General features: G+C 51.0%; 3 protein-coding genes and 2 pseudogenes across 3 annotated transcripts; 3 read left to right on the forward strand and 2 right to left on the reverse strand.

The window, feature by feature from the left end:
- The first annotated feature begins 823 nt into the window (after positions 1 to 823).
- PAOX (polyamine oxidase) lies at positions 824 to 11,113 on the forward strand. Its single transcript, XM_027596117.2, has 7 exons — positions 824 to 1,168; positions 1,724 to 2,210; positions 3,077 to 3,276; positions 4,984 to 5,236; positions 7,760 to 7,872; positions 8,234 to 8,391; positions 10,592 to 11,113. Exons 1-7 carry the CDS (start codon positions 985 to 987, stop codon positions 10,733 to 10,735), a joined length of 1,539 nt encoding a protein of 512 aa, XP_027451918.1. The 5' UTR covers positions 824 to 984; the 3' UTR covers positions 10,736 to 11,113.
- A 2,061-nt stretch (positions 11,114 to 13,174) lies between these two features.
- MTG1 (mitochondrial ribosome associated GTPase 1) lies at positions 13,175 to 28,919 on the forward strand. The gene is given in 11 exon segments (XM_027596507.2): positions 13,175 to 13,334; positions 14,385 to 14,449; positions 17,209 to 17,313; positions 19,624 to 19,704; positions 20,211 to 20,267; positions 20,640 to 20,730; positions 22,194 to 22,255; positions 22,740 to 22,836; positions 23,134 to 23,215; positions 27,799 to 27,911; positions 28,266 to 28,919. Coding segments are annotated over 11 exon segments (1,281 nt in total). The 5' UTR covers positions 13,175 to 13,222; the 3' UTR covers positions 28,682 to 28,919.
- A 146-nt stretch (positions 28,920 to 29,065) lies between these two features.
- Positions 29,066 to 33,156, reverse strand: SPRN (shadow of prion protein). Its single transcript, XM_027596508.1, has 2 exons — positions 32,849 to 33,156; positions 29,066 to 31,838 (listed from the first exon to the last, which is right to left on the reverse strand). The coding sequence occupies exon 2, from the start codon at positions 31,821 to 31,823 to the stop codon at positions 31,386 to 31,388; it is 438 nt and encodes a 145-aa protein (XP_027452309.1). The 5' UTR covers positions 31,824 to 31,838; positions 32,849 to 33,156; the 3' UTR covers positions 29,066 to 31,385.
- A 3,323-nt stretch (positions 33,157 to 36,479) lies between these two features.
- Positions 36,480 to 37,390, reverse strand: LOC113919357 (annotated as a pseudogene).
- Positions 37,391 to 60,261: 22,871 nt separating this feature from the next.
- On the forward strand, positions 60,262 to 61,173 carry LOC113923741 (annotated as a pseudogene).
- The last annotated feature ends 8,725 nt before the right edge of the window (positions 61,174 to 69,898 follow it).

Consider the following 69,898-nt stretch of genomic DNA (forward strand, 5'->3'; position numbering starts at 1 on the left):
GTAGGGGGACATGCGAGAAAGCTCTTCACTTACCCTTTATCTTGAACTTTGTATTTTATGTGTGTTACCTGTGTGTATAAACACCCGTGACCACACACAGAACAGTGTCGTCGCCAAGAGCCTGTCTCGCAGCCCCACTTTGGACGTGTTGAGCCCTCCCCGGCCCACCCTGACACGGCAGCCACGCTCGGACTTCCATCCAGAGGCTCCATGAGGTCCCAAGGTGAAGGCGCGCCCCTCGCTTTTCTAAGGCAGGAGAGAGGCACCTCCTCCACCTTCTGGTCGCCTTTCTCACGTCTCCTTTGTAAGGAGACACGAGCCACCTGGACGGCGGGCCCCATCCTCCCTCCGTGGGGACACGCGCCCAGCAGCTGGGCTGCACGCACCCACGGAGCCACGCTCGCCCTCACCCTGCCCTGCAGCCTGCAAGTGGGCCGCACCTCTAGGGGAAGCCCCAAATCCAGCCCAGAGGGTCAACTGGTGCGGCTGCCGCCCGGGCCTCGCCTCACCCCGCGCTCCTCGCTCCTCGCTCCACCTACCCGCCTGCCCCTCGGTGCCTCGGCACCCCAGGCCCACTCCCGCACAGGGTGCCTCCACCCGCCCCGCCCCTCCCTATCGCTCCGCCTCCAACCCCGCCCCATCCACCTCGAGCCCCGTCCCGCCCCTCCCCTATCGCTCCGCCTCCAGCCCCGCCCCACCCCTATCGCTCCGCCTCCAGCCCCGCCTCCCTCCCATCCACCTCCAGTCCCGTCCCGCCCCGTGCCCCCATCCCGACGCCGGCCGCCCCGTGCTCCCACCCCGTCCCACCCCTCTCCTATTGCTCCGCCTCCAGCCCCGCCCCGCCCCTATCGCTCCGCCTCCACTCCCATCCACCTCCAGTCCCGCCCCGCCCCGCGCCCTACCTCCCGGCCCTGCCCGGGACCCCTCGGCGCTGTCCGCACTTCGGAGCGGCGGGGGCGCACGGGGACTGCCCCGGCCGGCGCAATGGAGTCGAGTGGAGGCCGCGCGGAGGGCTTGGGCCGCGGCCCGCGGGTGCTGGTGGTGGGCAGCGGCATCGCGGGGCTGGGCGCCGCTCAGAGGCTCTGCCGCCACCCGGCCTTCCCGCAGCTGCGGGTCCTGGAGGCCACTGCCCGCGCCGGCGGCCGCATCCGCTCGGAGCGCGGCTTCGGTAACGGCCTCTCCCGGAACCCCTTCCCCGAGCCCATTTCCGGAACCCAACGGGTGTTGCCCGGGCTCTGCCGCTCCTGGTCCGGCCTGCACCTGGGTTAACCGACCCGGAAGCCTTACCTGGCCCCCAGAGTGAATCTCCGCCCCATCCCACTTGATCAGGCCCAGTTCAGGGGTCCCCGAAACTCAGCTGCCCCGTTGGCAGAGCCGGCCCTTGCCGGGGAGGGTAATCTATGTCTCTGCAGTCGCTCTGGTTGGGTCCCACAAGGAGCTCCCCCTCCAGTCTCCGGGTCACTCCCAGGCGCCCCTTCTGCCCCCCTGCCGGCTCTCCAAGTGTCCTTCGAAGGCGGGTGCAGATCAGCACCCCCCCTTCAAATGTTCCCCTTAAACTAGGTCTGACCAGGCCCTAGGACTGTAGTCTTCAGGGACCATGTGTCCCTGGGGCTGTTTTTAGAGCATATTTGGGAAGGGCAGGGCTGGTGTGGTCCAGGAGAAGGGCTCAGCGTGGGCCTTTGTGGGGAGAGAATCTCAAAGTGTCATCTGCTGCCCCTCCCAGGTGGTGTGGTAGAGCTAGGTGCTCACTGGATCCACGGGCCCTCACAGGGCAACCCGGTCTTTCAGCTGGCTGCCAAGTACCAGCTGCTAGGGGAGAAGGACTTGTCAGAGGAGAACCAGCTGATCGAAACTGGGGGTCATGTGGGCCTGCCATCTGTGTCCTACGCCAGCTCTGGGGTAAGTGTGAGCCATGAGTTGGTGGTGGAGATGGCTAGTCTGTTCTATAGTCTCATAGACCAGACTCGGGAATTCCTGCACATGGCCGACGCCCCAGTGCCCAGCGTTGGGGAGTACCTGAAGAAGGAGATCAGTCAGCGCGCGGCTGGCTGGACAGAGGATGAGGAGACCAGGAAGCTCAAGCTGGCCATCCTCAACAGCTTCTTCAATGTGGAGTGCTGTGTGAGCGGTACCCATAGCATGGACCTGGTGGCCCTTGCACCCTTTGGGGAGTACACTGTGCTGCCGGGTCTGGATTGCACCTTTCCTGGGTATGTGCATGCCCCACCCACCCAGCCAGCCCTCTGTGTGCCCTGGGCCCCCTGGGGCCCCACACCCAGATCCCCTCCATGCACCCTGGGACCCCCTCCATTTAACCCAGTTCCCCTACCTGTGCTCCTGGAGTCCCTCCCTGCACCCTGGTCCCTCTCCACATACCTGGGGCCTCTCTCCATGCACCCTGGTCCCTCCTCTGTGCACCCGGGTTCCCTCTGAACCCTGGCCCCCTTTATGCACCCTGGTTCCCCTCCATGCACCCTGGTACCCTTTCCATTTACCTCAGATTGGGCTTTGGGAAGCAGGGGAAGGGTGAGAGGGTCAGGAGGCCATTTGTCTTCATTGTTTTAGAGAGATTGCTCATTTGTTTCTCTAGTTTTGCTCACTGGGGAAAATAATTATTTTCAAGAAAAGGTGGTTTTAAAAGAAGGCCAGTGCATCTCATAACACTTTCTTCCTCCCATGTTTACGAGGCCTCTTACGTGCTAAGTGCTGTGTGAGGCTCCAGCCCCTGGGATGGACAGACAGCTCGCCCCTGGGGCAGGTGGCTGTCCCCCCACTGAGCACTCAAGAGGCCCTCGCAGGACTGCCCCGCTGGGCTCTCCAGTGTCACCCCAAGTCTCCTGGCAGGGGAGGGCATTTGTGATCAGAAGTAGGGTTCCAGGCAGGTGGGGAGGAGGCCTTGTCCTCCCACGATTACCTCCATTTGCTCATGCTCACCTAATCCCCCTGTTAGCCTGGGCAGTGGTAGTGGTGTTCCTGAGGTAGACTGCAAACCCCCCGGGAGAGCCCCTGCCCTCCCTGCAGGGCCACCTCCCCAGGCACCTCCCTCTGAAAACACCAACACCTCTGTCTCTCCTAGTGGCTACCAGGGGCTCACAAACTGCATAATGGCCTCCTTGCCAGAGGACGTGATCGTTTTTAACAAGCCTGTGAAGACCATTCACTGGAACGGGTCCTTCCGGGAAGCCTTGTCTCCTGGGGAGAGGTTTCCAGTGCTGGTGGAGTGTGAGGACGGAACCTGCTTCCCCGCACATCATGTCATCATCACTGTGCCCTTAGGTAAAGCCCATTTTCCCTGTCAGGTTTCCCCTTGGTCACCCACCCCCGGGGCCCCGGCAGTGGGCTCTGGAGTGTTTGTTCAGGTGCTAGCTCACATTTTCAATCTAGTTTCGGACAGGCTCATTCTGTTGTGTTTTGTAGCAATTGCATGCTGTGGAATTGAGTTTCACAATAAGAGAAAATGCATGTCTTGGTTCTTCCGAGGTCGTTTATGGAAAGGCTGGGACTGCCTCCAGAAGTTCACCAAGCTGTGCTTTCTTGGAGGCGGAAGTGGGTGTGAAAGCCAGCTCTCAGGTTCAGGCCTGGTGTAATCAAGGAAGGGCTCAAGCATATGGTTCTGTTTAATTGTAGATCTGACACCCAGGACAGAAGCCATTTTGGCAATTTGACAAGAGGTGGAGGCGGCTGTGAGCCAAGCCCTGTCTGTGCATCTCATTTACTCTGCAGGCAGCTGGGATGTGTATGTCCCCAGCCTGTCTGACCGATGCAAACCGAATCACGCCACTTAACTGTGCAAGTTCACAAAGCTAGTGGGGGCCAGAGCTGATGGAAGACGCAGAGCAAGCGTCCAACCCGCCCGGCTCTGGGTTCCTTCAGGACGGACGTGCTGGCTGTGGGTGAGCTTGCTCAGCGCCCAGCTCCTTTGTCCCACACACAGAATCACACTGGACATATTAGTATAGTCTGCTGATGCTCTGTTTGCCGCCCCCTCTTTTTTTTGGTTAATAAAATTTTTGTCAGTACTTCCAAATCAGCACATGTAGATCCATCAGTCATTTTTTTACCCCTGCCGCCGGTGTCTGTGTGTGCTCGCTGGGCCCCTGCTGTCATCAGTGAGTGCATTACTGGGTCTGTTGATACTGTTGCTACTGTTCACAAGGAGCCAGGCCACCTGTCACATTGGTTCTTTATGGCCACATAGTATTTTCTTGTAGGTAGGGGTCATTGCTTAATATTCCTTAGTTGATGGAAATTCAGCTTATTTTCACTTTTTTTTTGTTTTACATAGCATTTTCCATGTGCATTTAAAAACACTTGTGTGAATATATCTGTGGCATAAATCGCAGGAGTGGGAGCGGCTGGGTTGAGGGTCTGGCAAATGGGACTGTGGGTGGAGGCATGGTGACCCTTCTGTGGGTCCTCACAGCCTCTGTGGATCTGTTTCCTCTTGGGCTGTGTGTCCTTTACTTCCTGGCTTGCAAGTTATCTGTGTTGTACGGAGACTGGCTTGTGCTGCAGATAGACCCTCTCATTGTTTGACTCTGGCCCAGAATTAATTTTTTCTGCTGGGCAGATTAGTTTTCATGTAGCTTCTGGATAAAGCCTGTATATTGTGATGCTACTCCAAACTATTCTAGAGCAGCATGGTTTGCAGACGTTGAGAGGCAGACAGGTTGAGAAGTGAGAAACCATCCTACAGAGCAGTTTGGGTGGGGCATGAGAGCTGTCCCTGCCTGATCAGGTGGCCATGGGGCCTTTCCTGTCCCTCTGCTGTGGTGTCGCTCGCTGAGGCTGAGTCCCGAGGGCCAGAGCCAGCCCGATTTCTGGAAGCGCAGTTGAGCTGGGGCTGGTGTGGGTTAGTGGACACAGTCTCTGGAAGCCTCCTTTCTCTGACTCCTCTGATGGACGTCAGGGTGGGTTCCTGTGGCTGTCAGTTCCAGTTAAAGAGATTATGTGGTGTAAGTTGAGTCCACTTGTGAATTTCAGGTTTTCTTAAAGAACATCTGGACACCTTCTTTGAACCACCACTGCCCCCTCAGAAGGCAGAAGCGATCAGGAAAATAGGCTTTGGGACCAGCAATAAAATCTTCCTGGAGTTTGAGGAGCCCTTCTGGGAGCCAGACTGCCGGCACATCCAGGTGGTGTGGGAGGACACGTCGCCCCTGGAGGACATCACCTCTGGCCTACAGCACGTCTGGTTCAAGAAGCTTATTGGCTTTTTGGTCCTGCCTTCCTTTGCGTATGTATGCTTCTTGAGTTTCTCTGAGGAAACTTCAGGGGTGAGCTCTGAGGGGGCTGGTTCTTTGGCCTTAGTTTTGTTGAGAATCCAGCAGCGTGCTGATTCCCTGGGAGGCATTTCTGGAGGATTTCTGGGTGGAATTCCAAGGGCACTCCAGAGCGCTGATGACAGACACTGGGGCCCAAACCACTGCAGGGACAGACAGAAGCCTCTTGTAGGCAGCCTGTTGGTGTGTCTCAGGTCCTTGGATGAGCTGGTGGCCTGGAGGGCACGTTCAATCAGTAAGAAAATATTTACTGAAATTCCCAGGAAGCTGGGGTGTAGAGGTGACAGAAGGAATTTGAAACACAGAAGTGTCTATAACTGGGAGACAATATTTAAACCTGATGCAATAATTGAGCAATATATCCTTCTAAGTCAGGAATCAAAGACCCATTAGTGGCTAAACTGTATGGTCCATCTATAATGCATAAATAATGCAGTGTATATGGACTTGGTGTGAACTCAGAAAATAAGACCATGAATCATTTAGGTAGGGAGGGACTGATTTTTCCAGCAAGATCAAAATATGTGGTTAGCATGTTGTAGTCAATTGGCAGACACAAGTCCAAATTTCCACACAGAGACATGGCAGGATTGGGGACCATATTCTGGGCCTGGAGGACAAAACGCAGGCATGCCTGCAGCTAATTTCATCCCCGACAGCCACAGAAGCTGGGTGCGTGGGCTCCTCCCACCTAGGAGGGGACCCTGCACGTGTCCTTTGGACTGAAGGTAAAGCTGACATATCCAGGGGTTTGGAAATGTGGCCAGGGTCGTGGATGTGTAGGGGAATGGTGGCTGGGTGTGCTCGGCGGCCTGCCCCACACTTGGCTCTGTAGCCTGTGCTCAGGACATTGGTGGAGACAGCAGTCATCGGGATATTCTGTGGGGTAGGATGGTGGCTCTCACACTTTGTGGTCTCTTTAAAAATATTGAGGATTCCAAAGAGCTTTTGTTTAGGTGGGTTGTGTCTGCACACTTACCACATTAGAAATTAAAACTGAGAAATTAAAAATATTTATTTTTTAAACTGAGTAAATCTATACCGTGTTAGCATAAATAACATTTTTTGAGGTGGGGAGGGGCAGAGGATGAGAGAGAATCTCAAGCAGTCTCCACCCTCAGTGTAGAGCCCGATGTGGGGCTCAGTCTCAAGATTCTGAGATTATGACCTGAACTGAAATTGAGAGTTGGACGCTTAACTGACTGAGCCACCCAGCACCCCATTATACTTTTAAATGAAAATATATTAACATTTTTAAATGAAAAATAACTATATTTCTAAAACAAAATTTAGTGAGGAGAGTGGCAATGCTTTGTCTTTTTTCCTCATCTCTTTACTGTCAGGCTTAATAGCGGACAGCTTGGCTCTCAAGGCTGTCGGTATGCGGTGGTGCCACGTCTCATTCCACTTGAAGTAGATGAAAAGTCTTGACTCAGATACGTAGTTCAGAGAAGGGGTAGTGTTTAAATAATCTTCAGATGATTGTGGGTATTCTTTGATACAGCACCAAAACTTAAGAAGTGGTCGCTCCTTCAAGGTGAGGCACAGTGTGGAATCTGAAAGCTCGTCCGTGGGTGTTTGTGCTCGAGGGCACCAAAATGCACTGTCCGTCCTGCACTTTGAGTGGATCTTGCACCTGCCCCTAGTTTGGGCATTCCAAACATTGATATGTTTCATTGTACAACATCAAACAATTAAGTTTATTAATATCACCACGGATCTCAGGAAAGTCTCTTGGTATTGGGAACATATCAAGCTGTTGGTGGCAGATACAAGTTTTCTAAAATTGTCATTTTTGCTTTAGAGCTTAAATTTTATCATTGGCAGCAAATGCTTGCAGTTGTTTTCCTTGTGATAGACATACTGCTCATTTTCGAGAAAATGTCTGCCAAACACCCAAGTTTGCATACCAGCCACGTTCTTTCAAGTAAAAATCGTGTCCACGAAAGAAGCAGCTGCTTAGTTGGCAGCTCGGACCACTGCCCAGGGCTCTCCGGACGACTGTCCCACATCTGCACGTCCACGTGCAGCACAAGTGCTTTATGCCCGTATCTCATTTTGTCACACAGAATGTTGGAGACATGTACTCAGGAGTCAAGATTTAATACAGTTAATAACTTCTACTGCTTTCTCCAGGACATTCTCAAGTGAATTTGGCATTTTATTTATTTATTTTTTTTGCGGTGTGTGTGTCGGGGAAGAACACTGCGTGTGCTGGTGCGGTTTGTGTGCTGGTCCCGATTCTGCGAAGGGACAGCCGTTCACACACTGTGGGCCTTGCACGCCCGTGTGTATGTTGGCAGAGTAGAAACAGCAAACACTGTCTCAGCCTTAAGAAAAGAGTTGTGACCTCACAGATCCCTGGGGGCTGGTGCCCCGGGGCAGGGTTGTGGGTCACACTCGCAGTCCAGGTGCTGTAGTGTTGTGTGCACAGTTGACCCGGCTGCAAGTCGTCTCAGGGTGCATCTCCCACACAGGTCTGTCCACGTCCTCTGCGGGTTCATCGCTGGACTGGAGTCTGAGTTTATGGAGACGCTGTCCGACGAGGAAGTGCTCCTGTCTCTGACCCAAGTGCTTCGCAGGGTCACAGGTACCGAGTGTGTGTGGCCGGGCACCACGGGGGCTCCTTGTTGGCGAACTCTGGACAGGAACCCAGCTTGGCGCTATAACCCTCCAGGGACAGTACTTCCTGATATTAGTGGGGTCACTCAGAGTTCTCATCTCTGAGGAACCGAAATGGCTTTGCAAACACTTTCCACTTCTTTTTTCTGTTTCTGGGTGTCCTGAATTAAGCAAAGCGGTGAGACAGGGAGAGCCTCTGATGAATACACTCAGGGTGAGGTTTTCTTTCCGGGAGGTTTTCTTCGTTTTAAATGGCAGGGTCTTAAAGGGAAGCTGGATTGGGGCTAGGGGGGCCACGGTACCACACTGACGCACATCTCTGGGTGCAGGAAACGCCAGGCTCCCTGCGCCCAGGAGCATGCTGCGCTCCTGCTGGTACAGTGCCCCATATACCAGGGGCTCCTACAGCTACGTGGCTGTGGGCAGCACTGGGGACGACATCGACCTGCTGGCGCAGCCCCTGCCCGAGGAGGGCGCAAAGGCGCAGGTGAGGCGGGCACGGGTGCGGCTGGGAGCCCTGCGGCTGGGTCCCTGTGCTTTTTGAAACTAGGAATCGTGAAACATGTATTATTTTATCAGAATTTTACATGCACTTAGGCTAAAAAGCATCAGAAAATTCTACAGTTCTGGTAGCAAAATAACAAAGTAACAAAATAACAAAATACAGCAGGCTGCTGGAGGGTACCCAACATCCCCTTCCCAGACCCCTTCCCAGACCATCAGGGCTGAGTCTCAGCTCCAGATTTACCACATCTCTAAATAACACGCTTATGCTGCCACTTTTTACAAAACACTCAGTCGTGGAAAACTTCGGATGTGTGCACAAGCAGGCCGGACCTTTGGGCCCCCACCTGCAGCTTCAGCGCTGTGCCGTGGTGGCCGCGGCCCGTCCCCCCACCTCTCCACTGTGTGATATGACATCGTTTCACTGCAGACACCCCGGAATGGGTCTCTAAAGATAAAGGATGCCCTCTAAAGATGTGTAACTATAGCAAAGTTATCCCAGTTAAAAATTAATGATAATTCCTCCATATTATCCAAAACTCAGCGTTCAGTTTCCCCAGTGCCCTATAATCTCTTTATGGTTTGCTTGTTCCATAATGTTGCTCCTTGAATTTTCAGTTTTAGGCGTCCCCGATTGACTCTCCCTATGGCAGATAAGGTTTTAGCTCTCTTGCACTCTGTCCACCCAGCACTTCGCTCTGCCCTGGCCTCCCCATGTGTGATGTGGTACTTTTGTTAAGACCACACTATTCAGTATGTCCATCATCTGGTTTGCTCCAGGCCCTGTCCACATGTGGCCTGTAAGGACACTGTGGTTCCTTCCCTGCCTGTTTGTAGATGTGAGTGTGTGTCTATGAGTCTGTGGGTGGGTGTGTGGAGTGGAGTGTGTGCAAGTGAGTGTGACTGAGTGCATGAGTGAGGGAGTGTGTGCAAGTGAGTGTGACTGAGTGCATGAGTGAGGGAGTGTGCAGAGCTCCGTTTTCCATGCACTTCTTTGCCTAGACTCTGCTGACTCTTTCCATCATCTCTTGCTTCCTTCCCACACCCCAGTGTCAGCTTCAGCTCCTGATGCACAGCACCAGCCTGTCTGGCACCCCTTGCCCCACCTGCCCCATGCACTTACTTTTTGGAGCATTTATTCCAGTAGCTTCCTGACGAGGGGGTGCAGGGGAGGTAAATTTTATAGAAAGTTAAGTTTGCATGTGTGGAATTGTGCTTTTTCTACCTTAGACTTCAGGTGTTCCAGTCCTGTCACTACGTAACAAACCACCCGAAAACCCACTGGTGGAAACAACCACTTTATTATGCTCACAGGTTCTGTAGGTGGGCGCAAGGGACCGTCTGTTTCTGCCCATGGTGTCTGGGGTCTCAGTGGGGAAGACTTGGCCTATGCCACAGTCACTCAGGGCTGGGGTGGGGGTCATCTGAGGCTGCTCGTCCTGCACGCCTGCCCTGGGCTGGGACACTGGCGGGAGTGCCTGCCTGTGGCCTCTGTGTGGCTCAGGCTTCCTCACAGCACGGCTGCTGCTGCCCACGTGGCGGCCCAGCTAGGATGTCAGAAAGTGCCGCTCTGCCATACTCCACTCCACAGTGGGCACAAGCCTGCCCAGATTCAAGGGCAGGATGCAGATCCTACCTCTCTATGGGAGGTGTCTCCAAGAACTGGTAGCCCTGCAAGAGCTACACGTGGGGTGTAAATCCTAGTTTGGAGGCACGTCCCTCAGCGTTCTGAAGACATTCTTCAGTGCTGCTCCTGGGAAGTCCAAAGCCATTCAGCTTCCTTCCTTTCTTACCTCCTAGGGAGCTTGGGACTGTCTCAGCTCTCTGTTCTTTCTCCTCCTCCTCCTCCTTCTTTTGTGGGGTTTTGTTGTTTGGATGGGGGACTGGTCCTCATATTTTTTTTATCTTCTTCCCTCCTAATTTCCATCTCTTTGGGTTTTCACTTTGTGTTTTGGGTGAAGTTCTTAACATTGCATCCCAAACTGTCTGTCGAGTTTTCCATTTTGCATTCGCTTTTGATTGCTGGAGTGCTTGCTGTCTGCGTACCTGCTCAGGCTTCCTGGCCGTCTCAGGGCTCAGTGGGATTAGTGAACAATAAAACCACACATCAGCTCTGTAGCCACAGTGAGAGGCGTGTGGCTGCCGCCTGATTCCTGGCACCTAACCCTGGCTTTTCTTTGCAGTTCCAGATACTGTTTGCAGGGGAAGCCACACATCGGACATTTTACTCCACCACGCACGGGGCTCTGCTGTCTGGCTGGAGGGAGGCCGACCGGCTCATCGCTCTGCAGGACCCCCAGGCACAGCTGCCGGGGCCCTGGCTCTGAGCCCTGCTCCTCCTTTTCTGAGCCCAGCACTGCCCCTCCAGTGCTGGGTGACATCATCCCTTCCTCTGACAGTGTCTGGCCTGGCTTGAGATTTGGGGATGTTAATGACAGCCTGCCTTTTTTGGTGACTGGGGGCAGCTCTGATTTTTCATGTCACTGAGTCTGGCCAGGGCCCAGCTTGAACTGAGTGTGAGGTCTTCTTGGAGAAATGAGACACGGGACGACACCACTGCTGCCGAGGGCATGCACATAAAGTTGTTAAAGCCTCCATGCCTCCTCATTCTTGTACCTCAGGCCTGCGGCACCTGTCACTTCTGTCTTCGCCAGGCCCCAGGCCTGGGCCATTGCGGGGCCAGGTGCCCCCTCCCCTCAGTTCCCTGGACTTTGGATGCTGTGGTTGCCCCTTGTCACTGGCACCTTCAGGCATTCCCGAGCTCTCATTGCTGGTCTCAGGACCGCACCGACAGATACTTTAGCAGATACCCACTGTACGTTGGGCTGGGGGAGGGCCAGAGAGTGCGGACACATGAGTACAAAGGGCACCCCATCCTGACCTGGGGCCAGAGGTTTTCTAAAGGAAGGGAATAAAAAATGAGGCCTCAAGAGTGCAGAGGGGTGGGGTAGTTGGGGTGTCAGGGTGAGTGGGGAGCATGGTGCTGTGGGCAGTGTTGGGGTGAGTGTGTTGGGTTGCCCTGGGTGCTCTGCTCAGCCGACCCCATCTTGCCTTGCTGCATCCTCAAAGCGTCCCAGAGAATGGGTCAAAGGGCTGCTCTTTCACAGTTGAGGAAGGGACAAAATGCCTAGAGTTCAGGGTCAGTAACTGCTCAGTCTCAAGGCTGCCACTGCAAAGCTTGGGCTTCTGTCCCAGCTTCTTCCCAACTCAGGACACCCAGAAACAGAAAAAAGGCACAGGCCCTGACCGGAGGCTGGTGCTGCTGGTGGGTGGCACTTCGGAAGAAGGTGCAGGAGCTGCAGAGGCTGGGACTCTGTGCCGCAGGCTGTGGGGCTCCTGGCCCTGCACTCACCTTGAAGCCAGTGGCTCCTGCCTCTCCTGTACCTCAGGCTGCAGTCTGTGACCTGCCCTGGAGGGGTGGGGAGGACCCTGGCTGCAGGGGTGAGCATATGTGTGTTTGGTGGAAGGGTCTTGGGGCCAGGCCTGTCTGGGCTCTTCTCCAATCCCAAGTGGTGCCTGACATGCTGTTGGCCCCAGCACACCCTGCACGGGCCCTTCTCTTCCTTCCCCTCCTGGGTCAGATGGCCCCTCCAACGGGTCTTCCCTGCCCCTGCCCCAGAGTTCTGTATGTGTGTCCACTGCTCCGTGTCACTCCAGTGGTTTTGTGTGGGACACCTGCCAGTCAGCTGTGAGAAACTCAGAATTCAACAGGGTTTTGTTTTAGAGATTGCCACTTCTCTCAGTGATCTGTGTTGTTGACGTACAAGGTTTCTTTAAGCCGCGTGCTTGGGGAGACATTTCTTGTATCCCCAGTGACAAAGGTGAGCAGGACATGTGCTGCCATCTTGGTGGGAGGGCTGCTCATCTAGGAGGAGCCGGGGGCTGGGTCCTCATCTGGTATCCGACTCACATCCCACCTGGGAGCGCTTACCTCCGAGGGTCCCTGGAATGTTTTGTGCTGACAACTGGGAGGGTTGAGACCACCACAGTAGTGACATTTTTGTGTTTGGAATTTTAGCATCTTGTTTCAAAACTTCCGTTAGAGGAATACTCTTGTACTCAACATGCACTGAGTAGTTGTTTGGACTCAGAGTTAAAGCTACATTTACACAGAGTACGGGGACAGTGGGAATTCCAGCTTAGTGTATTAATAGGGTTAGTGTAGCAGAACGGCAGTCAATGTCTCCAAAGGCTTTGTTTAAAACCTGGAGTATTTGAAAAAGAAAAGGGGGATATTACATATATAGGCTACATTTAAAGTATTTGAAAATTTTAACTGATTTGTAAAAAGGGGTCAAACATTGGCAGGGGACTGCTGAGTTATGTTACACTTATACTCAGAATACACTTAAGAAAGAACTAGAAATTTTTAAATTTCTATTAATTTCTTTAAAAAAAGAAATACCGCACAAACTCAGGACCCACGCGAAGTCCCGGGAGCGCACAGGTCCCCGGTCGGCTCGTAGCCCCGCCCCGCCCCGCCCCGCCCCGCCCCGGCCCCGCCCCCGCCCCGCCCCGGCCCCGCCCCGCCCCGCCCCGGCCCCCGGCCCCCGGCCCCCGCCCCGCCCCGCCCCGGCCCCGGCCCCGGCCCCCCCCACCCCGGCTCCGGCTCCGCCCCGCCCCGCCCCGGCCCGGCCCCGCCCCGGCCCCGCCCCCAGGCTCAGCGCTTCGCCGAAGGCAGCGTAGTGCGCATGCGCGAGTCGCCCGGCGGACTTCTCAAGCGCCGGAACTGCAGCGTCGGTCGTGGGCCCCGCGGAGAGGTCCGTTGCGGGAACGGTCCCCCTGCGCCGCGCTGCGCTCGGCGACACGGCGCCATGGGGCTGGCCTCGCGCGCGCTCTGCGGCGCCGCCGGGGCCGCCTGGCGAGAGAGCTTCCCCCTGGGCGGTCGCGACGTGGCGCGCTGGTTCCCGGGACACATGGCCAAGGGTGAGGTGGGGGCGGGGGGGGCCGGGGTCCGCCCGCCGGCTGCGGCCGTCTCTCTGTGCCCGTGTGTGCGCCCCCCGGAGTCCGCCACCCCCGCGGCGTCCCCGGGGCCCCCTCCCGGCGCCGCCCCCAACCCGCCGGCGTCCCCAGCACCCGTTCGCTCGTCAGGTCGACCGCGCGTGGGGCGGGCGGCCGCGGCGGGCGGCAGAGGTGTCCTGGGGTGGTCCTGAGACCCAGCAGGTCCCCTCCGCCACTTCATTTCCCGAAGCCTCCGTTTCCACATCTGTTTCTACAAAGAGATACTTTCCTGAATAGCATGTTGAGGGCTAAACGAAACGGAGGGAAGAACTTTCCAAGCTGTGCCGTCATTGCAGCAGGTTTAAAACACAGAGGCATTGCTGTCTTCTGCCAAACCTCCCGAGGAGATCCTTACTGTCCCTGACAGCTCGTTGGGGAAGACCTCTGGGAGATGGCCGCTCCAGCGCCGGCTCCCTTCGCGCGCTCTGGTGCACCGGGTGCACGGTGACCGAGTGCCGCGCGTCTGTGCCCCGAGGGCTGGTGCAGTGGCCGCGTGGGCACGGGAGGTGGCAGATGCGAGAAGCTGCAGGATGCTCCCAATGCCCCGGTGTGGCTGTGTGAGGGGCGCTGAGCGGCGCACCGTTCCTGAGGAGCCTTGTGACTGGGTTGTGTGTGTGGTTCCTGGTGAAGGGTGAGTGGCTGAAGTGGCTACACAGTGAGTCGGGTGGTCCGAGTTGCCTGTTCTGTAGCTGAGACCAACACCTGTAGAGGGTAAATACTCCACGTAGAGCCCTCCGAGGGGATGGGACCCACACATGCTGCTGCACCTCAGGCAGGGCCTCTTCTCTTTCCGGAGACACCACTGTCGAACTTGAAAGAGGCACTCAGCAAGCGGCCATCAGTTATGGTGACTTAGGACGCTTCACTCAGATGTATTCTTGTTTAGGTTGTTTGTGGTGGTGTGTCATTCGTGACAGTTTAAACCTACCACTCCTGAAAAGCCATAGACCCATTAGGCATCCTTCTGTTTTCCAGGGCTGAAGAAGATGCAGAGCAGCCTAAAGTTGGTGGACTGTATCATCGAGGTCCATGATGCCCGGATATCCTTTAGTGGTTGTGATACTGTGATTTATAATAAGAAATATATGTATATTTGGTCTTTGTCCCTGTTTCTGGCATAGAGCTCCCAAAACCCTGGGTATTTCTTAAGTGATGAGAGTGATAAAGGTGTGTGTTGATGAGGTGACTTTTGGAAACCTGCTAAGTCACCTAGGTTTGACTCCTGGTTGCCAGGTGAAACAGTCCTGCTATAGGAGATTGGAACCTGCAGTTCCACCCCTGACCTTTGGGAGGGGAGGGGGGCTGGAGGTTTAACTGATTGCCAATGGCCAGTGATTTAATAAATGAGGCCTATGTAATGAAGCCTCAATAAAGACCTAAAAAGACAGGGTTTGGAGAACTTCTGGGTTGTCAGATGTGGATATGGAGGGAGAGTGACACATTTACTCTTTTTAAAAAAGATTTTATTTATTTATTTATTCATTCATTCATTTATTTATTTAGAATGGGGGGAGGTGGTGCACATGCAAATGCAGGACAGGGAGGGGCACAGGGAGAGAGAATCTCAAGCAGACTTTGCTCTGAGCGGTGGGCCCAATGGGGGGCTTGATCTCACGACCCTTAGCTCACGACCTGAGCTGAAATCAAGAGTTGGATGCTTAATTGACTGAGCCACCTGGGCGCCCTGAGAGTGGCACATTTAGGGCATGGAGGCTCTGTGCGCCATCCCACATACATTGTCTTACATGTTTCTTCTATCTGGCTATTCCTGAGTCATATCATTTTCTAATAAGCCAGTAATCTAGTAAGTAAAATTTTCTTTTTTGAGTTTTGTGAAGCCACTCTAACAAACTAACTGAATCCAAGGAGGGGGTCATGGAAACCTCCCATCTATAACTAGTGGGTCAGAAGCACAGGTGATGGCCTGGACTTGTGATTGGCACCTTGCAGGGGGTATCTTGTGGGACTGAGCCCTTAGCCTGTGGGATCTGACTCTTTCTCCATGTAGATAGTGTTAGAATTGAGTTAAGTTATAGGACATCCAGGTGGTGTCACAGAATTGCCTAGTGTTGTGGGCTCCCTCGCTCCCAACTCTGTTGGAATTGGGTGTGGCATCCTAATGGTAAGGGGAGGCCGTTATTCCTGAATCCGGCAATGCTCAAGCAGCGGGAGGCATTCCTGGCTGTTACCTGGTCTCCGTGCACCTCCTCTGTCTGGCCTCTGCTCTGGTCTAGTCTGCTGCCACAGAGGGTGGCACCCTCACCTCTCAGTTATTGGCACTTGAAGCAGTGGTTCTCAGCCCTCATTGCACATTAGAGTTTCTCCAGGAGGGTTTAAAAAATCCTGGTCTGGGCCCCTTTCCGGACCAGTTAATCAGCATCTGTGGTGTGGGGTCCAGGCCTTGTGCTATTTGATGCTCCCCGTTGGTACTAGGGTAACGTCTTTGTTTCTGACTTCTGCCTGGCACACCCAGACCTTCCAGTCCAGTCCAGCAGTGGGTTCTCTCGGTGGGGTTATGCAAGCTTGATTGAAATGTGTCGGCCAACAGGGTTTTCCTCTGTGCCTGAGGCGTGAATTGGCAAGATCTGGTGATCTTGTTCACTAATGAATATACTTTAAGACCTTGTTTCTATTGTTTTTGAGCTATGTTTGGGTTCTCTTTATGTGATGAAGGTGTTGGTTTGAGAGTTGTTACCAGCTCAAGGGTGTCTGATGAGGGACCATTTTCACTATTTCATAGACTCTGGAACTTTTGTAATAAAGTGTCAAGTTTATTTACTGTAGGCTAAATATGTCAATTTATAGGATATCCCATGCTGGTCAGAAGTGTTTGCTGGCAGTCATGTGTTTGATTATCAAAAATGATAAACCAGTAATTGTTACTGCACAGTGAGTGGACATCTGTGTTTTGGTTTCTAGACCTCTGCCTTTTTTTCCAGGACCTGGCAAGGAACCCTGGGCTGGGTTAGGGGCCCTGGGAGAGAGTCTGAGGCTTTTGATATTCTGAATTACACAGGATTGGTTAACCCGTGAGGGAAGAGTGAGATTTATGGAAAGTCCTTTTGTGTGGGGTGCGGGCATAGCCCTTAACTGGTGTCTAGACCCAGGGTGTGCTGGAGGCCTCGGGAGTTTCACACTTGGACTCGGTAGGAGCTGAGTGTTCAGAAGATAAATATATAGGCCTCTCTTCCTGCCTGTGTTAGGGTCCCATGAGGTGGGACCTATCCTGATTGCCCGAGGGTCCCTGGCCCAGGGCGGAAGGGCCTGACAGTGCTGGCGAGAGGAGGCAGAACCTTCAAGGATGGTTTCCATGGGGACCCTCATCCCTTTGGCGGTAACCAGAGGGTGGCAGTGGTTTGAGATAGACTGGTTAGGACTTTACGGGATGCACTGTTTTAGAGTGATCAGATCATTCATTTTGTTATGTACCTTGGCAGCTAAACAAAGAACCAGTTACAAAACCTTCCACTGAGCTTTGTGTTTTGTTTTCGCCACCATCATTCCTGTTGGGGAAGGCATGTGAGACCCACTGCCCTGCGTGTCTGCAGTGAGAACGCGGCAGCGGCAAGGCGTCTTTTTCCCCAGCTGGGAGGGCAGGACAGGGGGTTGGTCTCATCCTTCTTGGAGCGTGAGGCTGGGCTGGCTGGCAGGTACTTGCACTGAGACTGGGTTTCCTCCTCTGCTCAGTTTCTTCTAAAGATTTCCTTCTGAAGATGGTGTCAGTCTGTGTGACAAGATGGACAAGATAAATTAATGGGCTGGTAAAGCACTGAGGGAGTTTTTTCCTTAATTTTGCCACATTCCACTTTCAGGCCGCAATCCTCTGTTTCAGGAAACTCTTGGGCTTAAGCCTCACATGCTGGTCCTCAACAAAATGGACTTGGCGGACCTGAAAGAGCAGCAGGTGAAGGTGCCCGTCCCAGATGCCGTCAGCCTTAGGGTTCCTGTGTCTGGGATTGCAAACAAACACGGTGTTGATTCACCCAGGCAGTCTTGCTTTGGCAAACAGCCCTTTGTTTGCAGAGGTATTCCTATATGATTTCTCAAAATGACATGCCTCCCTCTAATTTATAATGATTAATTTATGGTCCAAAGGACCAAGATGTGCCTCTCTTATGCGACATGGCCGGGCTGTGTGGCTGGAGCCGGGTGCCCCACCATGTGGCCTCTGGCCCATTTGGCTGGGAACACTGAAATGGGGCTCTGGCTGCAGCACTGATGTTCACAGTTTAGTTCATTTTAATGAGTTGTGTTTCAGTAGCTGTGTGAGGCCGGTGGCCACAGGCGCAGGCCACAGGTACTGACCTGGAGGTCTCCCATGATGGCTGCATCTACTACCCCAGGCACCCACACTGGCCGGCCAGTCCTGCACACCCAGTATTTGGAAACTAGAAGGGTGGGGGGCCCAAAGGAACTTCTTCAAAGCAGGCAGGATCGGGGGACGCGAGTGACCAAGTGACCCAGTGCAGGGTTTTCCCATGTGTCGCAGAAGTTCGAGAAACACGAAGGTCTGGACATGCTGTTTTCAAGCGCTCCCCTCTGTTCTTGCTGCGCAAAGGGCGGGTGTCAGAGCATGTGCGGCCCAGCCATCGTCAGGTTGTTAGTAGTGCAGTTTTCTCTTTGTTTCCAGAATGTAGTTTAGGGTTCCTTCCTTGTTTTTAAAAAGCTTTATATTCTTTTCTTCTTTTTTCTTCCCTTCCCTTTCCTTTAAGATTTTATTTATTTATCTGAGAGAGAGATCACAAGCGGGGTTGGGGGAGGAGGGGCAGAGGGAGAAGCAGGCTCCTGATGCCTTGGCTGGATCCCAGGAGCCAGGGATCCGTTTGTTTGAAGGGAAACGCTTCACTGACGAAGCCACCCAGGGGCCCCTAGTTTATTTATTTTAGATAGAGAGAGAGAGAGTGAGAGAGAGCTCGGGGAAGTGGGGAGGGGCAGAGGAAGAGGGAGAAGCAGACTCTATGCTGAACACGGAGCCCGTTCAATCTTAGTTGATTGTGGTGTTTGAGTTACTTAAGCCCCAACCACAAGCCTCTGTGTCAAGTTTCCAGGGAAACATAAACACTGAAGCCACCGGAGTTCTTTTGAGAATCCAAGCAGAAGCGAGCCCTGACCCAGGTGCAGGCACCTTTTGTCATTTTGAGTCCTCCTGCTGTGCAGATCAGGCAGCTCAGGTCGTCCAGGAACTAGGTGCTCGTGGGTCTCAGTGCATGTGCAGGTGTAGTAATTTATCACAAGCTTTGCTTTTACTGGTTGAGATTTGAGTCTTAATCAGTGATTGCTTCTGCCCTTAAATGCTAATTTTTGTAGAGTGCTGGGCAGTAAGGCGACCTACCATAGGGACACAGTGGTGTCTCCCTCGGCTGGGAGCTGTTCTCAGGTGCTTCTGTGGCAGAGGTCCTGGAGAGGAGTGGAGAAGCCCCCAGCAGTGGCTCCTCATGTCTACCTCTGAGTGCTGGGTTGGAACATCCGCTGTGAATTTATACACATATGTCTTTGTTGTGGCCTGTGTCTTAATCTGCATCATCTAACAAATAACTAAAATACATAACTAAAACTAAATTAGTGAATGACTTTTTGTTCATTTAGGCATCAACCATATTTTTAGGTCAGTAGCTGATCAAACAATATGGTTTTAAAAAAACAGGATTCCTACACTGCATTCGTTTAGTGTTAAGACCAGTAAATTCATATTGGCCTTAGTTTACTTTTGGGCTTTTAAAACATTACATATATTTTGTAATTGGATTGGGTTCAAGCCTCAGTTTACAGGGGAGCTAGGCAGAATACTCAGGTGTAACGAAATCACTAGTGGAGACCAGAACTGTTTGATGCTGGAAGCGGCTCCTTGTACATGAAGGGGCCTGAGTCCTGAGAGGCAGGCGGTGTCTGTGCTGAGTCTTCATCACCGCTGGAGCCCGGAGTACATGGGCCCCTGGCCAGGGCACTTCCCTCCTGTCCTCACAGGGGGGCCGGGCGCTCCTGCGCTCTGCCCGAGGCCCTCTGCCTGAGGCCCATGGTGCTTTAGCACCTGCTCCACCTGCCCCCCTGCAGCCTGGCTCTTCCCAGGCCCTGCTGCTGTGGCTCTGAGCTAGGGAACATGCCTGGCCCTGTGGCGAGGGTGGGGTTGGGGTTCTAAGCTCAGATTCTTGGATTTTAGCATATCATGCCACCCATACTTGCATTTAGTATATAAAATGGAAATATTCTCTTTCAGAAAATTATACAACACTTAGAAGGAGAAGGCCTAAAAAATGTTGTTTTCACCAACTGTGTGAGGGATGAGAATATCAAGCAGGTAGGTGTCCCTCTGTTTCGCACTCTAATGCTTTTGCTTAAATACATTTAAAAAATCCCACAGATTATCTCATGCTCTTACAAGAAGCAGAGTTTCAGAGACAATCCGTAGGTTTGCGGGGGATCCTGGTCGAGAGCAGGTGGGCTCCGGACAGCTTGTGACTGTGGAGGACAGTGCCAGGCTGTCGTGTGCACTCGGGGCCGTAGCTAGGACGATTCTGGAGATCTGGGGCCCCGTTCTCTGCAGTTGTATGTTAGGGTTATTTCACTGGCTGATATGCGACTTGGTGGGAGGTGGCTGCAGTCAGAGCTGTCACCCTCTGGGGGGCTGACCTGCTCACTGCTGGTGGAGGGACAGGACATAGCACAGATCACCGCCCCCTTGGGGCCCCAGCACATTCTAAATCCTGATGTGGACAGTCCTGGTTCCCCGATGCTGGACCCGGGAGTACAGCGCCTCCAGAAGCCCAGGAAGAAGCCAGTTTCTGTGTGGTTTGTCCTTTGCAGATCATCCCGATGGTCAGAGGACTGGTTGAGAGCAGTTACCGCTATCATCGAGGAGAGGTTGGTTGTGGGGCCCAGTACGGGCTGTGGGCTGGTCCCTCCTGCTGAGGAGCCTGGGCTCAGCGGCTAAGCAGCGGTCAAGCAGTCCCCATGCTGGGCTGTGACTGAGCTGCAGAACTCCTTGGGTTCTCTCTGTGCTGCTATAGGTACCTGGGAGGGGGCTGCTGCCCCAGCCTGTGGAGCTGCCCTGTGTGCTCTTGTTCTCGCCGCAGGAAGGGTGGGGTGGCCTCCACAGTGACCTTCCTTCCCCTGAACACAGACCTGGGCTTGTGGGGCCCTAGCATGGGCCAGATGAGGCCATGGGCAGGGCTGTGGGCAGGGCTCTGGGTGGTCTGGGTGGACCCCTGACCCCCTGCTCTTGTGCCTGGGCAGAGCCTGGAGTATTGTGCCATGGTGATCGGGATCCCCAATGTGGGCAAGTCCTCACTCATCAACGCGCTCAGGAGACAGCACCTCAGGAAAGGTACTGCCTTTGATGCTGTGGGGCTTTCATCTCTCCCAGTGAGCAGCCACTCTTCCTCTGGTCCCGAGACAAAACTTCCATAGCCAGAGCCTCACGGCCCTCGGGGTTGTCTCTGCACCGACAGGACCCAGTTAACTGTCTGATGTAAGGTTAAATGGTGACACAGAGTCGTTCTGTTACACATTTTATACTGAATTTGTTTTCTCTCCTGAACATGAAATGTGATGTTTAACATGTGGATGACTTTTCTGCTCTTTGGTGGTTTTGTCTTCTCCCTCATTGACGTCTCAGGGCCCCGCTGCATAGATGAGACCTGATGTCAGGTGGGAGGCATTTGGTGAGGCACACCCCAGGCTGGAAAACTTCACTCCCCCCCCCCCCCCCCGCCCCGCCGGCTCGGGAATGTCCTCCGGGAGCTGCCTGGGCACCTCCTTGATTGTGCTCACCCTGCCGTGGAGTCTCGCAGACGTGCCCACTCTTACTCGCTGTGCTTTACCCTTTGTTCCATTAAATATTTTCAAGTTTCGCACCAGGTCCACGTTGGCTTTGTTTTCCACACCAGCGATGTGTGGTCTGTTAACAAACCCGCTTCCAGTGCACAGACCCCAGACTGAACTAGCCTAGCCATTATTTTGCAGATGGTGTTCTTGGTGCTCATTGCAGACTTGCCAAATCATCTATTTTTTAAAATTTATTTTTCTTTAATTATGGCTTTAAAAAAAATTGTGGCTTTAAAAAAAGTTGTGGCATTAAGTATATTCAGTGCTGTGCATCCATCAGACTATTTCTAGACTTTTCCATTGTCTCCAACTGGAGGTCTTTAAACAAACACGAACCAGCGCTGGGCACCACTAATCTGCTTTCTGTCTGGACCTCACATGAGTGCAGTCACACAGTATCCGCCCTTTCGTGTTGGACTTGTTTCACTGAGCGTGATGTCCTCAGGGTCCATTCATGCTGTGGCTGCGTCCAGATTGCCTTCTTTGCAAGGCTGAATAATACCATGTTGGGTTTCTGTACCACGCTTTGCTTTTCCATGCATCACTGGCAGACACATGTATCTCTTCACTCTTGCGTTGACTCGGCCCCTTGGACAGGGACTCAGCTCACAGGCCTGTTGCGGGCAGTGCTGTGGGAGCAGACTCGCAGGGTGCAGGGTCAGTGTCGGGGGCATGGGGCCAAGTCCTGGAGGCAGAAGCTGGGGTGCTGAAGGAAGAGCTCTGTGGGGACCTTCACGGTCAGGCGCTTGCCTGCCGGTCCCTTGGCAGGTCTTGGAGCACCTTTCCAGGCACTGGGAGGCAAGTTTTAGTAAAAGAGTCACTGCTGTGAGCTGGTTTGGATCTGAACTGAACACAAGCTCATGTGGGCCTTCATGGTTTCCACGTGTCTCATTTCTTATCCTGTAGCTTGTATGCCAGGCTTTGTGTGTTGACTGCATTCGACAGCCCCTTTTCATCCTGCAGGAAAAGCTACCAGGGTGGGCGGTGAGCCTGGGATCACCAGAGCTGTGATGTCCAGAATTCAGGTAGGGTCCTTGGCTGCTGGGTCTGGAGTTTCGCGCATACGCGTGGTGCTTCCTGAGGGCTGTGGGGTGGCCTGCCTGCCTTCTCCTCCACTCTGTTCCCACAGAGCGCTTGCCACGTGCCGGGCACTGCAGCGCCCTTACATCAGACCTCCGGGAGGGCGTGCTCTCACCCCTGTTTTATGGATGAGGGAACCGAGGCACCTGCCCAAGGTCACACAGTGGCCCGTTCTCCCAGGCTTAGCTCAGCCCATCCACACATGCCCTTTTCGCTCTGGGAGGAGAACCTGTTGCTCTGATTTATTCTCCAAACTCAATGGGAACTGATCCTGCGGGGAAGCCGGGAGCTTCCTGAAAAGGATGAACCCATCAGGACAGGGCCCTGGGGCCTTCTCAGAGCCTTAGGAACCTAGCAGCCTGGCTCCAGGAGCCGCCCAGCAGAACGCCTGGAGGGAGCGGATGGCCCGACCGCCCTCTCTGTCCACAGGTGTGTGAGCGGCCACTGATGTTCCTGCTGGACACTCCCGGGGTGCTGGCCCCTCGGATCGAAAGTGTGGAGATGGGCCTGAAGCTGGCCCTGTGCGGTGAGTTGGAGTCCCCGCTTAGTGCCCCCTCCTGCTGCCGGGCCTGGCGGGTTGTGCCTGCTTTTCTCGGCCCGGCTGTGGCAGACACTTCAGAGCGTGCTGAGCGTGCATGGCAGGCAGCCTGTCAGCCCTTGTTCCCAGTGACATGGGCCACTGCTCTGACCCCGTGGACCCCCACGGCCTGGAGTGCGCCTGCCTTCTCCCAGCTTACAGCCAAGGCAGAGTGGTCAGGAGCAGCAGTACCTCTGGTGAGCCGGGAGCTGGTCTCCACTGCTCACCTTGGCCTCCTGGTTCCAGGAACCGTGCTGGACCACCTGGTGGGGGAGGAGACCCTGGCCGACTACCTTCTCTACACTCTCAACAGGCACCAGCTCTTTGGGTGAGTGCAGGGTGGGGGGCGGGCGGGCTGTCCTCTCTCTCATCCGAGACAAACGTCATGTACGAAAATAGCAGCATTAAGGTGTTACGGGACAAATTCTGCACATTATATGTGCAGTGCACAGTTTGAAATGTTTGGCTCTTATACAGTCAAGAAAACCCCCGAATTTCTTGTGCTCTTCAGGGATTACTCCTCTCTACCCCTTCCTTCTCCCACTTTACAGATGGTCCCCCAGCCCGCAAGCCACACCCTGGTGGCCATCTGCCTTGTGTCCCGTCCTCGAACGTCCTAGGAATGGAGTCCCACGGCGTGCGCTCTCTTTTGTTGGGTTCCTTGCGCTCGACGTGATTGCTCTCAGATTCCTCCGTGTTGTGACGCGTGTCGTGACCCGTGTCGTGACGTGTTGTGGCCTGTGTTGCTCCTTCCTGGTGGCTGCTGCGCGGTGTTCTGTGGTATAGATCGACGCACCTGTTTGTTCTCGCTGGGGTGTTTCCCGGATGTCCCGTGTCGCGTTGAGGACCTTAGTCTCACCAGACGTTCAGTTTTACTGATTTCCACCAAGAACCAGCTTTCGGTTTCATTGACTTTCTCTGTTGTTTGTCTTTTAGTTCATTGATTACTGTTCAATCTTTATTATTTCGTTTTTTCTACTTTGCTGGCTTTCCTTCTGTTTATCAGGTATTGTCTGTCTGTCCTTGCGGTTCTGTGTGTCTGCTTCATGTATTCCAGAGCTGTGTTGTGAGGTGCAGGGGACAGTCTGCGGGCCCTAGTGTCCTGATTTGATGCCCTGTCACCCAGCAGGACCGCCTGGGTCTTCACAGTGCTCTCTGCCCTGACATCTGCCTCGTCGGGTAGTTATACAACAGCTCCAGCTTTTGATTAGTGTTAACACAGTAAATCTTTTTTTATCCTTTCGCCTTGAGCTTATTTGTGTCTTTGTATTAATGTGTTTCTTACAGGCTGCATACAGACAGTGAGGTCTTGTTTCTCATCCAATCTGACCATTTCTGTCTTTTATTTTAGGTCTTTGCACTGTTGACATGTAATGTGATTATTGATATTTGGGTAAATTTGTCGTCTTGTGGGCACCTGGGTGGCTCGGTTGGTTAAGCATCTGCCTTCGGCTCAGGTCGTGGTCCCAGGGTCTGGGCTTGAGTCCTGCATCGGGCTCCCTGCTCGGCGGGAAGCCTGCTTCTCCCTCTGCCTCTACTGTTCCTCCTGCTTGTGTTCCCTTTCTCACACTTGTGGTCTCTCGATCATGCTCTCTCTCAAATAAATAAAATCCTAAAAAAAGCCCAAATTTGTTGTCTTGCTGTTTGTTCCGTCCCCCGTTCTCTTTCCTCTTTCTCTGCATCTGCCTGCCCGTCTCCCTCCCTCGGTCCCTCTGTCTCTCTCTTTGGCCTTTTTTGGATGAATTGGATATTCTTATGATATCCCTCTGTCCGCTCTGTCAGCTTGTCCTCTGTAACTTCTGGAGGAGGCTGCCTTGGTGTTTGAGGAGCAGCTTTGGGTGACATCATAACATGTCTGCAGCGCAAGCTCCTTACGATGGCGCATCTCCCTTCTGCTCTGGGTCTTTGGGCTTCTGTTGTTCTGTGTCTTATTTTGACGTGTTTTGTAAACCTGAGCTATACTGTTCTGTTTATACAGAGACTTTAAGTGTAAGAAATAAACCTTAGCTGTTTACCCATTGCTTGATGGTTCATGGGCTCTGTTCGTGGCTGCTGCTCCTAGGGCCAGGTTCCATGTGGTGTCCCCCATCTGAGGATTTCTCGTCATGCCTCTTGCAGCGCAGGTCTGCTGCTGATGAATTCTTTCAGATTTTGGTTGTTCAAAGATGTCTTTATTTCACATTCGTTTTGGAAGGATATTTGTGCTTTGCGTGAAAGGGTAGATGGACAGCTGTTTTCAGGACTGGAAAGAGGTTGTCCCATCCTGTTCTCACCCCTGTTGTTTCTGATGGGTAATCGGTCATGTTTGCCTTTGTTCCTCCAGCTGCTTTTAAGATTTTCTTGTCGTTCTTTTGAGCAATTTATGACAATGGGCCCTGTATGGCTTTCTTCATGTTTCTTGAGCTTATAGTTTGTTGAGTTCTTAGATCTGTGGGTTTGTAGCCTTTATCAGATTTTAAACCATGATTTCTTTTTTTTTAATTAATTTTATTTTATTATGTTATGTTAGTCACCATACATTACATCATTAGCTTTTGATGTAGTGTTCCATGATTCATTGTTTGTGCATAACACCCAGTGCTCCACGCAGAACGTGCCCTCTTTGATACCCATCACCAGGCTAACCCATCCCCCCACCCCACCCCCCTCTAGAACCCTCAGTTTGTTTTTCAGAGTCCATCATCTCTCAGGGTTCGTCTCCCCCTCCGACTTACTCCCCTTCATTCTTCCCCTCCTGCTATCTTCTTCTTTTTTTTTTCTTAACATATGTTGCATTATTTGTTTCAGAAGTACAGATCTGTGATTCAACAGTCTTGCACAATTCACAGCGCTCACCATAGCACATACCCTCCCCAATGTCTATCACCCAGCCACCCCCTCCCTCCCACCCCCCACCACTCCAGGAACCCTCAGTTTGTTTCCTGAGATTAAGAATTCCTCGTATCAGTGAGGTCATATGATACATGTCTTTCTCTGATTGACTTATCTCACTCAGCATAACACCCTCCAGTTCCATCCACGTCGTTGCAAATGGCAAGATTTCATTCCTTTTGATGGCTGCATAATATTCCATTGTGTATATATACCACCTCTTCTTTATCCATTCATCTGTCGATGGACATCTTGGCTCTTTCCACAGTTTGGCTATTGTGGACATTGCTGCTATAAACACTGGGGTGCACGTACCCCTTCGGATCCCTACATTTGTATCTTTGTCAACGTGATTTCTTCCTGTGTTTTCAGGTTCTGCCTTCTCCCGTCCTCAGGACTTGTTGCCCATGTGTCGGCCACGCGCCTACACCCCTGCGTGTCTGACCTGCTGCTCACACCCACCAGTGTGTGTCTCACAGCGTGTGTCATATCTTCTGTGTTTCTGCTTCAGTTCGTAACCATGTGGACTGTGGTTACAATAACTGATCTAACATCTCTGCTAACCCTAACATCTGGGGTGGTTTTACTAACTGATTTTCTCTCATGATGAGTCTGTTTCCCCACTGTCCATGCTTGATAATGTTTGCTTGGCTGCTAGGCATTTTGGATTTTGCCTCTTTGGATGATGGGCATCTTTAGGTTCCTGCACAAATCCTTGAGCTTTGCTTGGGATGATTGTCTGGAAACAGTTCCTTCCGGACCTGTGGGTCTGGAGTTGTTGCCCCATGTGGGGCGGGGCCCTCCCCTGCCCTGTGTACCATCCACCTGCTCTTGGCTCTGTGTGAGCACTGGGCACGGTCCCTCTGCCCTGCTCAGGGTCTCTCCTGGCCTCTGGCTTTGGAGAATTTCCTTTCGCACATGTGCTGAGCCCTCCTCTGCTAAATATAGAGGTTGGTCGATTTCTAGAATTCTCTCTCTGGGCAGCTCTGGCGTCTGGTTCAGCTGGTGGTGTCTCTGTTCCAGCAACCCTCTGGGCTCTGTGGGGTCATGAGGTGCCGTGCGGGGCAGTGGTGGGTCCCTGTTTACATTCTTCATAGCTTGATGTCTGGTGCCTTGGACACAGTTCTTTTGTGTGTTTTTGGTTGTTTCAGGGGAGGTAAATTCAGTTCCTGTTATTCTGTTTTACATGGAAGTAAAATTTCAAATTTATTTTTTTGCTTCAGTTGTGTGGGAGTCTGGGCATCTGTGGTCCTGCAGCATTTCTAGAGAATGTTTCTAGAGAATTTCTAGAGTCCCTGCAGGTGGCAGCTCTCGGCTGTGTGCTGGTGGGAGTGCTCTCCTGGGGACAGCTCTCAAGGTCACCAGGACAGAGGGCCTCGTGGGGCTGCCGCCCTCAGAAGTTTGACTTAGGACCTGCATTCGCAGCGTTCAGACGCCCTCTGAGATGGGCACTTCGATGCCCACGTGGGGGCTGGGTCCATGTCTTACTTTCCTCATGGCTGAGCCCTGCCCTCCATTGTGGACCATGAGGCAAATCCACCGTTTCCTCTGCCATCAGGCGGTCCAGGGTGGAGTTTCCCGGCTCCCGGGGTTCAGGGAGGTGCTTGTCTGTGGATGAGGTTTGTCTCCTTCAGCCCTTCACGGTCAGATGTGCCCGGCCTGGTGCTGGCCTTTCTCATCAGGCCCAGAGCCGGAGTCCTGTGGGACAGGGAGTTCACGGGAGCCACCGGGCAGTTCTCAACAGTGGTGGGTGCTCAGTGTGCTGGTCCGAGGGCTGCAAAAATGCCAAGCACACCTTGTTCCTTCTCCATTGGAGAGAGTGCTGGTGATCCTGGCGCCCCTGACCTCGTGCGGCTGCCTGGAGGCCCTGAGTGTCTCCAGTGGCTTGCCGTGCTGACTGAGGGCTCCAGGCCCTGGGCCTGCTCAGGAATGGGGTGGATGATGCAGCGACAGGCTCTAGTGGGGTCCTTGGTGGAGCCGGGCGTGACCCCGCACGTCCTGGCCATGGCCCCCACTCCCTGACCATTGGTCTGTGTGTAGGTACGTGCGGCACTACGGTCTGGACGGAGCCCGTGATGACATAGCCAGTGTGCTGAAGCAGGTGGCTGTGAGGCTGGGGAAGACGCAGAAGGTGAAGGTGCTCACAGGCACAGGTGAGACGTGGAGGCCTCAGCCCCCGGCTGGGCTTGGAGAACCAGCCAGTGGAGCGGGCTGCAACTGGCTGGGGAGGACATTGTGGGCACATGTGGCTTTTCTGGAAATGGAGGTGTTGCAGAGGAGGGGGCTCAGGGCGGCCCTGCCTCATGCTGGGTACACCCTGTGTCCCACCCCTCTTAAGCCTCCTGAGGTCAGGCGCCACTGCCCAGACTCTGTGGTTTTTCTTGGTGCCCAAGCTCCACAGGTACCCACCATCAGTCCCTGAGGACGGGCAGGGAGGGGTGCGTCTGAATTCTGGGTCTGCCCTGCACAGAGGTGCCTTCCTCCCCAGACCGTCTTGTCTCCCCCAGGGGATGTGAACGTCATCCAGCCCAACTACCCCGCGGCAGCCCGAGACTTCCTCCGCACCTTCCGCAGCGGGCTGCTCGGCCCAGTGATGCTGGACAGGGATGTCCTGCAGAGACCCCCCTTGGCAGACCCCTGAACCAGTCCAGCTGGCAGGGGCCTCACTCCCGCCTGGCCCTTGGCACCAGAGATTGGGACATCCCAGGCCCTCACAGCCAAGAATTTGACCCTGGGACTCCCTTTCCCAGAATCTCCATGCTGGTCACTGTACAGTACTCAGGTCTCATCTCTAGGAAGGAGCCTGTACCTATGGCCCCTCCACAGCCTGGCCAGATGCTGGTTACAGGGCACGGTGCCCGGAGTCTGGACATCGGGGCTGCTGACACCTCTGAGCTGTCCCTGTGTGCCTCACACATGCTGAGTGTCTCTTAAGGAGAAGCTGATGTTTTCTTAGGAGGTGAGAGTACAATCTGTAATTTAAACATTTTAAAAGGCCTGTCTCTGCTGATGGCTCATCTGCTGTGCGCCAGTAGCACCTTGGGCCCACGTGTTAAGGCCCCTCTCAGCAAGAAAAACTGGGATATGAGCCACTTAGCAAGGGTTCTTGTGTTAGGTCCTTGGTAGTGTCCTGGGTCCTGCAATAAAGACAGTTCTGTTTGCCAGCAGAGTGTTTATTTCACGACACGACTAAAATGTGCACACACAGTGGACAGGAGGGTCCAGACAGCTGTGGCAGCACCCAAGGATTGTCTGTCCCCAGCTGCGTGTGGGCTGGGAGGGTCACTGGTATGGTCAGTGGGGACTCTAGAGCCTCTCACTGCCTCCAAGCACCTTCTAGCTAACAGGACAGTGGGACTCTTCCCCAGGGAACTTGACCTAGCAGCCTGCATTCCAGCAAAGGGCAGGGGAAGGAAAGGGGGTGGGGGTGGACCTGGTCAGCTGCTTTGCCTCTTCTGTGTCCAGTGGGGGCCTGGCCTTCCTGGAAACACCTGAGTCTCTGCAGGGCACCTCTCCTCCTGAAGGTGCCCACACCTGGAGCACACACACTGACCTCTCCTGAGATTACCCGCCCTGGGCGCCATCTGCTTCCTGCTGGAACCCTGACCAGTAGAGTGGGAAGAACTCAAGCGTGTGCTGGTGCCAAGGCCAGACACGCTCCCGGAATCAGGTTGGTGTGTGAAATAAGCTCTTGACTTGAGAATGCCGTTTCTCCACATCCACCACGTGGCGCCATGCGGCCTGTGAGGGTGCCGGAGAAGTTGGCCCATGCCCCTGGCCCCTCAGGTAGAACCGAGTCCCTGTGCAGACTCTCCTGCCTGCAGGTGCAGTGGCAGAATGGTCACACTGCCCACGAGGCCACAGCCTGCTGGTCTTTGGTCTGGAATGGAGGGAGGGGCACTGGGCTGTACCCCGAGTCTGCCGGCGCTGTGGGTACAGGTGGCTGCAGGGAGCTGTGTTCTGCAGCTCTGTGTCCTGGTCTTTGGAGAGAAATGCTTGGTCCAGGGTTCTGCTGGTAGCTTGGAGACCCTCACCCTAACCAGATCTGGGTGTCAGCTGTGGGAGAGCAGAGGTTGCAGGTCCTCCCCCCACCGCCCCCCGGGAGGTGCTGGTGTCCATCAGCTGAGTCCAAAGGCCCCATGGTCTGGGGGGTGGGGGTGGGGGTGAGGGCATATTCTGGAAGGCAACCCAGCAGCAGGTGAGGCTTTCAGTGAGCACCGAAGGAGGGGGAGATCCAGAGGATCCAGGCCTGGGACATTGTCCTGCTGTGGGATATGGGGTGGAGGATGTGGTAAAGAGCCAAGGCCCCCAGGGCTGAGCTCATGGACTGTGACCCAGGCCCGAGGCTTGAAAGGGCTGGCTTTCTGCAGAGGGTGTTTGGGTGCCAGAGGCAAACCCTTGCAAGGCCCGCCTGGCATTTCCTTAGAGGCCTCTTGGGGGGTCTGTCCTGTCCCCAGAACAGCCTCAGATGCTCAGAGAGGTGTTGGAGGGGGCTCAGCTTCCCGGCTTCTTTTGCTGAGCCCGATACTCTCACATCTGTCTGTTTGTCGGGTGCTGGGCTGGCACCTGGCCGCTGCTGCCCGCCTCCAAGGACCTGCCTTGTGGCCGTGTTGTTTGCTGGTTCTGACTTGAGATCTGGCCTGCGCATTCACACCATTCACACCTTGCCCTCTCCTTCCGGCGGCAGGGGGAGAGGCGCCAACTACAGATCTGCTTGAAGCAAAAGTGGGCTGTCCTGGGGAGGGCTGTTTAGTGGGAGTGGCCGAGCCATCCCTGAGGACTAGCGAGCACTGATTCCAGAATGTGAACCTAAACCTCAAAGGAAATGAAAAGCTCTTGAAACTTAAACAATGTGGTTTTCCCCCCAAAATAGGTCCCAAGGAGAGCTGAGTGACTTGTTTCAAGTGGGAGCAGAGTGGCCTCAGGGAGCCCCTAGTCTTGAGGTTGCCCAGGGAGGGGGCATGCCTCTGGGCCTGAGGGTGGGCTGGCAAGGCTGTGGGGCAGCTGCTGTGGCAGGGGTGCTCTGGGCCCCCGAAGTCCCCAGACTGCCTCTTCTGTACAGGTGGTAGGCACACCACAACCCGTGAGAGAAACCTCTCTTCTTCCCCAGAGCCACTAGTCCTTTGGTCCATTCTGGCTGCTTCTGTGGGGAGGGCCACAGGGTCCTCAGGGCCCGCCTCTTTGCCTGGTGGTCAGCACTGTCCATACTCCTCAAGTGTCCGGGATGGGGTCAGGGCAGCCGGAATGGCTTGAACATCCTGGTTTGGCGCATCTCTCTGGGCAGCTCGGGAGAGACGGTGGCTGCTGGGCAGGGTGGAAGCACAGGCACCTGCCTTTCTGGCTGGGGAGGACCCTGACCTCCATGCGGTAGGTGGGGCATCCTGGAACTGATGGGCCCTGGTCCTCTGGTCGGGTGGGCGATGGGGAGGCTGGAGAGGGACTTGGGCAGGGCGGTGAACAGGACGCAGCCTCCGGGTGGGTGAGAGGAGAACAGGCTCTCTGGGTCGGAGGCGGTGGGCAGCGGTGGGAAAGGGCCCTCGGCGGCTGGCGGTCTCCGGGGCGGGCCGGAGAGGCCCGCGGGGAGGGCGCCGGCCGGGGGCCGGATCTGGCCGCGAGCCCGGCCGGGCCTAGGGCCGCAGCAGCCCCAGGGCGCCCAGAGCGCCGCCCAGTAGCAGGCAGAGGCACGGGCTGCTGGTGGGCTCCACGCCCGAAGTCCACGCCCGGTAGCTGTAGACGCCTTGGCTCGTCTGGTTGCCGCCTGGTGCCGCGTCCTCGTCGTCCTCCAGGTCGCGCTCCCCGGGGCCCGGGGCCCTTCTCCAGGTGGAGCCCGCCGCCAGGCCCGCGGCCGCCCCGGCCGCCGCACCTGCCGCCGCCACGCGCAGGGAGGAGCCAGCGTAGCGAGGCGCCGGCCTCACGCGCACCCTCGGGGCCCCGCGCGCGCCCCCGCGCAGCCCTCCCCGGGCGCTGCCGCGAGCCCCTCCACGGCCACCCTTGGCCGCGCCGCTGTCGCAGAGGAAGGTGGCGGCTAGCAGCAGAGCCCAGCAAGTCGCGGCCGTCCAGTTCATCTTTGTGGAGCAAACCTGCGGTAAAACGCGGAAAGGACCTCAGCTTCTGTGAGGATCAGGGGACCAGAGGCCTCGGGGCCAGGGGCTCAGGGCCTGGGGACAAGGGCTCATGGGCTCTGGGACAGGGTCTCTGGGACAGGGGCTCAGGGACCAGGGGGCTCAGGGCCTGGACACAGGGGCTGGGGGACCAGCGGTCTCAGGGCTTGGGGACAGGAGACTCAGCACTTGGCAGTACAGGGGCCCCCAGCATCTGGAGAACTACCGGCTCGGGGCCTGGGTGGGCTGGGAGGATTAGGCATTCAGGCCTGGATAGAGGGTGGGAGTCTTGTTCAGTAACGAGTAAGGGGTGAGTTGAAGGGTGAGAGAGTTGAGCACCTCCGGGGGGGGTGGGTGGGTGGTTATTCTGTGCCTGGGGCTGAAGTGGGAGCAAAGAATGGCGGGTGGTGAACACCCTGCGGTCGGGGAGCTGAGGCCTGGAGGAGGGGGCCCCATATCCTGGGCTGCCCTGGGACCACCGACCCAAGCCTCCAAGGCTTGGCGGGACCAGAGGCCACAGTGGGGTGGGGGATGTATTTGAAGGACAGTCTCGGGGACTAAGTGCCCCCGAGGATCCAGATCACCGTCTGGAGAAAGGACCAAGCGTGTGCCTCTGCCAGGCTCTTCCAGACCCTTTGGAGCAGCGCGCATCGGGCGCAGAGCCCGAGCAGGGGATTCTGGCCTCGCGGGAGGCGCGGAGACGCACGGCGGTGACACAGTGCAGACCCCGCCCCCGCAGGCCCGGACCCAGGGCACAGTTCCCTCCCGCCCCACCCCCGCGCCATGCTCCACCCCCCCTCCCCCTACTCCCGACCGCTTAGCTGAGCAGCTGGGGCGGGGGACCGGGACGCGACGCAGGGCCTAATCCGGGCGGCGGCTCGACCCTCCTCCCGGGGCCCTCCGGTCCTCTCGCGGCGCCTCCATCCCCAGCCCCGCGGTTGCCCGCCCCAACCTTCCGGTGCGCCCGGATCCCGCCTGTCCGGCCTTACCTGGCACGGGCTTCTCTCGGAACCGCGGGCTGGAGTGGCCGCTTCAGGGGCCCTGGCAGAGCGGGAAGGAGCGGGCTGTGGCGGAGACCCTGCACCCGAGCGCGGAGTCTGGATTTTGCGCGAGGCCTCCGCCCTAGGATTGGGGGCGGGCAGACGCGGAGGCTCATCCCCCGGGAGATGGGAAGGGAGGAGAAAGAGGCAGTCTGTGAGGAGCGCCCAGCCCCTCTCCCTTCCCAGCACATTCAGCCTCGCTGCACCCCGTCCTAACCCTCACCCCGTCCGCGCCAGCCCCCCACCCCATCTCCTGATTCCACACACGTCCACCCTACTTCGTCTCCATCACCCAGTGGGCACCCAACCCCATCCCATTTCTGCTGCACACAGCGCCCCACCGCCTCCAGCCTCACTCCACCCCTCCTCCTCCTCGTCCCTCGGACACTCCACCCCTTTCCCACCCTCTGCACCCTCTCCCGTTCCCCATCCCTGCCCCAGGCGATGTGTCCCAGACGCGGGCCGCGGAATGCTCTAGATCCTGGCGTCTAGTGCTTTTCACCGGGGAGGCCCAGGGAGGGCAGGGTGCTGATCCAGGGCCCCAGGGTATCCGGAAAGGAGATAATGGGTGACGTTCTAACATCCTGCAGGGCCACTGTTGCGATCCCTCTGGGGAGCCCTCCCGTGGCCACTCCACAGCAAGGGCACTTGGAACCCCACTGCCACAGCCAGTCGGCCTTCCCAGTCCCTGCTGGATGTGACTCTGGGACTTCTTGAAATGGTGCTATGTTGCTGCCCACCTTTGTGGATATCCCACCCAGCCTCTCCGCCTGGGGACACCAGGCTCTCTTGATGACTCCATGACCTCCTCAACTGTGACCTGATGTGATGTGACTTCTCTTAGCTTCCATCAGACCCTCTAGGTCCCCAGAGGCTCAGAACTGCTGAGAACTCAGAACTCCACACACAATCCTGGCTCCCAAATTCCTGTGTTGGAGGCCTGACCCCTAGAACCTCAGAATGTGACTGTATTTGGAGACGGTGTCTTTACAGAGGTAATTAAGGTAAAATGAGGTTAGTAGGGCAGGCCCTGATCTAATCTGACTGGTGTCCTTATAAGAGGAGGAGATCAGGGGGGCGCCTGGGTGGCTCAGTCGTCAAGCGTCTGCCTTCGGCTCAGGTCATGGTCCCGGGGTCCTGGGATCGAGCCCTGCGTCGGGCTCCCTGCTCCGTGGGGAGCCTGCTTCCTCCCTCTGCCACTCCCCCTGCTTGTGTGCCCTCCCTCGCTGTGTCTCTCTGTCAAATAAGTAAATAAAATCTTTAAAATAAAAAGAGGAGATCAGGACACACACATGCACAGGGACAGCCACGTGAGGACACAGGGAGAAGGTGGCCTTCTGTGAGCCAAGGGGAGAGGCCTCAGAAGGAGCTGGCCCTGCCCACACCCTGTCTCAGACTTCCAGCCTCCAGAACCGCAAGAAATGAATTTCTCGTGTTTAAGCCACCCCATCCATGGTACTTTGTTATGGCGGCCCGAGTGAAGTCATAGAGAACCCAAGGGTTTCTAAAGTCCATATGGAAAAGTAAAAAATGTACTAATATAACTCATTTTGGAGAAACAAGATCAAAGAAGGACACCCTGCCAGATATTAAGATGCTATAAAAGGTCCTGGTAATAACACTACCTGTAGTCTTGGCAAGGAGCAGACAGCTGGACAGGCAAACAAGAGGGTCACTGACAGACTCAGGAGGCACTTACACATGCCTACGGCAGTCGCACAAGATCGAGAATGTGACAGAGAGTGAGGTACTAAAAGAACCAAATGGAAATTCTAGAACTGAAAAAATACACTTAAAAACACAGGTTAGATATGGCCAGGGAGAATGAGTAACCTGGAAGATGAGAAAGAGAAAATATCCAGAAGAAAACACAGAGAGAAAGCAAGTGTATACAACAGGCTCTTGGGGCAGAGGGGATGCTGCAGCATGCTGGCCCCACAGGGACCCCACAGGGACCCCACACGGGCCCCACACGGGCCCCACAGGGACCCCACAGGGACCCCACACGGGCCCCACACGGACCCCACACGGGCCCCACAGGGACCCCACACGGACCCCACACGGACCCCACAGGGGCCCCACATGGACCCCACAGGGACCCCACACGGGCCCCACACGGACCCCACAGGGACCCCACACGGGCCCCACACGGGCCCCACACAGACCCCACACGGACCCCACACGGGCCCCACATGGAGGTGGGGAACCAAAAGGAGAGCAGCGGAAGAATGGGGCAGAGGCAGTGTTTAGGGGCACAGTGCTGACCATTTTCAAAAACCGATGAGGCAAAGCACAATTCTAGAAACATCACAAACTGCAAGCATGATAAATACAAAGAAAACCATGCCCTGGCAACCAAACACCAAACATCTTGTTAGAAGATCCTGAAAGCTTCCAGAAGTGGGGGAAACCCAATTACCTAAAAGGAGTAAAAATAAGCTGACTTCTCCACAGACGTAAGGAGCAGCTGACAACACAGAAGTGTGGTTTGCAGAGCTGATGACAGCCGGGTGGTCAGAAGCCAAGAGGCACAGATAAAAAACGTGTCACACGAGCAGCCAGAAGGGAAAGGAGGCTAACACAGCTCTACTCATCAGACCGAGTCGACTTGCAGCCTGACAGAGGAAGGCAAAAAGCATTACTGGAGACAAAGAGTAACACTTCTTAATGATAAAAGGTTAAATTTAGCAAGATTTAGAACTAGCAACAGTTCTAAATTTCAGAACCTCAAAATAATAAAGCAACACAATAAGAATATTTACAGCACCAAATCATTTCCATGAATTTAAAACTCTCACGTGCCAAGCAATGCGACACGTCTGCAGATACATGTGTACTCTCCAAACACATGACACCCGGGGCCACGGCAGGGGAAGGACTGGAGCATGGGAAGCAATGGGCTCAAGTAAGAAGCACTCACCCTGAACAGGGACAATAGCCCAATAAGAAGGAAAGTGCTGGGTCAACCCAATTTCTGCCCCTAAGTGCCAGAGAACGAAGAAGAGGCAGAAAAACCAGGTATGGGTATGCCATCTACTCACTAGACCCGTCAAGTTTTAAGTCAAATGACATTCTTGTTTCTGAGAAAAGGTGGCAAGTGTGTGGCCTATGGCACCGTTGGGCCTTGCCAGGTCACTTGGTCCACTGTCCAGCCAGCTGAGGTTGGTTGCAGAGCCTGCTCTAAGGCGCTGGGCGCTTAGGCAATGGAGGCCATCCCGGTGGGCTTAGGGACAGGGCAGGTGGGGGCCAGCAGGGCAGGAAGCGGGGCTGGCCACCCTGGAAACTGGCCATGTCCCAGGTGGTGAAGGGAGTGACAGTGAAGAGGGGTCTTCCTGTGAGCCGGGGTCTGTGCTCTTCCTGGCTGAGGGCCCTGCTGGGGAGCGGTCCCCGGCTCAGGTGCTCACGCTTCCTGGGAGAAGTGGCAGGAAGCTCCGGCATTTCCCCTGCTTGTTCAGATGCTCTCGTGGGCATCCTGTGTTCCTGGCAGCTCTGGCGCAGAGGGAAAGAGCCTGGTGGCAGGCTGGAGGCTGTGAGCAGATGAGAGGAGGGGCGTTTGGACTCTCCCTCCTGCAGCTGGCGCTCAGGAGGGACCCGGGGCTCGGAGGAGTTTGGTCAGAGCCTCCCTGATGTCATGATTCTGCAGGCAGTAAATGCTGGGATTGGGCAGTGCCGTCACAACTGAGTAGACCACGGACACCACCTTGTTGAGGTCAAAGGAGCTGGCGGCCTGAGGCCGGGCGTACATGAAAATGGTGGTGGTGTAAAAGGTGGCAATCACCACCAGGTGGGAGGCGCAGGTGGAGAAGGCTTTCTGGCGGCTGTCCATCCCGGGATCCACAGCACCATGGCCAGGATGTGTGCGTGTGAGACCATGGTCACCAGCAGGGAGGTTGCGAGCACAGCCAGGGCTGCAACGGAGTCCAAAACTTCGAGGTGTCAGAGCAGGGGTGAGATGTCACAGAAGTGGTTGAGGACACTGGGGCCACAGAATCTGAGGCGGGAGATGAGAGCCGTGGACACGAAAGAGGCCAGGAAGCTGCCCAGCCAGGCGCTGAGGGCCAGGTACAGACAGAGCTTCCAGTTCATGGTGGCTCGGTAGTGCAGCAGGCAACAGATGGCCAGGTACCGGTCACAGGCCATGGTTGCCAGGAGGAAGCACTCGGAGGAGCCGAGCGAGGGGAAGAGAAACAGCTGGGTGAGGCATCCTGAGAAGGAGGTGGTCCTTGCCCACGCCAGGAGCCCAGCCAGCAGCTTGGGGATGGTCACCGAGGTGCAGAGGGTCTCCAACATGGATAGGTTGGCCAGGAAGAAGTACACGGGCGAGCGCAGTTGACGGCTGGCTTGGATGGTCACCATGATGACCAGGATCTCCAGGATGGTCACCAGGTAGATGATGAAGAATAACCCGAAAAGCAGCTCCCGAAGGTGGCACAGTTCTGGGAAGCCCAGCAAGATGAATTCTGTTACCAGGATCTCAGTGGAGTTGCTCATGGCCCTCCCTGGTGGGAAGGTCACTTCTGAGCACCCTGGAACCCCAGAAAGAGGCAGGTGTGATTGTCCGCTGAGGGCTGAGAAGGGTCTCTCAGGTGCTGCCCTACTGACCTGTCACCCCCCCCCCTCAGTCTAACACATAGTTACCCAGAGCCAGCACCCAGCAAAGGGGCATTGGGTGCAGATACTCTTTCTCCCGATTTCATATAGAAGCCCTCAGGTGTAGGCTCTTCCCGCCCCAACACACAGGTACAGGGCCAGGTGTGTGTGCACACATACGTGCACACGTACACACACACCCATCCTTCCAGGTGCACACACACACACACCAGGTGTGCACTTTTTACACACTCCTGGGTGTGCATCCCCCTCATCTCCTCCCCAGGTGCATATAGACTTCCACACACACACCTAGGTGTGCGCAACACACAGCAAGAGAGAAGACCCATTCTGTCTGGTGTGCCTTTTCGGGCTGTGTCCCTGGGCACTTTCCTGGTCTCATCCAGGTCTCCTCCCAGAACGCTCCTTCATGTTGCTCATGCCTGGGGAAGGACAACACTTCTATCTGATGGCCAGTGAGGTCTCTAGGGCTGAGCAAAGCGGCCAGGGGATTTGCAGAAGGGAGGGAGGCTCATCCCCAGCTTTGATGTCTCCAAGTAAACCATGCCTGAGCCAGCCTGAGGTCTTCATCTTGTGTTTTCTGAGCAGCAAAATGGCTGTTTGGGGGATGGGCAGAGCGGTCCACTCAGAGCGGCTAAGGGGCTGCGCAGTTTGGGACTTTGGTAGGACACCCCTGGAGTTAGGTGTCTGAATGATGGGCAGATCTCAGGGAGAGGGTCAGCGAGGGCAGAGGTCCCCGCTGGCGGCCCAGAGGCTCCTCCGGGCTTTCCTGCCCCTTTCGGGGGAGCAGGAGCCTCAGGACCCTCCCCTGCTCCGCCCTGGGAATCTGGGGGAGCTGACCAGGGTTCGAGCTGTCCCCACGGACAAGAGTGCCCGACGGAGGGTCCTCCGGGCCCCGGGCCGAGGGGGCGGCCGCTCCTGCTCACCCCGAGAGGGAACCGCGCTCATGAAGCCGCCCCCGACGACCCTCAGCCCTGCGGGGAGCGGGCTGACGGAGGGTGGGCTGCGCGGGCTGCTCTGAGCTGGCGGGGGGCACAGGCCGGGGTGCGGAGGGATGAGGACCCCAAATTCTTGGTGAAGTGTCTGCAGGACAGGGGGTGGGGCGTCGGTCGGTGGGACCCGCTTGGACCCCCAGGCTGAGGGCACCGGGAGTCCGGGGTATCAGGGCCCCGAGCGCTGCTCCAGGATCTCCTGCCCTGCGGTCTGTGCCGCCCAGTCTGGCGGCGGGGGTTGGAGACCCTCCCTGAAGGCGCGGTCCGCCCAGCCTTCCCCAGGCCCCTTGCCTCAAGAACCACGTTCCCCCGCAGCAGATGCGGGGCCTCCGCCGGGGCTCCGAAGGCCTCCGAGGGCCTGTGGGAAAGCACGCCACATCTCACCCGCTCCCGGCTGCCTCTGGACCCAGGTGGTTTTTATCGGGCTCATAGCGGCCTTGCCCCCGCCCCCCCCCCCCGCCCCGCCCCTGGTCTTCTGCTCTGGGTCTGGAGGACTCTGCGAATTCTCACCTGGGCGGGACTCTCAGAACAATTTGGGGGGGGGGGCGCTGCAGGTCCCTGGAGGGAAGGTGTAAGGCCTTCCCCCTTTCTCCGCAGTGACAAAGAGGTCTTTGCACGTCTCCTGCCCTCCAGGCGCCCAGGCCCGGGTGAGGCCCGCCCTCAGACCCGCCTCCAGCCTCAAGGCCCCTCCCCTGAAGTTCAGTTTCTTTCTTTTCCACGCATGCCCTCTACTCATTTAGTTATAAAGTAATATGTATAACCACTTGTAACCCTACTCCTGGTGCAAGACGCAGACGCTCAGCTCCTTTCTTCCTGCACCCTGTACTCCCCTCCCCGAGGGACCAGTCTCTGGAGTTCCCGCCGCTTCAGGTGTTTTCATTGCAGATGGCAATATCGTTTCGTCTCCCTTATATTCAGGAAGGGAGGGTGTCCTCCTCTATGTTGCCCTTTGGGTCTTGCCTTCTCCGGTCCCTAGGGTTCTTCCTCTTCTTGGCCGCTGGGCTGCATTTATTTGACACCTGTATGATAATCTTCCCCATCTCCTCAACTCAGTGGACTCTGGCTGCTTCTGCCTGGCCCCCTCCCTGTCTGGTGGCTTGAAAACCCCCAAGGCAACAAGCCAGGAAAGTTGAAACCCCTTCCCTTTGCTTTCCATCCCTCGGGGTCACCATCTTTCATTGCCTCACGTTCAGGATCTTGAAAACCACTCCCCCCCGCCCCATATTTCGTCTGTTTCCTTTCAGGTGGGGCAGTAAATACAATTTCTGTATTCCATCTTGGCTAGAAGTGGGAGCCAAAGTTGTCAAGCCCTGCGCCTACATCTGCCTCAGTGCCCCTGAGCTCCAGTGTGTGTCTCCTCCCTTTGGCCGCCAAACCATGCATGACATCTAGAACTCCCGTCCCTTTACCTGCCCTCTCTGGAGGTCCTGCCCTGCCTCTTGTCCGACATCCGGAAACAGCTGTTAAAGACATATAGTATTCATGTAATTATAGTATCATATATAATTATAATCATATTGTATACTTTATTTGATTTTGTCATTGTTTGTGGTGGAGAGCTAGACTGATACAAGCTCATTTTTTTTGCAGCTGGAAACATCTTTATACATTCTCAAAATTAATAGTCTCCTACGTGTTGTAGTATCTTCTCCCAGTTTTTAACTTATTTTTTCATTTTCTTTAAGATGTCTTTTGATAAGCAGGTGTTCTTAAATATTTTCACATGCTTTTAATTAAGGTATAATACAGCAGAATCTACTCTTTTTAGTGTATAGTTCTGCAAATTTTGGCAAATGTATATAATTGTGTAACCACCACCACAGTAAAACTATAGAAGGGTTCCATCCTCCAAAGTTTCCTCTATGCTGTCCCTCTGTAAGTAAACCTCTCCATCCCCAGTGCCTGGCAGATCTGTTTTCTGTTCCTATAATTTTGACTTTTCCAGAATGTTATATAAATAGCATCAGAGGAGTGTCCTATTTTGAGTCTGGCTTCCCTTACTTAGTGTCCTACCTTTGTGACTCAGCCATGCTGTTGCATCGATTGGCTCTGTTTGTTTTATTGTCTGTAGTATTCCACTGTATGGAAAATCCACAGATTATCCATTCCCCAGCTGAGGCACATTTAGGTTGTTTCCAGTTTTTGCTGATTATGAATTAAGTCACTATAAACACTTGCTTATACGTTTCTTGTGTAAATGTAAGTGCGGGTTATAATAGAAGTGTACGTTTAACTTTGTAAGGAGCTGTTGTCCGAAGTGGCTATACCACTTTGCACTTGGTATTGAGTTTGGAAAACTGTTATCTAAATAGTTTGTAGTGGTATCTCCTTGTGTTGTTGGGTTTTTAAAAAAGATTTTATTTTTAAGTAATGTCTACGCCCAGCGTGGGGCTCGAACTCGCAATCTAGAGATCAAGAATCACACACTCTACTGACTGAATCAGCCGGGCGCCCCTCCTGATGGTTTTTATTAGCATTTTCCTATTGACTAATGATGTGACTGTCTGTTTGTGTGCTTAGTACCCATTCTTTGGTGAAATGCCCATTCAAGTCTTACACCCATTTGTTTGTTGAGTTGATAGTTTCTTTGCCTTTGAAGTTTGAGAATTTTAAATTCTGAGCACAGATATTCTATCAAGTATTTGATTTGTTTCATTCCCCCCCAAATCATGGCTTGTATTTTGACTCTATCAATAGTCTCTTGAAGATCAGAAGTCTTCAGTTGATGAAATCCGGTTTATATATTTTTTTCTTTTTTTTCTTTTATGGATTGTGCTTTTAATGTTGTATTGAAGAAATTTTTGCCTCATGAACATTTTCTCCATATGTCTGAGGTTTTCTACTTAGGTCACTGGTCCATTTTGAGTATGAGATACAGAGCGAAGTTCATTTTTTTGCATATGGATAGCTGATTTTTCTGGCACTGTTTGTTGAAAATTGGATTACCTTTCATCTTTGTGAAAATCAGTCATGTGTGGGTCTCATTTCCGGATTCTCTAGTCCATTCCACTTCTATATGTCTATCTTTCCCCAGATCCACACTGTCTTGATCACTACAGCTTTGTGGGCCTCGCAACCGGGTAGAGGTAGTGTGGCTTCTCTGACTCTGTTCTTTCTTCTTAATAGCTTTGGCCCTTTTAGCTCCTTTTCTCTTCCCTGAATTTTAGATTCAGCTTATTGTTTTCTATAAAAATTCTGTCAGAATTTTATTGAATCTATAGGTTAGGTTGGGAGTATTAGCATCTTTACAATATTCTCCAATCCATGAACATGGTATATTTCTCTATTTATTTATGTACTCTTTGATTCCTTTCATGAGTGGTTTGTAAGTTTTAACATGTTTTGCAAATATCTTTCTCCAGCTTAGAGCATCTCTTTTTCAGTTCCTTTAGGATGTCTTTTGATGAACAGTTTTTTTTTTTTTAAGATTTTTTTATTTATTTGACACAGAGAGAGGGGGGGAGAGAGGGAGAGAGCGAGCACAAGCAGGGGGTGCAGGAGGCAGGGGAGAAGCAGGCTCCCCGGTGAACAAAGAGCCCGATGTGGTGCTCGATCCCAGGACCCTGGGATCATGACCTGAGCCAAAGGCAGCCGCTTAACCGACTGAGCCACCCAGGCTCCCCTGGTGAACAGTTTTCAAAATTACTTTAGAACAGTTTTAGATTTATGGAAAAGTTGCAAAGGTATTACAGACAGTTCCCATACACCCCATAACCAGTTTCCTCTAGTGCTAATAACTTACATTAGTAAGGTTCATTTATTGAATTAATGAGCCAATATTGATATGTTCTTATCAATTAAAATTTGTACTTTATTTGGATTTCCTTTTTTTGTAGGTATTCATTTCCATTTCCTGTTTTTATTTTAATTTTTAAAATTTTTATTTAAATTCTAGTTAGTTGACATATCTTGCAGTATTGGTTTCAGGAGTAGAATCCAGTGATTCATCACTTACATACAACACCCAGTGCTCATCACAACAAGTGCCCTCCTTTTTACTTGGATTTCCTTAGTTTCCTTAGTTTTCCTTAGTTTTTATCCAATGTCCCTTTTCTATCCAATAGAGGATCCCACATTACATTCAGTTGTCATATCTCCTTAGGCTCCTTTTGGCTATGAGTTTCTCAAACTTTATTTTAATTTTTGTTTTTTATGAACATGACAGTTTTGAAGAGTTCTGGTCATCTGTTTTGTACAATGTCCCTCAATTGGGATTTGTCTGATGTTTTCCACATGATTAGACTGGGGTGATTGGTCTTCAGAGGAAGACCACAGACATGACGTGCCATGTTCAGCACATCACATTAAGGGCACATGCTATCTGCACGGATGGTCATGGTTGGTCACCTGGCTGAGGCCATGTGTCAGGTTTCTCCACTGTCAAGTTACCCACCTCCCTTCCATACTGCCCTCTTTGGAAGGAGGTTGCCGTGCACAGCCCATATCGAAGGGGTGGGAAGTCGTGTTCTCCCTCCTTGAGAGAGGAACATGTACACAAATTATTTGGAATTCTTCCTCATGGGACATTTCTCTATTCTTTCCATTTATTTATCCAATTGTTTGTTTGTATTGGTACAGATTCATGGATATCTATTTCATACTTTGGGTTATATTCCAGTACTACTGTGTTAATTTTTTGCTGTCCCAGCTTTGGCCAGTGAGAACACTCAGTTGTTTCCTGGGCCCCTTTGATGTACCCCACCATTGTGTTTTTTTTCTCTCTGAACACTTACTAAATTTCTGGCACTATGCGGTGTTCCAGGCTCATCCTGCTTATTTCTTTCCCCAGGTGTAGACTCAGTCATTTCTCCAAGGAGACCTGGTGCTTTTTATTAGACAATAATATTAGAAATGAACACCTGGGCACTCACTAGGTATGCTTGTTGCTCCTGGGTATTGTCACTTCTAGGCCCTCCGAGCTGACAGAGCAAAGAGGTATATATGTGAATATTAATCTGTGCCTGTGCACCATCTATAAACACTTATGTATGTAGCCATCTGTACCCATATTAAGTGGAACACAAGATCTTACTGACATCTCCACCTCTAATCCACCACCATGTGTGTCATTCCAGCCTCCTGCCCTTGCTGGTCTGTAAATCCAACATCTGCTTACTTAACTCTTCAATTCCAGTGTACATGCATAGTGGCAACAGGATTGTAACTTGTACTCTGTCAGGAAAATGCTTTGTCAGCTGGGGTGTGATGCTTGTGTAGTTTCTTTTGCTATTGGTCTTACAGAGTCCACTCATTTCCAAGGTTATTTAGATCAGCACCTTTACACCCCACCTCTACAGTTGGATTGTTTGCCACCTTCTGCATTCCATCCCGGATCCCTGAATGTCCTAAGTGACTTTTCAAAAATTTGCATACATTAAAATTCACTTCTTGTGTGGTAAATCTCAATGGGTTTCAACAAGTATCATGTATCCAACATTACACTCTCATACAGAGTAGTTTCCCTTCCCTAAAAGTCCTCTGAGCTTTACCTACTAAACACTTTCCTTTCCCTTGAACTGATCATTTTACTGTTGTCTCCATAGTTTTGACTTTTCAGAATGTCATATAATTGGAATCATACAGTATGTAGACTTTTCAGACTTCATCCATTCACCTATTAAAGGACATATTGGTTGCTTCTAGTTTTGAGTGATTATGGATAAAGCTGCTATTGACATTCATGTGCACTTTTTTTGTGTGGGCATAAGTGTTCAAATCAGTTGGGTAAATACCTAAGAGTGTGATTGTTGGGTCATATGACAAGAGTATGTTTAGCTGTATAAGAATTTGCCAAACTATCCTCCAAAGTGGCTTTATCATTTTGCTCTTCTACTAGCAATGTTGCTCTGCATCCTTGCTAGCATTTTGCTTTGTCAGGTTTTTGAATTTTAGCCATTCTTATAGGCATGTAGTAGTATCTCATTGTTTTAATTTGCAATTTTCTAGTAACATATTTTTTGACCACCTTTTCATTTCATATGCTTATTTTCCATCTGTATATCTTCTTTGGTCAGGTGTTAGAGGTTTTTTTTTTTGTTTTTTTTTTTGTTTTGGTCGGGGGAGAGACAGAAGAGAGAGAGCATGGAGAGGAGGGGCAGAGGGAGAGGGAGAGAGAATCTTAAGCAGGCTCCACACCCAGTGCAGAACCTGACACTGGGCTTGATCTCAAGACCCTGAGATCATGACCTGAACCAATATCAAGAGTTAGACGCTTAGCCAACTGGGCCACCCAGGTACCCCTTAAAGGTCTTAATTTTAACAGATTTTCAGAAATTTAAAAATTTTCTTTTATGATTCACATTCTTTTAAAGGAAATTCTTGACTACTCTGAGGTCAGAATAATATGCATCTATATATTAATGGAAATGTTTTAAGATTTCCTTTTTGGCATTTTTTTCCTTTTCCTTTTTTTAAAAATCTAAGGTGAAATTAATGCAACATAACATGAACTAGTGAGAGTATGTAGTCCAGCGGGATTTAGTGATGTTGGGCCACTGTTGTCTCTGTCCGGCTTCAGCATGTTCTCATCACCCCAAGAGGAAGCTCTGTGCCCCATTCTTCATTCTTCCCTCTCCAGCACTGGCAGTCACCAATTTGCGTTCTGTCTGTGAGCTATCTATCCTAGATATTTCATATAAATGGAATTATACAGTATGTAGTGTTTTATGTCTGGCTTCTTTCCTTTAGCTGTGTTTTCAAGGTTCATCCATGTTGTAGCATGGACCAGTACTTCGTTCCCTTTTATGACTGGATAATATTCCATTGCAAGTATTTACCACATTTTATCTCTCCATTCATCTGTTGATGGACATTAGGGTTGTTTCTACTTTTTGGCTACTGTGAGTAGTAGTGCTATGAACATTCATGTGTAAGTGTTTGTTTGCATATTGGTTTTCAGTTCCCTTGGATATATACCTGTGAATGGCATTTCTGGGTCATATAATAATTCTATGTTTAACTTTTTGAGGAATTGCCACAGTTTTTCAGAGAGGCTGCACCATTTTACATTCCCACCAGCAGTGTACAAGGATTTCAATTTCTATATATTCTCACCAACATTTGTTCCATTAAAAAAATTATAGGCATTATAGTGGGTGTGAAGTGGTATCTCACGGTTTTGATTTGCATTTCCCTTATGACTAATGGCACTGAGCATCTTTTCATGTTCCTGTTGGCCATTTGTGTGTCTTCTCTGGAGAAATGTTTATTCAAGTCCTTTGCCCATTTTTCAGTTAGATTGTTTGTCTTTTAGTTGTTGAGATGTAAGAGTTTTTTTAAAAAATATATTCTGGATACTAGACCCTTATTGGACATAAGATTTGCAAATATTTTATCCCATTTTGTGAGTTATCATTTCAATTTCTCAATACTATTCTCTGATGCACAAAAGTTTTAAATTTTTATGAACTCTAATTCATCTATTCTTCCTTTTGTTGCTCTTGATGTCATATCTAAGAATCCTTTCCCAAATCCAAGGTTATAAAGATTTGATCCTATATTTTCTTTAATGAGTTTTATAGTTTTAACTAATATAGTTTCATTGTTGATCCATTTTGAGTTAATTTTGGTATATGATATGAGGTAGAGTTCCAGCCTCATTCTTCTGCAGATGGATGTCCAGTTGTGACAGCCCATTTGTCGGAGAGACTATTCTTTCCCTATTTAATGGTCTTGGTACTTTTGTCAAAAAGTAGTTGATCATAGATATGGGCTTATTTCTTGATTCCTGAATCTATTCCATTGATCTGTATGTCTGTCCTTATTGCCAGTACCACACTCTTTTGATTACTATAGCTTTGTAGTAAGTTTTGAAATCAAGAGGTGTGAGTCCTACAATTTTGTTCTTTTTCAAGATTGTTTTCGTTATTCTGGGCCCATTGCTAATCCATATTGATTTGAGAATGACTTTTCTCAATTTTGCAAGAAAAGGAAAAAAGTCATTGTTATTCTTTTAAAAAATTCTTTATTTAAATTCAGTTTAGTTCATGTATACTGTATTATTAATTTCAGGGGTAGAATTGAGCGATTCAGCAGTTGTATATAACACCCAGTGCTCATCACATCAAGTGCCCTCCTTAATGTCCATCACCCAGTTACCCCATCCCTCTCCCCCCCACCCCTCCAGCAACCCTCAGTTTGTTTCCTAGAGTTAAGAGTCTCTTATGGTTTGTCTCCCTCTTTATTTTCATCTTATTTTATTTTTCCTCATCTATTTTTCCTTATTTTCCTTTATTTTCCCCTATGTTCATCTGTTTTGTTTCTTAAATTCCACATATGAGTAAAATCATATGGTATTTTTCTTTCTCTGGCTGACTCATTTCACTTAGTGTAATACCCTCTAGTTTCATCCACATCATTGCAAATGGCAAGATTTCATTCTTTTTGATGGCTGAGTAATATTCCATTGCGTGCGCGTGCTCGCGCGCACACACACACACACGCACACACACACACACACACACACACACACACCATGTCTTCTTTATCCATTCATCAGTCTACGGATATCTGAGCTCTTTCCATAGTTTGGCTATTGTTGATAATGCTGCTATAAACATTGGGGTGAATGTGTCCCTTTGAATCATTATGTTTGTATCCTTTGGATAAATACCCAGTTGTGCAATTGCTGGGTTGTAGGGTAGCTCTACTTTTTAAGGAAACTCCATACTGTTTTCCAGAGTGGCTGCACCAGCTTCATTCTCACCAACAGTGTAAGAGTGTTCCTCTTTCTCCGCATCCTCACCTGTTTTCTTGTGTTGTTAATTTTAGCCATTCTGACTGGTGTGAGGTGGTATCTCATTGTGGTTTTAGTTTGTATTTCCCTGATGCTGAGTGATGTTGAGCATTTTTTCATGTGTTTCTTGGCCATTTGTATGTCTTCTTTGGAGAAATATCTGTTCATGTCTTCTGCCCATTTCTTGACTGGATTTTGTTGTTGTTGTTGTTGTTCTTTTTTTGGGTGTTGAGTTTGATAAGTTCTTTATAGATTTTGGATACTAAGCCTTTATCTGATAAGAGATTGGAAAATGTCATCTTCCATTCTGTAGGTTGGCTTTAGTTTTGTTGACTGTTTCCTTTGCTGTGGATGAAGTTCCAAAACCAGGGAAAGGCCTGCTAAAAAGGACTGTGACAGACCAATATCCCTGATGAACATGGATGCCGACATTCTCACCAAGATACCAGCCAATTGGATCCAACAGTACATTTTTTTAAAGATTTTATTTATTTATTTGACAGAGAGAGACACAGCAAGAGAAGGAACACAAGCAGGGGGAGTGGGGGAGGGAGAAGCAGGCTCCCCACCAAGCAGGGAGCCTGATGAGAGGCTCAATCCCAGGACCCTGGCATCATGACCTGAGCTGAAGGCAGACGCTTAACGACTGAGCCAACCAGGCGCCCCAGATCCAACAGTACATTAAAAGGATTATTCACCACGACCAAATGGGGTTTATTCCTGGGTTGCAAGGTGGTTCAACATCCACAAATCAACCAATGTGATACACCACATTAATAAAAAAAGGACAAGAACCGTCTGATCCTCTCAATAGATGCAGGAAAAGCATTTGACAAAATACAGCATCCTTTCTTGATAAAAACTCTCTTCCATGTAGGGATAGAGGGAACATACCTCAATATCATAAGAGCCATATACAAAAAACTCACAGCAAGTATCATCCTAAATGGGGAAAAACTGAGAACTTTTCCTCTGAGGTCAGGAGCATGACAGGGATGTCCACTTTCACCACTGTTTTCAACCTGGTACTGGAAGTCCTAGCCTCAACAATCAGACAACAAAAAGAAATAAGAGGCATCCAAGTCATCAAAGAAGTCAAACTTCCACTCTTCACAGATGACGTGATACTCTATGTAGAGAACCCAAAATACTCGAGCAAAAAATTGCTAGAACTGATAAAGGAATTCATCAAAGTGGCAGGATATAAAATCAATGCACAGAAATCAGTTGCATTTCTAACACCAGTAATGAAACAGAAGAAAAAGAAATTAAGGAATTGATCCCATTCACAATTGCACCAAAAACCATAAGATACCTAGGAATAAACCTAACCAAAGAGGTAAATGATCTGTACTCTGAAAACTATAGAACACTCGTGAAAGAAATTGAGGAAAACACAAAGAAATGGAAAAACATTCCATGCTTATGGATTGGAAGAACAAATATTGTTAAAATGTCTATGCTACCCAACACATTCAATGCAATCCCTATCAAAATACCATCAACATTTCTCACAGAGCTGAAACAAATAATGGAACCAGAAAAGACCCCGAATAGCTAAAGGAATGTTGAAAAAGAAAACCAAAGCTTGAGGCATCACAATTCTGGACTTCGAGCTGTATTATAAAGCTGTAATCATCAAGACAGTATGGTACTGGCACAAAAACAGACACATAGATCAATGGAACCGAATAGAGAACCCAGACATGGACCCTCAGCTTTATGGTCAACTAATCTTTGACAAAGCAGGAAAGAATATCCAGTGGAAAAAAGGCAGTCTCTTCAACAAATGGTGTTGGGAAAACTGGACAGCCACATGCAGAAGAATGAAACTGGACCATTTCCTTACACCATGTAGGAAGATAAACTCAAAATGGCTGAAAGACCTAAATGTGAGACAGGAATCCATCAAAATGCTAGAGGAGAACACAGGCAGCAATCTCTTTGATTGCAGCACCTTCTTGCTAGACATGTCTCCAAAGGCAAGGGAAACAAAAGCAAAAATGAACTATTGGGACTTCATCATTGTTATTCTGATAGGGATTGCATTGAGTCTGTAGGTCACTTTGTGTGGCAATGTCAAATTAACAATCTTAACTCATCTGATCCATGAATATTTGTTGTCTTTCCATGTATTTAGGTCTTTTTAAAAAAAGATTTATTTATTGGGGTGCCTGGGTGGCTCGGTCATTAAGCATCTGCCTTCAGCTCAGGTCATGATCCCAGGCTCCTGGGATCGAGCCCTCATTGGGTTCTTTTCTCGCGGGAAGCCGGTTTGTCTCTCTCCCACTTCCCCTGCTTGTGTTCCCTCTCTCGCTGTGTCTCTCTCTGTCAAATAAATAAATAAAATCTTTAAAAAAAATTATTTATTTATTTAGTTTAGAGAGGGAGAGCATGCAGGGGCGGGGTAGAGGGAGAGGCTGAGAGAAACCCAAGCAGACTCTGTGCTGAGCGGAGGAGCCCAATGTGGGGTTTGATCCCATGTTCCTGAGATCACAACCTGAGCTGAAACCAAAATGCCGATGCTTAACCAACTGTGCCACCCAGGTGCCCCTGTATTTAGTCCTTTATCAATTTTTTGCCACAATGTTTTATAGTTCTTAGTGTAGAAGTCTTTTCCCTCCTCGGTTAAATTTATTCCTATATATTTTATTCTTTTCTGGTGCTTTTATAAATGGATTTGTTTTCGTAATTAACACTTTGATTTGTTCATTGCATATTTCAGAAACACAACTGATTCTGCGTGTTGAACCTTGCTGAACTTATTAATTCTAGTTATTTTTTGGGTATAGATTCTTTGGGATTTTCTATATAAAGGATTATGTCATCTGGGAATAGAAATAATTTTACTTTCCATTTGGATGCCTTTATTATTTTTTTCTTGCCTAATTGCTCTGGCTAGAGCTTCCAGTGTGATGTTGAATAGCATCCTGAAAGCTAGTATTCTCATCTTGTTCCTGTTCCCAGCAGGAGAGGTTTCAGTCTTTCACTATCGAGGATGATAGCAACTGTGGGTTTTTCATAGATGCCCTTAATCATGTTGAAGAAGTTCTTTTCTTTATCTAGTTTTGTCAGTATTTGTATCATGAAAGAATGTTGAATTCTGTCAACTGGTTTTCCTGCATTTCCTATATTTCTCTCCTTCATTCTATTAGTATGATGTATTCTCTTCTATTGATTTTTGCGCGTTGGACCACACTTGTATTCTGGGGATAAATCCCACCGGTCATGTTGTATAACCCTTTTAACATGCCAAGGATTTGGATTTCTAGTGTTTTTGTTGAGGATTTTTGCATCTATATTTGTAGATACTGGTATGTAGTTTTCTTGTGGTGTCTTTGTTTGGCCTTCTTATTAGGTAGTGCTGGCCTCACAGAATACATTAGCAAGTGTTCTTCCCTCTTCTATTTCTTGGAAGATTAGGCAAATCTGTTGATTCTTTAGTTGTTTGGTAGAATTAGTGAAACCATCTGGTCTTGGGCCTTTCTCTGCTGGAGGTTTTTGAGTACTTATCAGTTTCTTTACTTGATATAGGTCTTTTCAAATTTTTGTTTCTTCTTGAGTCAGTTTTGGTATTTGTGTGTCCAGGAATTTGTTCCTTCCATTAGGTTATCTAATTTGTTGTTGTTGCCTTGTTCATTGATTCTCTGGTAATCCTTATTTCTTTGAGGTCAGTGGAGATGTCCATTTCTGGCTAATGTGTATCTCTCCTTTTTTCTTAGCCAGTCTAGTGGGAGGTTTATCAATTTTGTTGATCTTCCCAAAGAATCAGTTTTTGGTTTTGTAGGTTCCATTTTTATATTCTGTATTTCATTTGTCTCTGCTCAAAATTTTCTTACTTCCTCCTTTCTACTGGCTTTGAGTTTAGTTTGCTCTTATTTTCCAAATTCCCAAAGGTATTTTTATTTTATTGGTTTGAGGTTTTTCTTCTTTTACAAATGTAGGTGTTTACACTTATGTTTCCCTGTATGCACACTGCTCTTTGTACATCCCCTAAGTTGGTATATTGTGTTTTCATTTTCAACGTCTTCCATCTTTCCTAAAAAAATTGCATCTGAAGTTTATTATTGTGCCTGGTTTGAGGCAGGCATTTATCTCATGTCATTTTCCCACGCTAAATGGTGCTTTCCTTCCCCAGGCATCTGCTGGGACCCCTCTGTCACACATCATAGAGTTTGCTGTGTTTCCCAGAGTTCTGTTTTAGAGATGGTGCTTGTGAGGATGTCCTTAAGAAATGGACTCTCATTACTCCCAGCACACCTTTAGTCACAAATTGTAATCAGTTTTTGTCTTTAGCTTTTTACTTCTTTGTAAAACTTGTGGTTTTTCCAGGCTGAGGCTTCTCAGTGATATGGTTTCCCCATCTTCTCCATCCCTCAGAGCCCTGCCTAATCCCAGACTTTGTCTTTAATATATGGTGGTTCACAAAGAGGGGGACCTCCTCCTGCTGGCAACAGGGTATTCCTGTCCTTCTCTGCTGGGTGCTGGGGAGGGAGGCCGAGGACCATCCAGCCTAGAAGACACCAGGTCTCCCAGCCGTCACTCTGTCAACCACGTAGCATCTCAAGGGGACATCTTGGTGCAGGCAGTGGGAAGCCACAGGATGAGATTCTCAGGCAGGAGGTCTACAGAGACAGTGGGCTGGGCCAGAAGGGGCTTCTGTCAGGACCAGGCTCAGAAGCTGAGAAGGAAACTAGGTTTGAGGCAACCATGGTCCTGGTCCCTGGTGTGAGCCAGGTCACAGGATCCCAATCCTCAGTGGCTTGTGGGTGGGTCCTGAAGGTGGGGCTCTGAGGTGTCTGGTCAGCACTGGTCAGCAGAGCCACCGGCACCCCGGACAGTGTTGCCCCATACCACAGCTGTGACTTCTCACAGGGCATTGGGGCTGCCAGGGCTGGCAAGAGTTGATTCTTTAAGGTGGGCACTCTGTTCTCTCTGTCACTCACCAACACTGACAGGTCTGATGCCGAGACTCGCTAGTACAGATATGGAAACATAGTCAGACACACACAGACATGTACACAACCATGGACGGGCTGGACCCAGGCACAGTTATGGATGGACAATCTCACAAACACCGACAGGTCTGCATCAGTTCACTATACATCACTTCACTTAAAATGAATTTCCCTAAAATCCAAATCAAAACCTCAGTGAGATACCACCTCACACCAATCAGAATGGCTAAAATTAACAAGTCAGGGAACGACAGATGTTGGCGGGGATGCGGAGAAAGGGGAACCCTCCTACACTGTTGGTGGGAATGCAAGCTGGGCAGCCACTCTGGAAAACAGGATGGAGGTTCCTCAAAAAGTTGAAAATAGAGCTACCCTATGACCCAGCAATTGCACTACTGGGTATTTACCTCAAAAATACAAATGTAGGGACCCAAAGGGGTACGTGCACCCCAATGTGTATAGCAGCAATGTCCACAATAGCCAAACTGTGGAAAGAGCCAAGATGTCCATCGACAGATGAATGGATAAAGAAGAAGTGGTATATATACACCATGGAATATTATGCAGCCATCAAAAGGAATGTGATCTTGCCATTTGCAACGACGTGGATGGAACTGGAGGATGTTATGCTGAGTGAAATAAGTCAATCGGAGAAAGACATGTATCATATGACCTCACTGATGTGAGGATTTCTTTTTTTTTTTTTTAAAGATTTGGTTGCTGGAGTAGGGGTGGGGTGGGAGGGATGGGGTGGCTGCGTGATAGATACTGGGGAGGGTATGTGCTATGGTGAGAGCTGGGAATTGTGCAAGACTGTTGAATCACAGATCTGTACCTCTGAAACAAATAATGCAATATATGTTAAGAAAAAAAAAAGAAGAAGAAGATAGCAGGAGGGGAAGCATGAAGGGGGTAAATCGGAGGGGGAGACGAACCATGAGAGACGATGGACTCTGAAAAACAAACTGAGGGTTCTAGAGGGGAGGGGGGTGGGGGGATGGGTTAGCCTGGTGATGGGTATTAAAGAGGGCACGTTCTGCGTGGAGCACTGGGTGTTATGCACAAACAATGAATCATGGAACACTACATCACAAACTATGGTGATTAACATAACAATAAAAATAAAAAAAATTAAAAAAAGGTAAAAAAAAAAAAAGAATTTCCCTATAGGGGAGCCTGGGTGGCTCAGTGGGCTAAGTGTCCGACTTGATTTCAGCTCAGGTCATGATCTCAAGGTCGTGGAATCCAGCCCTGCATTGGGCTCTGTGCTCAGCGTGGAGCCTGCTTGAGATTTCTGTCCCTCTGCTCTTCCCCCGGCTCGCACACTCTCTTTCTCTGGAAAAAAAAAAAAAAAAAAAGAAAAAGGAGTTTCCCTATAACAAACTAAAGCTGAAACACATACATACACAAACACTCTCATCTAAATTATATTTGTCCAAACAAGATTAATACCAATTATTCTAGTGATCAACGTACCCCATGAGTGATAACCTAGGAATGATATTGCCACAAGTTATGGTATCATTTCAGTGCACATGGAGTTTTAGCAATTATATTGTTTTCCCCCTATTTTGCCTACATCAGGGAATCTTAAGGATTGGTCTATTTACATTTGCCTAAAGTGCATATATCTAGTGAATATGTCCCAAAGTAAAAGCCAGTGGTATTTCTGGCACCTTATTAGTCGTTATTCCCCAGTTTGTCTACTCTTTGTCTATTCTTGGGTATTTCAAGGATTTGGCTTCTGATCTCTGTACTGCTAATCGGCGGCTGCTGTGTTCACAGTACAGACACATAGCCCATCACCTCTCTCCCTGTTCTGCTGCATCTTACTTTGCCTTTCTGATGCACACCCTGGACCTGCTCCGCACACACCCGGTACTTAGTCCTTCTGGAAAGGATTGTGGGTTTGACAGAACAAAAGTGTGTGGTCTTCACCAGTCCCCTTTATCAAGATGTCAAAATTGGAAGGAAATACCGTGTTGCAGAGTTTTCAAAGGGCAAGAGGTGGTATCATTATTCTGACCCCGCCAAATCCCATGTCTTATGTGGCTTCCCGAGGGGACATGTACACTGTTTGCAGGCAGACAAACTGGAGGCAGCCCAAACATCCACCATGGGATCCAGGTGCTGGTCTTGGTGCAGCGCATGTGGGTGGAGGGAGTCGGGGTGCAGGACCTTAAAAATGTGTCTGGGCAGGAAACTTATTTCCAAACTGTTGGCATTTCTGACAACTCTCAGAGAATTGAGCCACAGAGCACAGACTGTCTCAGGAATCGGCAATTCAGAAGACAGCCACCAGGCTGGCCCTCCTCCCCACGGGGCATGGTGCAGGGGGATTTCCGCCTACTTCCCATCTGTGGTCTGCAGGAAAGTACACCCCCTCCCCAGAATATATCCATGTCATGGTCCTTGGGCCTGGTAAAAATGCTATGTTCCATGGCACAGGGGATTTACGTTGCCAGTGGTTGCTAAAGCAGGGGGACTATCTAGACGACCCAAGCGGGTCCAGTGTCATCATGGGGTCTTCAGAGGTGGGAGAGGAAAGCTGGCAGGTCCGTCAGAGGAGATGTGACCACAGAGCAGTGTTCTGCAGGTGCTGCATGGCTGGCTTTGGAGATGGAGGAAGGGCCCATGGGCCATGGACGGCAGGTGCCTCTAGAGACTGGGATAGGCAAGAAAACAGATTCTTCCTGGAGCCTCCAGAAGGAGCCAGTCCTGCCACAACTTGCCTTTAGTTCAGAGGGTCCGATATCAAGCTTCTAAACCACATGTAAGGTAATAAATTTGCGTTGATCTAAGTCACCCACTAAGTTTGTGGTAATTTGTTCCAGCAACCACAGCAAACTTGTACAGTGTGTGCCATCCTGCTGCTCAACTCAGGACCTGCTGTGGCCCCTTGCAGTCAGGGGGCAGGCGGGGCGTGGGGGGAGATGGTGGGGGCAGTGGGAGCCACCGTCCTCCAGATGGTCCGGTGCTCCCACGGCTGCCTCTGGCCTGGTGGGGCTTCCACCTCCCCTCCCTGCTTGAACCTGGGCCCGCAGATCCCTGGGCAGCCACCCTCCCTTTCCTGACCCAGAGGCCACTCAGGGACCCTCAGGAGGAGGCACAGCCTCCACAAGCCCCCACTCCAGGACCCAGGACTCCCATGCAGCTCTTGGCTTGAAAGAAGCACTTATAGGCCGACCCCTCCCTCTTAAAAAAATGTCTGCACAAATTCTTCCCTTTACTGACCCTGCCGCTGGGTGGGAGGCTGGTTAGCAGACTGGGTTCTCCGCACCATCTGGAAATCTGCATTCATTCTGGTGCCTCAGTCTTGTATCTGATTTCTGTCACCTTAGTGTCTCAGTTGGAATAGAGTCAGGACAAGCCCCATTTTAATGCCATGTTCATGTTTTCATTCTGCAAGAGCACTGATATCTATTATTGCAGGCCGCAGAATAAAACCCCTTCTCCTCACGAGCCCTCAGCATCCTACTGTGTGCCATCACATTTGATTCTGGGCGGAAGAAGCTGGAGGAGACCATTGTCCCTTCATGGAGAAAGGGGTCTGAGAGAGGGTCTGGGTCTGCCTTTCTGGGCACAGCCCCTGGACCTTGTCACCTCTTGAGTGGTCTTGTCAGTGGGGAGTTATAGATTTGAACTGCCATTCCTCTATTGTAAGGAAATTGCCAAAAATGTGAAAAAAGCTTTGGGTCAGTGTAGGTCTGTAGGAGGGGCTAGAGGACCTGCTCTTCCTGCACAAGCTTGTGGGAGCCCGGGGTGTGGTCTGAGCCAGGGGGCAGGTCTTACGTGGGAGGGAGGCCTTCAGAGGTGATGGTGATGTTCGGTGACCATTGCACGGGTGTATACATACCTTCAAACTCATCAAGATGTATACTTTAAGTATGTGCTTTTTGGTATGTCAATCTTACCTTAATAATGAAAAAGGAACAGGAGCTCACAAGTGTGCCCCCGTCCATGCCAGGGAGTAACATAACCCCAAAGAGTGGAAGACATAGCAAATCTCCAAACTCATCTATGCTTTGACAATCTTCCTTCTGTTCTATATCTTCCAAATTCCCAGGGTGTTATTATATTTGGAAAGATAGTGTTTATGGAATCAAACAGACGCGCTCCGTGTTTTCCCAGACCAGTGGCAGCTCCTGATTTGGGAGTTAATTGACAATGCAACGCTCCTGCCTCAGGGGAGACCCTCCACCTTTTAATGAGCTCCCTATTAAGGGCAGCTCAGACACATGTGTGGCAGTGGCCCCAAGGTGGTGCTGGAGCCCGAGGGCAGGTAACACGGGATGCCGGAGCAGGCCAGCGGGGGTCAGCACACTGTGTGGTGCCAAGGTGCCCCTTGTCCCCGGGGCCGATGCTGACGGGGGAAACAGGCTGAGGCTTGTGGGGAGCACACTCCCTCCCCCTCCCAGGATGCCAGCCCTGGGGGGCTGAGTCCCTGCCACTGAGGCCAGGCCCTGAGTGACCACCTGCACACAGCCTGGCCCTGGCGATGAGCTCAATTCCACAACCCCGGATGCGCCCACAGGCCTTGAGGACCCCAAGGTAGATGCCAGCAGAGTCCAGAGGTTAGGCTTTTGCTCACAGCCACCTTGCCGACAGCTGTCACAGCTCCCTCCTGTCCTCACTGGCGGGGGCAGCAAACAGCCCCAGCTTGGCTCTTGCCAAGGCAACTATTTCCAGAACGCTTGGCGGGGGCAGGGAGTAGGGCAGCCTGCACTTTGCCTATCAACCTGTCGAAAACCCCCTGTTTACAGAGGGGGAAACCGAGGCACCGTTTACAGATGGGGAAAGCACAGATCACCTGCCAAGAATACCCAGTGTGCAGCCAGAACCTGTCCTGGGGTGTTGGGGCCACCGCTGCCCCCAGGTGCACTCGCAGGGTGGGCACTCTGGAGACAGGCCTGTTGTAGGGCTGGGCCCTGGGGAGGATACACTCGAGCTGTGCATGAGAAAGAGGTGCCAGGCATAGGCTAAGGGCAAGAGGACCCGCTTGGGGGGCTGGTCACTGCCCAGGACCACCCTTGGGGCCCTCAGCAGCCCCAGTCTCATGCCAGTTGCATAGTTAACAAGAGGGTCCTTGCAGGCGTGAGCCCGAGGGAGGCTGGGTGAGGGCAGAAGTAACCTGAGTGTCAGAGGGTTGTCCACTGGGCAGAGGGCTCACCCTCTACTCTCCCCATTGGGTGGGCAGGCGGGGCGGGGGCTCTCCAAGGTGGTGGATCCTCCTCGCTGCCCTGTACCAGATGCATCTCCTGCCTGGATTGTGAGCCTGAGTGCCAGTGGCTGCATGTCAGCTGATGGCCAGCAGGGCTTGGACTCACTGTCCCAGAAGAGAGGAGGTGGAGGGTACTGCATGGTCACAGTTCGAGGCTAGGATGGCAGCTGGAGGAGCAGGACAACAGCAGAGGTGCCTCCTTCCCATGTCAGGGGGGTTGGGGCAGCCTCCACGCCTGTGCCCTGGGGTCTGTGCTGGGCTGGCCAGTGCTGACCACTCTCAATGACCAGAGTCAGGGTCACCTGGGCAGAGCAGTCTTGCACACTTGGGGTCCCACAGTGGGCTGGGGGACTGCACTCAGGTCTGGTGTTGATGGATGGCCAGGCTGTCTTCCTGGGCCAGCCAAAACCTGCCTCCTGACCAGTGCCACGGACATGCTGGAGCTGCATGAGGGTTTCAGCAGGGCCCCAGCAGCTCATGGCCCCCACCCTTGTTCTCGCTAAGTCTCCAGGAGTTAGGCAGTGGAAAGCAAGTGGCTCAGCCCACAAGAGACCCTCACTGGCAAGACAGAGGGTTAGATGGCCACAGGCGGTGCTCCTACCCGGGGACACAGTCCTGCCTGGAGGGTCCTTGGGGTCATCCCATGCTCACCCTCCTGGTCTCTGGACTGCTTCAGGGGGGCATCCTGGAACCTGCTCAGACCCCTTGGGTGAGTGACCCTAACCATGCTATGTCTCCATAAGCTGCCCTGGGCAAGTGGATTCTCCCGAGACAGGTTGATTCCTCCAACCCTGCTGTCCCTCATGAGGAGTCAGATCCCCTGGGCGGCCCCCAAGATGGACTCATGATGGGACCCCTGGCAAGATGTGCAGGATTCCATGCGATCTGGGTGGCCCTCACCCTGCACAGCTGTGAGGGTCTGATGGTCCTCCACACATGGCATGGGGGAAGCAGGCCAGCCATCCTCAGCTCTAGGTACACGGCAAGAATGGGGAATTCGGGACTGGAGAACTGCGACAAACCTTGCGGAGGCCTCTATTTAGTCTTTGTAACGGTCATCTTCAACAGTGAAAATGGTTTTCTAAATGAGGCTCGTCCTGGAGTCAAGGCTAAGAAAAACAGCTCCAGTTCCCTGGGTCAGGACCCAACACCCCAGGCAGGGTGCTAGGCTTGCAGGGGCCAGTGCTCATGAGCAGTGCAGTGGACTCAGGTCCTGGTGCAGCCTGGGCAGTGGTCTGTGTCCTGCTGAATTCTGGAGGTGGCAGCTGAAAAGCACTCTGGTCCCCAGGAAACGGAGTCATGGGGGCCTGCTGAAAGGACTGCTTCTTCCAGGACATGGCCCCCACTGGTCCCACTCCTGGAACCTGGGGACAGGCAGGGGACTGCTGTGTCGGCACTGCTGGGGGTTTGCTTTTGCCTGAATGCTCACTGCGTGGCACATGGCCACAAAAGACAGGGGCTCACGGCCAGAGCAGGTGTGGCTACAGTATGGCTTATTTTGTTACTGGCGGGCACTGTTAAGGATAGCTTTGTGCACTGTGGGTCTGGGGAGGGGACGCAACCAAGGGACACCCAGCCCATCAGGAACCAGGGTGAGTGTTCCAGGGCCTGGTTCAGGTGGTGAGTGTGCACACACATGTGAGCCCAGGGCCCACGTATGTATGTTGTGTGTGCGACTCTGTGTGTGTGTGTGTGTGTGTGTGTGTGTGTGATGTGTGCCCCTGTGCATGGCAGGGGGGAGGATGGGCTCAGGCAGAGAAGTGCACATGGCTGCCGTGGCTCCTGAGGGCAATCCTCCTGGAGTGGGTCCAGCATCTGGACACTGGGAGAAGCGTTGACCAGTTGGGCCCCTCCTGCCTTGCTGCCGGCTCTGGGCTCCACACTCGTGAGGTCACTGCTGGCCTCTGGCCAGCTACCCCCTTGGACACACATCGGGTGCCTGTTGGCCCAGGGCAGCCAGCTGGCAGGGTTCAGCCCTGGGGAGGGGCTGGGCACTAAGGAACCGAGCTCAGCTCGAATTAAACCCCCTCCTCATGGTGCCACAGCCCCTCCCCCTCCCCCGCAGACAGCCACCTTCCGGCACCCCCTCCCCTCCAGCAGGTCCCCCCCAACAGTGCAACCCTCAGCTTCCAGACAGGAGGGGGCGCTGGTGATACAACTGTTTGCAATTTCACACTTCAAGGCCCCCCTGTCTGCCCAGTTTCCAGCTAACAAATAATCCAAGGTGACAGCCCCAGGCAAGAAGAGCAGGGCCCCCTATGGGCTTCCTCTGACAGTTGTGTTGGGGGTGTGGCGGGGGGGCGGGATTTACTGGGCACATAGGTAAGAATGTTTCACTAGGAATCAATGTGGTTTGTTGGATGAAAATGCTAAAAATTGGGCCATACATAATTTCATTTGTGAAAACTTGACAATTCTTGTTCTTTCCCAGTCTTCTTGAGTCTAGAGTAAGGACCACCCCTCAGGTGACTAGGAGTCTCAAATAAAGACCACCTCCCCCCCCAAGTGGCAAGGAGTCTAGAATAAGGACCGGCCCCCCCCCCCAGCCCCAGGTGAGAAAGAGTCTAGAATGAGGAGATGTTCCCCCCGCCCCAGGTGGCAAGCAATTGATAACCTAGGTCCAATCTCCTTCTGAGCGACTTCCCGAGGAGGGCAATGTCCATGGTCCACTCTCTGGCTCCCACAGGGACTCTAGGCCTGGCTGGAGTCCTGGGATAGAGACAAGGTGAGTAGACCCCAAAGAGGGGGTCCAGGGCCATCCCCTCTGTTTCTGGGTCTCCAGTGGGCACTTGGGGTGGGAGGTCCCTCTTACTGGCCTACAGTGGTCTGTGTCCCAACAGAGCTTCATGGCCTGGGGCGGCAGCCAGAACCTCTCCGCGCAGGGGCCGTTCATCCTGCTGGGCTTCCCCGGCGCAGGGCCTGCACGTGGGGCTCTTCCTCCTCTTCCTGGTCATGCACGTGCTCACGATGGCCGGCAACCTGGCCACCATCTCCCTGGTCGGGGCGCACCGGCCCCTGCAGACGCCCATGTACTTCTTCCTCTGCAACCTCTCCTTCCTGGAGATCTGGTTCACTGCGGCCTGCGTGCCCAAGACCCTGGCCACGTTCGCCTCGCGCAGCGGGCCATCTCCTTCGCCGGCTGCGCGTGCAGATGTCCTTCGTCTTCTCGCTGGGCTGCACCGGCCGCCGTGGCTTACGACCGCCACCCGGCCATCTGCCTGCCACGGTGCTACAGCAGCATCATGACTCCTGGCCTCTCTGCCCGCCTCGCTCTGGGCTCCTGGCTGTGTGGCTTCTCTGCCGTCACCGTGCCGGCCGCCCTCTCCGCCCGCCTCTCCTTCTGCGGCTCCCGCGTCATCAACCACTTCTGGGAGATCGCGCCCTGGATCGTGCTGTCCTGCAGCGACACGCAGGCCGTGGAGCTGGCATCCTTTGGCGTCCTTCTGCGTCATCCTGGGCTCCTGCTTCATCACGCTGGTCTCCTACGCCTGCATCATCATCACCATAGTCAGGATCCCCTCCGTCGCTGGTCGGCACAGAGCCTTCTCCACCTGTTCCTCCCAGCTCACGGTGGTCCTCATCTGGTATGGCTCCATCATCTTCCTGCTCGTGAGGACCTCAGTGGAGAGCTCGCTGGACCTGACCAAGGCCGTCACAGTGCTTAACACTGTTGTCACCCCGTGCTGAATCCCTTCATATACACCCTGATGGACAAGGACATCAAGGAGGCTCTGTGGAGGTGGGTGCAGGGGATGTGAGCCCCTCGGAGACCACCCAGCAAGACTGGGACATCTGACTGTCCCCTCTATGGGAGCCAGTTCTCAGCATCATTGTCTCTGCATGGGCTGAAAACAGCACCCTGATATCGCAGCATGGTCTGGGGCTCTTGGGTAGCAGGGGGCTTTGGGCTGGGTGCTTGGCAGTGTGGAGGAGCCCCCCCCACCCCATCCTGGCCTCAGGGAGTTTCCACCTGTCTCACAGGCCTGGCCTAGGGTGCTCAGCCCCTGGAGTTCCAAACCCAGATTCTGGAAGAGAAATGGGGCCCTAAGAAGCACTATATGTACTTGCAGATACTCATCGCCCACCAAGTACTGGGCACTGGACCAGCCTGTGAGCCCCAAACCTGGTCTGGGTCTTGGGGGGCCGATAGCTGTCTTGTTAGTGAGGGGTGGGCTGTCTGCCCTTGGGATTTTCCCCCACCGCCAACACCTGTGTTCTCTTGTGTCTTCCCCCATTGCTGGCAGGGGGAGGTTGACCATGAAGGAGAGAACTCAGAGAAATGTGTGTGCAGACCTTGCTGAGGAAGCCTGGCAGCCTTTGAGGGCCATGTGGAGTCAGTGTGTGGGTTTGCCTCCTAGCATGTCCACTAGGACTCACCTCCTTCTGGGGTCTGCACTGTGGGATGTACAGGTGTCACAGGGAAGGGGGCTTGGTTCAGCCTCTGAGTGAATCAGTCATGTGAGGTCCTCCAAGTCCAGAACTTCTGTGAGAGACCTGGTCTGGTCCCACAGCCCATCATTGCATGGGCTCCAAGCCTCTGCCAGCATGGCTTGGGCAAGTCATGTAACTACTCTGAACCTCTGCGTCTTCATCTACAAATGGAGACCGTGAATGTGTGGTCTCATGGAGCCCTAAGGAGTATTAAATGAATCGGCGTGTTCAAAGTGCTAAGCACAGGGTCTGGTGGGAGCAAGTGCTCAGGAGATGCTGTTGTTGCCATTGTCCCCACATGCAGCGGGCACAGTCGTCCCTCTCTTTCCACCTCACACAAGGGCCAGGCAGAACTGACAGGCGCCACGCCCAGGGGGTTCCGGTGAGTGCTCATAAGTAACCAAGCGCCCACAACAGAGCTGTGCCTACAGGTGCTGGTCAACACCTGCCCAGTGGGTTGAGGAACCGTCTCCCTCCAGTGGGAATTTGGGGTTCCCAGAGCCCCCCCTTGGCCCAGGGCCAGAGCAAAAGTATACTCTCTCTCTGACTTGTACACTCAGTCATCTGTGGCTAATGATGCTCGTGAAGTCTTTGTGCTTTTGTGAAGTTATTTTCTAGATAATGAATTAAAGAGTGTCCACATAAAATCTGCTCATGTCTTTGCTAGAGGGGTGAGGAAAATTAGAAATACTTCACGTCATTATGGCGAGTCACACTGGAGCTCACAGCGGTGTAGACCCCTGATTATCACCTGCAGGGGGAGACCGGCCAGGGGCAGGGCAGGGAGGGAGGCGAAGGTCCTGTAACTTTGTATTTTCTGTGACATTAGGGGCCCAGAGACACTGAATGACCCCTCAAGGCTACACAGATGAGGATCAACACAGCCAGAAACTACTGCAGGCCACCAGCCACTCACTCGGAAGGGGCCTTTCTGTCTCATCCACCCTTCACTGTAGACTCCTCTTCTTGGAGAAGTGGCCATTGCTGTGGGTGACCGTGAGGGGTGCCAGTGGGGGAATCCACCAAAGCTCTTCTGCTTCCTGCCTCTCTGTGGGCCCTGCCTCTCTGTGGGCCCCGCCCCCCATCCCCACCCTCTGGCGCTGTGGGCTCAGCTAATCATTCCTGGAGGCTCCTCTGCTCAGGGAGGTGGAATCTGGCCCTTGCTTGTCCCTACCTTAGCCCAGGTTAGGGCCCCGGGCAGCGGCAGGTGCCCAGCCCTCAGTGTGGCTGCAGTCAGAGGTCATTGCCCATGTAGACTGGACCCGACCAAGCCACTTACAAATGCTCCTTGTCCCTGCACCCATCAAGGATTTTCCCAGGTAAAGGACTGAGAGCAGGAGGGGGCCACAGCTCAGTTCCCTCCCTGTGGTACCTGGAGAAACAACAGGCGCGCTCTGGGCGCATTTGCTTTTGCGCATGTTTTTGATGTAGTGCTCAATGATTCATTAGTTGCATATAACACCCAGTGCTCATCACAACACATTCCCTCCTTAATACCCATCACCCAGCTACCCCATCCCCCCACAGCCCTCCCTTCTCTAACCCTCTGTTTGGTTCCCAGAGTCCAGACTCTCTCATGGTTTGTCTCCCTCTCTGATTTCTTCCCATTCAGCTTTCTCCCCATCCCCCATGGTCCTCCCTGCTGTTCCTTATGTTCCACATATGAGTGAAACCATATGATAATTGTCTGTCTTTGCTTGACTTATTTTACTTAGCATAATCCCCTCCAGTTCCATCCATGTTGAGGCAAATGGTAGGCATTCATCCTTTCTGATGGCTGAGTAATCCACTGTATAAATGAACCACATCTTCTTTATCCATTCGTCTGTTGAAGGGCATCTCAGCTCCCTCCACAGTTTGACTATTGTGGACGTTGCTGCTATGAACACTGGGGTGCATATGGCCCTTCTTTTCTCTACATCTGTGTCCTTGGGGTAAATATCCAGTGGTGCAATTGCTGGGTCATAGGGTAGCTCTATTTTTAACGTCTTGAGGAAACTCCATACTGTTTTCCAGAGTGGCTGTCCCAACTTGCAGTCTCACCAGCAGGAAATGCCATCTCCCCCCGCCCTTTTTTGCTATCTTTTATTATCTTTTAGTGTGAGTGCAGGATCCAGAGAACTGTAGCTGGTCCCAGAATGGGGTGGGTGGGGCGTCTTTGCCTTCGCTGGGCCTGGAAGGGTGCGAAGCCCTTCAGAGGTTCCCCATGGGGAGAGGGGTGTGAAATGAGTGCTGGGGACCAGGGAGGGGGCTCTGGCTGGGGCATCTCTGTCAAATTTCTGACCTCTCCAAGCTTCCGTTTTCTCACGGCAAATGTGTTGATGGTCATGGTGAGGAACATTGGCTGTCGGGAGGGTGGGATTCATACCTGCAGGGTGCTCCAGAGCATTTATAGTTACCTGGTCTTTGTGTAGCTTTTGTGACTCAACGAGTCACAGGAGGACAAGGCCACCACAGTGACCTGGTGCTGGGCAGACCTTCCTTAGGAAAGTTTGTTTCAAAATGGGCATCTAGAAAGATGTGTGTGTGGGGCAACAAATTAGAGCAGCTCATTGAACATTTAGTTTGAACATTGTGCTCTTTAAATTATGAACGTTAGTGTGCAAGCCTTGGTCTGAGTCCTGCTCACACTCACCTGGGAACCCTGTTGACACAGGCTTCTTGTCCCTTTGGGGCAGAACTCCAGGTCCTCTGAGGGTTTTGGGGTCCTCCATAAGTCAGTGAAGGAGAACCAGCTTTTAACATTTCCTGCTGTTTCATCCTTTTCTCTCTTTTTAAGGGAAATTTTTTAAAGGATTTTTAAAATAATAGACTTTAAGAGCACTTTTATGTTTATAGAAAAATTGAGCAGAAAGTACAGTTCCCATATACCCCTCCCCCCAGTTTTTCCTTATTAACATCTTGCATTAGTGTAGAGTACATTTGTTATAATTGATGAACCAATGTTAATACATTATTATTAACTAAAGTCCATAATTTACATCAGGGTTCACTCTGAGTTGTATACATTCTGTGGGTCTTGACAAATGCATATGTAATGTACCCACCATTACAGTATTATACAGAATAGTTTTACTGCCCTAAAAACCCTCTGTGTTCCATGTGTTTGTCCCTCCTCCTTTCCTTGCAGAACCCCTGACAACGTCTGATCTTTTTACTTTCTCTATAGTTATATAGATTCCACATAATTGGAATTGTACAGTGTGGACTGTTTCCAGATTGACTTTTTTCCCTCAGCAACATGCATGTAAACTTCCTCCAGGTCTTTTTGTGTGACTTGATAGCCCATTTCTTTTTTATTACTGAATAATATTCCATTGTCTGGATGGACCGCCGTTTATTTACCTGTTCATCTATTGAAGAACATCTTGGCTGCTTCTAGATTTTGGCAATTACGAATAAAGCTGTTATAAACATTCAAATGTAGATTTTTGTGTATATATGTTTTCAACTTACTTGGGTAAATACCTAGGAGTGTGATTGCTGGATAGTAAGGTAAGACCATGTTTAATAATGTAAGAGACTAGCCAACTGTTTTCCAAAGTGGCTGCACCATTTTGCATTCCTTCCAGCAATGACTGAGAGTTCCTGCTGGTCTGCATCTTTCCCAGCATTTGGTGTTGTCAGTGTTTTAGATTTTAGTCATTCTACCGGATGCATAGTGGTATCTCATGGTTTTAATTTGCAATCCTTAATAAGCATTTTTTTCCCTAATAAGCATTTCATTTTATTTTTCATAAAATAAGCTTATTTTATCTGTACTTCTTTGGTGGGGTGTCTGCTCATTTTTAAATTGGGTTCTCTGTTTTCTTATTGTCTTTGTTTTTTTTAATAGCCAATTTATTTATTTATTTTTATTTATAATTTTTTTATTATGGTCAGTTAGCCACTATATAGTATTTTGATGTAGTGTTCAATGACTCATTAGTTGCATATAACACCTAGTGTTCATCACAATATGTGCCCTCCTTAATGCCCATCACCTGGCTACCCCATCATCCCACCCCCTCCCCTCTGAAACCCTCAGATTGTTTCCTGGAGTCCAGAGTCTCTCATGGTTCATCTTCCTCTCTGATTTCTCCCCCTTCAGTTTTCCCTCCCTTGCACTATGGTCCTCCGTGCTGTTCCTTATGTTCCTCATATGAGTGAAACCATATGATAATTGTCTTTCTCTGCTTCACTTATTTCACTTAGCATAATCCCCTCCAGTTCCATCCATGTCAATGCAAATGGCAAGATCTCATTCCTTTTGATGGCTGCGTAATATTCCATTGTATGTATGGACCACATCTTCTTTATCCATTCGTCTGTTGAAGGACATCTCAGCTCCTTCCATAGTTTGGCTATTGTGGACATTGCTGCTATGAACACTGGGGGGAAGGTGCCCCTTCTTTTCACTACATCTGTATCTTTGGGGTAAATACCCAGTAGTGCAATTGCTGGGTAGTAGGGTAGTTCTATTTTTAATGTCTTGAGGAACCTCCATACTGTTTTCCAGAGTGGCTGCACCAGCTTGCATTCCCACCAACAGTGTAAGAGGGGTCCCCTTTCTCCACATCCTCGCCAACATTTGTTGTTTCCTGCTTTGTTAATTTTGGCCATTCTAACTAGTGTAAGGTGGTATCTCATTGTGGTTTTGATTTGTATTTCCCTGATGGCCAGTGATGTGGAGTATTTTTTCATGTGTCTGTTAGCCATTTGTATGTCTTCTTTGGAGAAGTGTCTGTTCATGTCCTCTGCCCATTTTTTGACTGGATGTTTTCTTGTTATTGAGTTTTAAGTGTTCTCTAAATATTTTGGATATTTTATCTTTTATCTGATATGTGTCTTTTGCAGAAGTTTTAATTTTAATGAAGTCCAACTTACTGACTTTTTCTCTCATGGATTGTGTTTTTGGTGTTGTACCTAAAAAAGTCATCACCAAACCCAAGGCCACCTTAATTTTCTCTTATGTTACCTTCTGGAAGTTCTATAGTTTTGCATTTTACATTGAGTTCTAGGATCTATTTTGAATTAATTTTTTGGGTGAAAGGTGTAAGGTCACTATCTACATTTTTTTTGGCATGTGGACATCCAGTTGTTCCAGCACCATTTGTTGAAAAAGACTGTCCTTTCGATTTAAGAAACAAAACAGATGAACATCTGGGAAGGGAAGGAAAAATAAGATGAAATCAGGGAGGGAGGTAAACTAGAAGAGACTCTTAATCATAGGAAATAAACTGAGGGCTGCTGGAGGGAGGTGGGGGGGATGGGGTAACTGGGTGGTGGGCATTAAGAAGGGCACCTGATGGAATAAGTACTGGGTGTTATATGCAACTAATGAATCGGTAAATTCTACCCCTGAGGGTGCCTGGGTGGCTCAGTCGGTTAAGCATCTGCCTTCGGCTCAGGTCATGATCCCAGGGTCCTGGGATCGAACCCCACATAGGGCTCCCTGCTCAGTGGGGAGCCTGCTTCTCCCTCTCCCTCTGCCTACCACTTTGCCTACTCATGCTCTCTCTCTATCTCTCTGTCAAATAAATAAACAAAATCTTAAAAAAAATTCTACCCCTGAAACGAATAATACATTGTATGTTATTTAAATTGAATTTAAATAAAAAAAAAAGACTGTTCTTTCTCCATTTTATAGCCTTTGCTTCTTTGTCAATGATTAGTTGACTGCACTTACATGGGTTTGTTCTGTTTCACTGGTCAATTAGTCTATTCTCTCACTAGTACTATGATGGCTTGATAACTGTAACTTTACAGTAAGTCTTGACGTCAGGTAGTGTCAGTCTTCTGACTTTGTTCTTTTAGTATTGTGATGGCTAAATTTTAGAATCAGTGCAAGTTAACTTGCTGGAATTTTGATTGGGATTACATTGAATTTATGAATAAAATTGGGATGAATTAACATCTTGACAATATTAAGTCTTCCTATGCACCAGCATGGGACATCTTTCCATTTATTTAGATTTTCTTTAATTTCTCTCTTTGGAGTTTTATATTTTTTTCTTAAGTAGAACTTATGTGTATTTTGTTAGATTTATTCCTAAGTATTTAATTTTTGCCAGTGTAAATGCTTTGTGTTTTAAATTTCAAATTCTATTTGCTTATTGCTGAGATATGGGTAATATATAAAAGCAACTGACTTGTATATTGAACTTGTATTTTGCAAACTTGTTGTAACTACTTATTAGTTACAGGAGTTTTTTGGTCTTTTTTGGGGGGGATTTTCTACATAGACAATCATGTCATCTGAGAACAGAATTTTTTTTCTTTCCTCTTAATCTGTATACTTTTATTTCCTTTTCTTGTCTTATTACATTAGCTCAGTCTTTCAGTATGATGTTGAATGTAAGTAGCAAGATGGGGCATCCTTGCGTTTTCTGCAATCTCAGAAGGGAAAGCATCTAGTTTCTTATCATTAAGCATGACATTAGCTGTAGGTTTTTTGTAGATGTTCTTTATCAAGTTGAGGAAGTTTCCCTCCATTCCTAGTTTGCTGAGTTTTCATCATGAATGGATATTGTATTTTCTCAAATGACATTTTCTGTATCTTTTGATATGATCATATGATTTTTCTTCTTTAGCCCTTAGATGTGATGGATTACATTAATGAATTTTCAGAGGTCCCATCTTGTATACCTGGAACAAATCCCACCTGATTGTAGTGTATAATTTTTTCCCCAAAAGAAATTGTTGGATTTGATTTGCTAATATTTTTTTTGAGGATTTATATATATATGTTCATGAGAGATTTTGATCTATAGTTTTTCTTTCCTGTAATGTCTTTGTCTGATTTTGGTATTAGGGTAATGCTGGCTGTATAGAATGAGTTAGGAAGTATTCCCTCTGCTTCTAGTTTCTGTAAGAGCTTGTAGAGAATGGTATCATTTCCTTCTTAAGCGTTTGGTAGAACTTAACAGTGAAACCATCTGGGTCTGGGGCTTTTTCTTCTTGAAGGTTATTAATTATTGGTTCAATTTCTTTAATAGATATATGAGCTTTTTTTAAGGGGACAAATAACCTTATATGCTCATTGTAAGGGTGGTTAAGAAATAACCACGTTAATGGTTTAGTGTATATTTAGATTGTTTGAAATACTTTTCTAAGTATATCCCCACTCTTACAAAAATATAATCACAGGACATCAAAGTTTGCCACCTAAATTTCCATTTAATATATGAATATATATTTTCACACCAACAAATAATAGTTTTAAGTCTTAAATTTTTGTAGGTTTATGCACTGTTTCTTTTTCTTTTTCTTTTTTAATTTAATTTTATTATGTTATGTTAGTCACCATACAATACATCACCAGTTTTCGATGCAGTGATCCACGATTCATTTTTTTCATACAACACCCAGTGCTCCATGCAGTATGTGCCCTCTTTAATACCCATCACTGGGCTAACCCATCCCCCCACCCCCCTGCCCTCTAGAACCCTCAGTTTGTTTCTCAAGAGTCCATAGTCCCTCATAGTTCATCTCTCCTTCCGATTTCCCCCCCTTCATTTTTCCCTTCCTTCTCCTAATATCCTCCATGCTGTTCCTTATGTTCCACAAATAAGTGAAACCATATGATAATTGTGTAAGACTTAATTTTTAATTAGCAGTTATCATTCCAGTAAATGGATATACCATAATTTCTTTCTTTTTTAAAATTTTAAAAATTTATTTATTTTTAAAAATTTTTTATTGTTATGTTAATCACCATACATTACATCATTAGCTTTTGATGTAGTGTTCCATGATTCATTGTTTGTGCATAACACCCAGTGCTCCATGCAGAATGTGCACTCTTTAATACCCATCACCAGGCTAACCCATCCCCCCATCCCCTCCCCCCTAGAACCCTCAGTTTGTTTTTCAGAGTCCATCGTCTCTCATGGTTCGTCTCCCCCTCTGATTTACTCCCATTCATTCTTCCCCTCCTGCTATCTTCTTCTTTTTCTTTTTTTTTTTTTTTAACATATCTTGCATTATTTGTTTGAGAAGTACAGATCTGTGATTCATCAGTCTTGCACAATACACAGCGCTCACCATAGCACATACCCTCCCCAGTGTCTA

The sequence above is a fragment of the Zalophus californianus genome, chromosome 15 (assembly GCF_009762305.2).
Source record: "Zalophus californianus isolate mZalCal1 chromosome 15, mZalCal1.pri.v2, whole genome shotgun sequence".
NCBI lineage: Eukaryota > Metazoa > Chordata > Mammalia > Carnivora > Otariidae > Zalophus > Zalophus californianus.

Excerpts from the sequence above, each read along its gene's own strand:
- PAOX (XM_027596117.2), top strand. The coding sequence starts at position 985 with ATGGAGTCGAGTGGAGGCCGCGCGGAGGGCTTGGGCCGCGGCCCGCGG. Across the intron at positions 5,237-7,759 it reads TTGGTCCTGCCTTCCTTTGC|GTCTGTCCACGTCCTCTGCG; the intron begins GTATGTATGCTT and ends TCTCCCACACAG. Across the intron at positions 8,392-10,591 it reads AGGAGGGCGCAAAGGCGCAG|TTCCAGATACTGTTTGCAGG; the intron begins GTGAGGCGGGCA and ends TTTTCTTTGCAG.
- SPRN (XM_027596508.1), bottom strand. The coding sequence starts at position 31,823 with ATGAACTGGACGGCCGCGACTTGCTGGGCTCTGCTGCTAGCCGCCACC.